At 40.1% G+C, this 61652-nt stretch overlaps 2 protein-coding genes across 3 annotated transcripts; one reads left to right on the top strand and one right to left on the bottom strand.

Annotated features, from left to right (window-relative positions):
• Positions 1-958: 958 nt before the first annotated feature.
• Positions 959-5447, bottom strand: LOC103461903 (ras-related protein Rab-29). The gene is made up of 5 exons (XM_008404289.3): positions 5221-5447; positions 4296-4367; positions 4019-4200; positions 2599-2720; positions 959-2195 (listed from the first exon to the last, which is right to left on the bottom strand). The coding sequence occupies exons 1-5, from the start codon at positions 5336-5338 to the stop codon at positions 2069-2071; spliced, it is 621 nt and encodes a 206-aa protein (XP_008402511.1). The 5' UTR covers positions 5339-5447; the 3' UTR covers positions 959-2068.
• Positions 5448-7169: 1722 nt separating this feature from the next.
• On the top strand, positions 7170-14331 carry tmem81 (transmembrane protein 81). 2 transcript variants are annotated; one of them, XM_008404287.3, is made up of 6 exons: positions 7170-7264; positions 8124-8347; positions 9099-9262; positions 9470-9585; positions 10630-10823; positions 14179-14331. In XM_008404287.3, exons 1-6 carry the CDS (start codon positions 7195-7197, stop codon positions 14308-14310), a joined length of 900 nt encoding a protein of 299 aa, XP_008402509.2. In that variant the 5' UTR covers positions 7170-7194; the 3' UTR covers positions 14311-14331. The 2 variants fall into 2 exon arrangements, with proteins under 2 accessions (XP_008402509.2, XP_008402510.2); XM_008404288.3 differs by having other exon boundaries at positions 7171-7264; positions 14204-14331.
• The last annotated feature ends 47321 nt before the right edge of the window (positions 14332-61652 follow it).

The following is a 61652-nucleotide window of genomic DNA, read 5'->3' as shown; positions in this document are numbered from 1 at the left end:
AGCTGTAATGTTTATTTTTGCATCTTGATGGGAAACGTTTCCTGGGTTCTGGTTCTGATGGCAGTATGAAAAGACGACGCGCTCCTTCACCAAAACCTCCAGGAACGCCGAGGCGCTTCCAGCTCGACCAGAAATAACCCTGGGTCAGAGCCCTGCATGCCATGTCAGGCTGCAGCACACGTGGGATCCTCCATCAGCGCGAGGTGGCGACTGCAGCACCTGCTGTGCTAACAGAAGTCACCAACCAGCGTCACAACCCATGGTTTTCAGGATTACATTCATTTATCCAATGTTAAACTGACGTCAGTAAGTCAAGGCAAACTCTCTACTGCCAAACAATTTGACTTAAAAATGAATATTTTTATTACAGTTTTTTGAATCGAATCATCCTCAGGTTCTCTCAAAAGAATCCATAGATTACCTGGATCATCAAAACTTTTCTTTACCAGTTGCCATCATTAACTGAACTCAACTAAATTGCATTTTAATTTCCTGAATCTGAATATTTCTGTAGGATCTGATTGATTAATTAGTATATTTCTGTATCTAAATTAAACCCATTTGTTTTGTAAAGTGCCTTGAGAAGATAAATAAATTTAATTGAATATTCTCTCTGAAAGAGCAAACACACACACTTTATCACTCATTAGCTGCATTTCCATTAAAAATGTGCGCAACACTAAAGTTGAATGAGTTTCCATTAAATAAGAAACAATTAAAATCCCATTAAAATAAAACTTGTTCATGCAATAAATCAATAAAAAGTATGCTGTGCCATTCTCCTACATATCCTGTCGTTTTTTGTCTTTTTTTGTCTTATAAAATGAACACTGGATGGATTAATCAGGTGTGGGATGGATGATATTAACAGGTTACAATCACATGACAACCTCAGCTTTTATAAGACTGTCTGCAGTTTCTGCCGTTAACATTCAGTCTGAACTGTTCACCAATCACACAATCAATAAATCAAGTTTATTTTTAATGCACATTTCAGCAGCAAAGTTGTTCAAAATGCTTTAGGTTATAAAAACACAAAAATAAAAACAGCTACAAAAATTATATTTTGTCATCAAAATCATTAATATACATTAAATATGTTGGTCAATATATAAATACATAACAGATTTAACTTCATGTCTGTCAGAGTCAGTGTTAAAACTGGTTTGGTCCATTTTAGTGTGACCGGAAATTCATCTTTGGCACTGATTATAATAAATATAATAATCAGTAAATATATGCACCATTCAGATTAAACTTTTTATACTTCCACGGGGTTCTAATCTTAATAAAATCAGTAAAATCCTCTTTTTTCCTCTGTGAAACATGAATGAACACTTTCTCTGCAAAATAAAAAAATAAAAATCCAATACTGCAAGTCACGCTTCTCTAAGGCACATGAATATCCATGTGCCTGTGTGATGCAGACTCTCAAACACCCAACAACACCTACTCATCGTTCGCCTTACTGGCGAGCAGAGCGGATCCGCACACGCCTGGTTTTAGCGCGCGGACGTCATGCGTCTGAATGAGTCAGCGTGTCGGAGGAGAAGCACTTTCATCCACACCTACAGGCCTTCCCAACCAAATATTATTCACAGCCACTTCCTCTGCTCCTTTCGCTTCTGCTGTTTGGTCTGTGATAACCTGAAAATATGATTATTTTAAGTTATAAAAGAAAACATTCATTGTTGAGCAGGACACATTAGAAACACTCTAAAACTTGACAGGATGACCTTACTTAAAAAAAGTTAAGTCAATTAAAGTCAACACTAGTTTGACTTTAATTGAGTGTTACCAAACTTTAAACAAAATCAAGTTTTATTCACTCAAGTGAAAATGTATTTTTTATGATGAGCGGTTTGGGTGTGAGTTTTTGTAAAGTGCAGTTTTCAAATACACTTAAAAAACATCTCAGCTGCAGAGTTGGTGAGTAAAGTGAATATTTGGCATGCAATTTGTGACATATGCATGCTTCCAAGAACAATCTACACTTAAAAAAATAACCTGTAGTGTCCACATAAAGTGCTCTGAATTACAAATGGGATTCACAACTATCTTTGTTGCCTCAGCAGCAACTCTTCCCTGCACTGTTGCTGAGCTGCGGCTCCTGCTCTGAGTGAGCAGCATCTTCGGTTTTGGGCTGCAGTGGATCCAAACTGGACTGACTGGACAGAATCTCCTCCACCAGCTTCCTGAAACACAGCAGAGACGCAAAACAAGGACGGGAAGAGAAACGAGCAGCTGGCGTCAACGAGAGGAACGACGTTTAAAACCTTCAGTGTCTCCGACACACAGAAAGACAGACAGAAGAGAAAGAACAAAAAAGGAAGGACAGAATGAAGGATACACATAAAAAAGATAAAGGAAGACAGAAAGGAACAAAGAAAACAAGGAAGGAGACAGAAAAAATAAAGGAAGACAGGAAGGAAGGAAAACAAATCCTATTTTTATGACTGAAGGTGAACATTTTACATGTAGTTCCATAGATTAGCATCTTAATCAAACATGGCGCCGCCCCATCAGACTGATGGGATTTACGTGTCGTCCTGGTAGTTGCCGTGTTGCACCATGTAAGCTCTGGACATGCTCTGTTACCTCATTGCCTCGTCGATGTTCTTGTTGTCTTTGACTGAAGTTGCCATCCATGTGAAGAAGCCATTGGCCTTGCAGAACGACTCGATGCCGTCTGCTGGGACGGCCCAGTCAGACAGGTCACTCTGTGGGGGAGCAGAGACAGCAGCAGAGACAAAAAAAGACATTTAGGAAAACACAGAACGCTCCTGCAGATCAGCACTGGTGAACATGTACAAAAAAACTAAACATAAATGTCCTAACACTCTCAGAATGGACTGAACATGCTTAATATTTACACTGACAGGTATATATTTAGTTAGCAAGCAAAAATATGGAACTCCAAACTAAATACTTAGTTGACAAACTGAATTTTTATATTGCAGGCTAAATATTTAGCTCCATATTAAATATTTAATCAACAAAGTATTTATCTGTGTTAATCCATCAACACTGCAAATGTTTGGGATCTTGGTAAAACATTGGCATTCCTGTCTGTCTTTCAGAGTCACCACAGGTGTAGAAAACAGGTGGGTGGATCTTGAATTACCCAAAATAGGAAACGTGTAACCTGATTTAATACCAAACACTGAGAAAAAACGTCATATTTCATAGAATGACTGTAAAAATCTGGCTCCAACTGTATGTTTCATTCCTGCACTTTTGCTTCTTGTAATAATTTTTTATTTTGCTTCCCTGTCCTTCATATCTAATCTTCTGCAACTAACTCACTGGAATGTATTTAATACAGGGATCTGGAAACAACATGACTGGGTGCATTCACATCAACCCTGTTTAGTCCGCTTTAATCGAACTCTTGCTTGTCTAGAAAGTCCGGTTCGTTTGGGGAAGTGTGAATGCGCAAACGAACTCACCAAAAAAAATAGCAAACTCTAGTCTGCCTAACACCTCGATCTTGGTTCGGTTGACGTGAATGAATGCATGGATGCAAGTGAACCGGACACTTCTCCAAAGCAGGAAGTCAAATACAGCGCAAGGCATTCTGGGTCGACACAGCCAAAATAAATGTGCAAGTCTTGCACTACAGGGAGAAAAAGCTTGTGTTTTTTCTTTACAGGAGACAAACATTTAAGGCTACTCCATTTCTGTTTTCATTTTGTGGAGAAGGAAGTTTGGCCTGGTCTTGGTGTCATTTCCTTCAGTGATTCTTGGTGCAGCGCCCCCACAGGCGAGGAGGTGAATAGGTTTTTCAGTTAGTTCGGATTGTTTGACACTGTGCAGCATTAAAGCGAGTCGCATGAGCTGAAAATGTAAGAAATGTGGGAATTTTGATCCCCAATCAAATCGAGGTGTGAAAACACGCTTACATGTGCACCATCTCAAATTTCTCATGTGGCTCTTTCTAAAAAGATGAGGACGATGGTAACTCAGCAGCGCTAAGCTCTCCTAGTGCATCATGTATTGGCTAAATTAACCGACTCGCCTTGTTTGCCAGCAGGATGCATGGGATGGAGCTTCCATTGGGCAGCATGGCCTTGCTGTCCAGGTCCTGTTTCCACTGGCGACACTTGAGGAAGCTTGATGAGTTTGTGACATCAAACATCAACACGCAGCCCATCGCCCCTTTATAATAAACTCTGGTCATGGAGATGAAACGCTCCTGGCCTGGAAGGAAGGGCAGACAACATTCATGCACATTTCAGTGATCAATTTATGCTTATGCATAGACCTGTAGTTCCCTTTGAACTAATGTTTCATACCTGCAACGTCCCAAAGTTGAACTCTGACCTTTTCTTTGTCAGACCAGTGCAGCGTCTTAACAGAGAAATCCACTACAGAAGTAAACAAAACTCACATTAGGAACACAGTTTGAGAAAAACTCAAGTTCATAAAGCACCATAAACATATTTATTATGTTTATATTTACCCAGATATTCACATTCAATTCAGAAATACTTAAATGATCCCAAAGGGAATGATTGGAATAATAAATGATTCTGCTCTTCTTTAATTCTGGAGAGCCCAACATGAGCGTGAGCGAATGGAAGAGGATTGGGGCCATCGGAAAAAAAAATATTTAAAAAAAGAATTATGACTTTTGAGCTCAGAAGATGAAAAACTAAAATAATATCTGACTTTTTTCTCAGAATTCTGACTTTTGATCTCAAAACATTGAAGTCATAATTCTGAGAAAGAAGTCAGATTTTTTTTCAGTAGCTGTAATGCTTGTCTGTACAGTCCAGAAAGGTTGAATGGTTTGTCTGATAAATTCTGGGTCTTTCCTGAGTTTTCTCCTATTGAGATGTGATTGGAAACTGATGCTCCAAACCTTTAAACCACCTTAACAGACTCATTTTAAATGGAGGAATGATGGCTCTGTTCCTAAAGCTTAATTGTTCTGCTTTTATTCAGAATCTTGTTCTTTTGATGAAGATCCATATTTCATGACCATGGAAAAGCAGGAGTTTTTAAATCAAGAGCTTTAATTTTTGACTCTGTCCTCTGTTTTCCTGGCTTAGACACTGAATACAAGCAACTGGCAACACACAATCTTTGAAAAAAGAAAATCAAAACTAAATCTGTCTTTGTGAAACATCAGTATTTGACATGTTAAACATTAAACACACAAGTCAGCCCAGATGAAGAGCCTGACAAACTATGATTGTTAAAAACCATTTTGCTTACCTCCTACGGTCATTTTGTACGTTCTGCTGAACTGTCCACTGACATAGCGACACACAAATGAAGACTTCCCAACGTTTCCATCTCCTATAATCAGTATTTTCAGCAGGTGCTCTTTCATTTTGTTTGCTCAGAAAGCGAACCAGAGGGACTCTGCAGCTGGAAGGTGCCATATCCCAAAGTTCAAACAGGAAATGGGATTTAATAAGCGCATAAAGGTTTTGTGCTGTGCGCGTGTATGAGTTAATAATCTCCAAAGTTCGAAGGACCACTGGAGCTGCAGGAAACACAATAAGGATGCAAAGAGAATTGAAGATCAGGTGATTTCTTTTCTCAACATCTTAACAGCGTACTTTGTGTATGAAAGATGCATGAAATTTCAAGTCTTTTTGGCCCTCTTGGTGTTCCATACAAATTATTGCTTGTTCACATAGATATATGTACTCACATCGGTTTCACTGCTCATTCAGGTTGGTGGCAGAAAGACATGCAGATTGTGAGAAAACTGCATGAAAATGAGGGCGTTAAAACACCCACATACCCCAGAGGCTCATGGATGCCGCCTTCCGTTTGATTCGATTGACAAAGTGCAAACAGTTTCAGTAAAAAGCACAGCTTTTGTTTTTCAAGCTGGACCACATATAAAGACACCATTTGGGTCTGGTTGTGTCCTAAAACAGTTATTTATAAGTTCTGCGGAGTACTCCATCTGCTGATGGGAAGAGAGCCAAGACACGACGATGCGCACAAACAGGAAAACCTCTCACAAAGTGATTCAGGAGGATGACTCAGCAGGGGGCTGGAATCTGTTTGGAAGCCAAGAACGGCGGCTTATTTGGCAAATCAGCAAACCCAGTATGTGGTGAACACCACACGCCTCTGTGTGAGTGTGTGTGTGTGTGTAGTTGCAATGCTGATACTAGTGATAGAGGACAGAGAGGGAAGCTGAGATATTCTTGTAGTTTTTCTAAGAAAGCCCTCTTCATTGACAGCAAGCACTGGTTGGTTTTATTTTTTGTTCTGATATGATACAGAGGTAACTGTACCTTTCTAAGAAATGTGGAGAAATTAAGAGTTTATCCTGGATTTTAATCTGGCTTTCATGCGCTGTGCGTTCCTCACGCAGTCTCACATCAGGTCACTGACTCTGTGCTGCACTGCGATTAACACATAATAGACACTAGGTGGTGCTGGAGCACCAGCTCTTATTCCGGTGCTCCATCACCTGGAAAAAGTTGAAAGTTGTACGTTAGTCAGTTAAATAATTTTGTCCCGTTTTGCCTAATTAACAGGAGCCACAGGCTTATTTTAGACACAAATAGTCATCACTTTAAGGTTAAACCAAGTCTTTATAAAGCTTGGAGTGGGTAAATGTTCATAAAGAGACGGGTGTGTTCAAAATAACTAATAATTACATGTAATTTAATCCAAATTCATCAATAAATAGCAAAAATAAAAATTAGATGAAAATACTGAGAATTTTAACAGTTAATTTATTTATTAAATCATCTCTTAATTTGTTTTTAAAGATGTAAAACACACTATCATTTTTTTTTTTTTTATTAACTTAAAATCTAGATTCACAGTCTTAAATAAGTTTAATTTTTAACATTTTTATCCAGTCAAGACGGAGATTTGAGTTTTTTTTGTGCTTATTTTATGTCATCATTTCTTTGGTTAAATTCAGTAAATAAATATAAAATGATTCCGGTTCTGTATTTCATAATTTATGATTTTATCTTAAAGCATTTAAGTGCAGCAGTTTCGTCGTGTTTTTCTGTGCTCGTGTGCCATCTAGTGGCCGAACTGCAACATGACTCCTCTTATGGGTGGATTAAAATGTAGTTTTTGTGACGTAAACAACAATGGCAAAGCAACGTACTCAACTTTTGAATGCATATTTTATCCTATTTTTCAAGAAAATATTAGAATGATGCGACACCAAGGCAGCATCCGCATTCTGGACTGGCTGTTTCCATGGCAAAGTTGAAAAAAATGCAGCTTTTAATTGAAAATGTCTTTATTTCTTTTTGGCTTCATGGTGAAGGTAAGTGCATTTTAACTTCTTTGGCAGCTTCAGTTAGACTTTGAGAAAGTTAAAAGAACTTTTCCTAATATTTCTATTTTCAGTTATTGAAATATGTTCATGGACTTTAAAAAAAAAAAAATGTTTTACCTTACAAAAAAATAAAATAAATAAATAAATAAAATGAAAATTTCTCTGTTTTGGACGAGTTAGTTACCGAAATCATTGCCAATCAGGCACATATCGGATATCAAGTAGCCTGGAACCCATTCAGAAAAATCTGATCTGTGTTGTTCAGACTGTCATGAAAAGATCAGATGCAGGTCTAATTTAAGATTTAAAAATCTAATTTAAGTCCCTTCAGGCTGCAGTGTGAACATAAACATAGATATATTTTTGTATGTCAGGGTGGGCAATAAATTAGACACAATATATATCGTTATAGACAGGTGACCAATAGTTGGTTTCACTGAACTCCCTTCTAGAGCTGCACAGCATTCTGGGGGATGTAGGCAGAGGAAAGGCTGCAGACATCAACTAACTAACTCTTTTGGTTACCTAGCAACAGCTAGTTGAGAAACTAACGCAGCAGTAGTTTCAGGTTTCACCGCCCCTCCTCATAGCTGCTGAAAAATAAAAAAGAACAGCGTGAAGTGAAGTCTGGATAAAACAGGAAAGGTCACGCCACCAATTTGGTACTATTTCACATTTAAAACTACAAGTTAATTGAGTATTATAAATATAGACTGATTTAAAATATTTTTCAGCCACGTCATCCATAGTGTCAAGAAGCGATTTGCAAATCGGCATAAAGTGAAAATCGATTTGTCATCATGTTGCGTTATTCAGAGTCATCTCCCATTGTTTTCATTTTTTAAAGAGTTTTTCAGAATGCATGTTAGCGCCGTTTCCCTCCACTTCCTGCTCCTCTTGCACCTTCTTCTTCCTGTTGACATGGAGGAGGAGGACAAAGTCCCTCTGGAGGTCATCACTGAGAGCTCCCCCTGCAGCGTGACCTGTGGCCTGGGGGTCAAAACACAAACTCTGTGTTTGCTAAAGGACGGCAAGACCGCGATGGAAGAGAGAGTAAAGACAGAAGAAAAGGTATCAGTGAAATGGATCAGAAATCCATCCATCCATTTTCTTTACACCCTTGTCCCTCCGTGGGGTCAGGAGGTGCTGGCTCCTCTCCAGCTAACGTTCTGGGCGAGAGGCGGGGTCACCCTGGACAGGTCGCCAGTCTGTCACAGGGCAACACAGAGACACACAACCATGCACACACACACTCACACACACCTAGGGGCAATTTGGAGAGGCCAATTAACCTGACAGTCATGTTTTTGGACTGTGGGAGGAAACCGGAGTACCCGGAGAAAACCCACCATGCACAGGGAGAACATGGAGACTACATGCAGAAAGACCGGGGTCGGGAATCGAACCCAGAACCTTCTTGCTGCAAGGCAACAGCTCTACCAACTCCGCCACTGTGCAGCCCGGATCAGAAATCAGTTTAGGAATAAAACATTGATAGGTTACAAATGGCTGGAATTGGACTAATACTGAGTGTCTGGAATCACTTTGATCAGCAATTTAAACACTCACATATTTTGGTATAATTACCATCAAAGCTCTGCCAAGAAAAATAAAGACCCGTCAAAGAATAATTTTATAGTTCTGCTTTCATTAACTTTGCTGGTTTTTGTGTAACTAAGAGCAAATTCTAAAATGACAGCTTGTTGCTCAAGCTGGACTTATTGTGTCCCAGATGAACGACTGATGCACATCACATCTATTAAAAAACCCAACAGATGAAACAAAGCTGTGCATTCATCAGAATCATTATTACTCCTGTCAGGACGCCAGTAAGTCCAGCATATCAAAGACGTGCAGGAGCCAACAAGTGCAGTGTGTGGAGTCGTGGCAGTGTGGACTGAAGACCATGACCGTGACCTCTGGACAGCGCGTGGAGATCGACTGTTTGGGAGAAGTCATGGCGGCCATGGGAGCGTTCTCCTGGAGGTGAACACTGCGTCTTCATCAGCAAGTCACTTTCAGCTCAAAGGGAAAAACTCAAAAGCAATGTGATTATATATCTGAAGTTTATATCAGTATTATTCATTTGTAATTTGCAAATTGCTTGGAGTTTTCTGTTATTCTGCTAAATGTTTCAAACAGGAAAGGTGAGGTGAGGTCGGGTTTCTGAATGGATGTTCTGGTGTCCCTCAGGGTTTCGTGGCGCTACGCTCGAGGAGTCATCAGCTCGGACGATTCTCTGTTTGATCGCTGGAAGGCCCCTGATCTGCATCGAGTGGTTCTGGACCCAGTCAGAGAGAAGGATGCAGGTAAACACACCTGGGATGGTTTTCTAGAGGTAACGACTTCATTTCCTGTTTTCCTGAGATGACAAATTCATTTTCCACTTGTTTTCTTTAGAAAACCATTTAAATTCCCATTTTCTTGCAATACATTAATTTTCCAATGGTTTTCTTGAGATAAAGACTTAAATTCCTCTTTTCCTGAGAAAACAAATTAATTTCCCAACACTTTTCTTGAGATAAAGACTTAAATTTCCATTTTGTTGAGAAAACAAATGAATTTCCCCGTGGTTTTCTTAAGATAATTACATCAATTCATTATTTCAAGAAATTAGATATTCACGTTTTCTCAGGATAACAACTTAAATTCCCTTTTTCAAATATACTTTTCCTCTATGGTTTTCTTGAGAAAAGTTAATTTCCCAATAATTTTGTCAAGTGAATCTCGAGACACCAAAATGGCACGCATTAGGATAGATTCAGGTTTGAAACACACCAATCGTCTTGGTGTGTTTTATCTTGGAAAAAAACAAAAAAAACATAATCTCAAGAAAACCATCGGGGGAGAGGAAACGCGGAAAACGCTCAACTCTCAGCTTTTGTGTCTGTGCACAGAAGAACCAACAGCGAATTTACATCCATCCATTTTCTTGCACCCTTTTTCCCTCAGTGGGGTCGGGAGGGGTGCTGGTGCCCATCTCCAGCCAACGTTTCGGGCGAGAGGCGGGGTCACCCTGGACAGGTCGCCAGTCTGTCGCAGGGCAACACAGAGACACACAGGACACACAACCATGCACACACACACTCACACCTAGGGGCAATTTGGAGAGGCCAATTAACCTGACAGTCATGTTTTTGGACTGTGGGAGGAAACCGGAGTACCCGGCGAAAACCCACGCATGCACAGGGAGAACATGCAAACTCCATGCAGAAAGACCAGGGACAGGAATCGAACCCAGAACCTTCTTGCTGCAAGGCAACAGCTCTACCAACTGCGCCACTGTGCAGCCCAGCGAATTTACAGTCATGTGATAAACAATAATAAAGCAAATCCTGTCCACTTGTTTCCAGGAACGTACCGCTGTGACATCCAGGACGCCAACTATCGCAGAAAGAAGACGGTTTACTGGGGCATCCGTGTTTTACCGGCGGGGGTCGTCAACCTGGACTACCAAAGCTCTCTGATGCAGTGGGACGTGGCAGGAAGAGGAGCTGAAGCCAGCGGCGGGCTGCAGATGGCCGCCGGGAGGATTCTCCTCTACGCTGTACGGTTTGCTTTGACTTTGGTTTCCTTGTCAAAACCTCACAAACCCTGTGACTGAATTAATACCAGAGACGAAAGTTTACTTATGTCACCATCTTGTTTCTTAAAATTGTTAGGCACCTATAAATGCTTCTGTCTCCTGTCTAGAATGGAGTATTAGGGTCAGACTGAAACATTTTTTTTTTTAAATTACAAGAATAAATTCATAATATGACAATAAGATTTGGAGTAAAGAAACAATATTTCCAGAAGACAATCGTAAAAGTACTTGAAAAATGTCAATTTATTGAGAGCAAAGATATTTAGTGCACAATTATGTGTGATTCTTTCTTCAAAATACACAATCAGATGGACAAAAATAAGTAGAAATATTGGTATTTTAAATACAAAAAGGACAATAATTCATATACATAACAAAATCCGGCAAAAGAAAATTTTTACAAATTAGTTTATTTTAGTAAAAAACTGTTGAAACTTCAACAAAAGCTGCAGGTGAATATTTGGTCAAAACATTTTTCATTCAGTGGGTCGAGAATCCAGAAATTTCACTCAAGTAAAAGTAAAAAGTACGGTGTAGTAAAAATACTTGTAGAAGTACATGTATTCAAAAAAGTTGCTCAGGTAAATGTAGCCAGGACACGAGGGTCAGTCGATCCTCTCACTCCTGCCGTGTCAGCGTTTCAGGGAATCGCTGCTCCTCCCACTGAAATGAGACCAAACGTCGTCTTACACCGAGACGTCGAGGCCAGCGGCTCGACGAAACCCTGCAGCATAATAGAGGCGTGATTTCCTTTGTTCAGCCCAAACCCTGAGGACTGAACATGATCAATGACCCATCATGTGTCCTGCCTGCATGGCTGCGGGGCAGAGAGAGCATTTTTCTAAATGGGGCCGAGTGTTTAGGCAGAGACTGCAGAGGGATTACAGCAGCTGTGAGGAAACTTTTTATTGATGCTCACATCTAATGAAATAAGAAGCAAAGCACAACCTGGACATGTCTGGTAGAAACACCGTCATTAATCCTGTACAAAATATCCCCCAAAATTTCTGTAAACGCATTAAACTGAATCATTTCTAAATGTATGAATAGTTTCTTCTTTTGTGTACAGGAATAATTATTAATCCATGACTTAAACTGGTCCGTTTTGCTTCATCACTAAAATGGGAAAAACAAGAAACATGTTGCATCATTCATGTATGTGATACACTGTAAAAACACAAAACCTTACCAAGTAATTTTAGTCTAGTTTATAGTGCAAATATCTCCCATCCATTTTCTTTACACCCTTGTCCCTCAGTGGTGTTGGGAGGGTTGCTGGTTCCTCTCCAGCTAATGCCTAGGGGCAATTTAGAGAGGCCAATTAACCTGACAGTCATGTTTTTGGACTGTGGGAGGAAACCGGAGTACCTGGAGAAAACCCACCATGCACAGGGAGAACATGGAGACTCCATGCAGAAAGACCGGGGCCGGGAATCGAACCCAGAACCTTCTTGCTGCAAGGCAGCAGCTCTACCAACTGCGCCACTGTGCAGCCCGCAAATATCTTATTACACTTAAAATAAAACAAACTAACTTAAAAGCAACTTTTAAGCAAGTTATAGAAGCTTGTTTTAAGTAAACAATTGTTTTCATATTGATGAAAACTTTCTTGCTCAATTGGCAGATAAATTAAATTATAACATGGGAAAAATGTCTTAAATAATCTGCCAATGGAACGTGAACGTTTTCATCAATATTAAGGAATTGTTTACTTAAAACAATCCTCTATTTCATGCTGAACAGAAACTTTTTAGTTAGGTTTGCATTATTTCAAGTTTGCACTAGAAACTAGACCAAAATTACCTGGTATGATTTTATGTTTTTGCAGTGTAATGTTCAAAATGAAACAAGCAAACTAACAACCTCAATTTCCCATAATTGGCAATCAGGGCAATAATTGAAGATGTCGAACATTTGGAACTGTGATATAAATGTATTTTGCTCTCAGACAAGGCAGTGAGATGGTTAAAGATCCCGAATAGAATCAAAACCTCTAAAGTATCAAGAAAATGTAAGATGAAATTTGAAAATGGGTCTTTCAGCAGGACTGGCTCACCAGAAACAAAATCAAGCTTCAGTGTGGATCTGATTCACCAGACTTTAATCTGAGAGGTGATATGTAGAGAAGAGAACAAGTACTTAGTACTTCTGCAGTAAAACATGAATTAGACTAAGAAGAAGACTAAGTATTGGGAGTTGTACAGGATAGTAGTAGCACCAATGATGTTTAAGGAAAATTACATTTCCTCAGTGAATTACATTCACTGAGGAAAGTTATAGAAGTTGCATAATCAGAGACAGAGAAATCTCTGTCTCTGATTATGCAACTGCCATAAAATCTGAATTTATTTAGGGTTTATTTGCTTTAACATCTTTAAAATGATGTTAAAGAGCACAATGGCCCCAGACTGCTGAGGGGGTGGGGGGACCCCACCTAAAGAGAAGCTATAGTGGCTGTGGGTGATTTGCTACTGGGGAAAGATTCTACTGTTCTTGTCTTTGTCTTGATGAACTTTTTTTATCTTAGCATATGTTTTTAGAACATATGCTAAAAACACTGCGCCAACACTGCGCAGTTGGCACAGTGGCGCCAACTGCGCCACTGTGCCAACTGCGCCACTGTGCAGTTGGCAACAGCTCTACCAACTGCACAGTGGTGCAGTTGGTAGAGCTGTTGCCTTGCGGCAAGAAGGTTCTGGGTTCAATTCCCGGCCCCGGTCTTTCTGCATGGAGTCTCCATGTTCTCCCTGTGCATGGTGGGTTTTCTCCAGGTACTCCGGTTTCCTCCCACAGTCCAAAAACATGACTGTCAGGTTAATTGGCCTTTCCAAATTGCCCCTAGGTGTGAGTGTGTGTGTGCATGGTTGTGTGTCTCTGTGTTGCCCTGCGACCTGTCCAGGGTGACCCCGCCTCTCGCCCGGAACGTTAGCTGGAGATGGGCACCAGCACCTCCTGACCCCTCTGAGGGACAAGGGTGTAAAGAAAATGGATGGATCTTTAAAATGATTTCCAGCAATTCTGGAAGACGCTCTATCTCTATTTTTCCAGCTGCATTGAAGACAATTTAGACTAAATTTTGACACAGAGAGGGAGACATGCAGACCCGAAGGAGCTGATCTGGACCGACAGCTGTAGAGTCCAAATATAGTTAAGATACCTGCAGTTTGGTTTAGAGAGTGAAGAAGAGATAAAAATGGATCTAAAGCTAGAGAGCTCAGCATCTTAAAGGAGTGAGGGAGAGTTTTGAAGGTGGTTTAGATTGTTGATTGTTAGGTTATTGACTCAACAGGCTTTGTTGTGTTTGTCTAAAACGCAGGTGGTGATTTGTTTCTTCGTGACAGGCTTCTGTACTGGACTGATATTCCTCTACAAGAGAGTATGCTGCAGACGACAGAAACACGAAAGAAAGACAGAGATGACGCAGTTAGAAAAATATATTGTAAAATAAAACTACATTTCCAAAACACAATCATTTCTGTGTATGGATGAGCAGCGCAGTTTTATTATATCAGGTAAAATATTAAAAAGGCTGCAGGTGTACAGGTGTGTAATCACTGCGGCCATATTCTTCTCCACCAGATGGCAGCGTTGGCTAACAGGAAAGTCCTGAGTGAAGCGTGACAACGCAGATCAATTATCACCTCCCACATCATGACGGTACGGCTCAGCGTGATCCAGCTGCCACAAAGGAACCAAGTTAATAAAGAGGAGAATACAGAAAAGCACAACATGGGGCTCCTTAATGGACTTATGCAACACAGCAGGCAGACCAGGAAGAGACGCTCCACACGTTCAAGACTGTTTAAAACTCTTGAAGAAGTCACATGCAGGAGAAACGTTTCATGACTGTATGTATTAAAAAGATGTCAGATTAATCCCAGAAAAAGAGCAAAAGGCCTTGTGAAGATGCTGATTGGAGTTTCATTATCCACAGTGAAAGAGCCAATCAGAGAGGAAGAGGCCATTCCTCCAAAAACAACATAAAGCCAGAGTACGGTTCGCAAATGCCCTCAGGAACAAAACTCTGAATTATTGTAATGAAACTAAAACTGACGTGGATGATCATCATCTGGAGGGAAAGTACATGCACACCCAAAAGTGCAAAAATATCAGGATTCATAAAACCAAGTGCGGTTTTTCCTTTATAAATCACAGCAGCACCTCAACCTTTAATAAAAGCTCCATGTTCTGCCCTCAATGCGACCACATTCAACCATAAACGGCTAATACAAGAAACCTAATGCTAAGCTAAATATTACGTAAACTAACTAAACATTTGGTTCCAAATTAAATATTTAGCCAGCAAGTTGAAAGTCTGACCTATAAATACTTTATTAGCAAGTTAAATATTTAGGTTTGACCTGGATACTTAGTTAGCAAGTTACCAACTAAACATTTAGCTTGTTAACAAATTTTTTGGCAAGCTAATATTTAAATGTTTAGCTAGCAAGTGAAATATTTAGCTTGAAACTGATTTGAAAAATGTAACATTTCTTCTAAATAACCCAAATTATTGCTGTTAATATTTTTTATATCTAACTGATATAAAAAAATCAGTTAGATTTTTTATACATCACAACCTTTGTGTGGAAAGGTTTTGTGCGTACACCACATTTATAATCGAGGTCTCAGATATTGCCACCAAGCCATCAGGGTGTTGTGCTTGCAGCTTAGCAACCATTGAACTGATGACATCAGATGCATTGTGGGAAACAGCTGAGGCTGGAATGTGAGCAGTTGCCAAAACTACAGCGGTGAACTCTCTTGGTAAATAATGGGGACGGAAACTGGCTGCCAGGAGTTTAATATCTGGGCTGCAGAGACGACACTTCCCCGTAACGTGTCCTGGATGACACCATCTGTTGTTGGTAAGCACTGCTAATCCACCTCCTTTTCTTTTCTCACTCTTTAAATCTCTGTCAGGAAGCCTGGCAGAGAGAGGAGCGGATATGATCCGCCAGCATGTCTCAGTAAAACACATAATGCTTCATTTAAAAGCCCTGGCTGAGTCGTGCTTAGGGCTTGGAGTTCATCCAGCCTGTTAGCCAGCGAACTCCCGTTGCTCATCATGATTGTTGGAGGACAGAGTCTGAACTTCCTCCTTCTTTCTCTCCTCTGCAATCACTGCACCTCCTTTTCAACTCATCTGGGTTTTGCGTCTTCAGTTCAGGTATTATTTCAGTTTTTGTGATGGTAATCAGCTGCTCCTGGTTGTAAACCACCTTGTTGCTATGGTTATGCGTCATCATAACAAATTCCCAAAAGCAAAGAAAGTATCAGCTATAATCCTTCCAGCTGCTCAGCATCCTAAAGTAGAGAGGACAATGGTGCAAAAAACACACATTTTCTGCCTGAAATGGAGGAAGTAAAGTTAAAAGAAAGACTCCAACATGCTGCCACCTTGAGCCGAGCAAATCTGGAACTTTTTCATTCATTAAGATGACAAAGAGGCAACAGGTCGCCATGCCCAGACAAGGTGAAAGTCAACATCATCCCAGCGGTTCCAGACCTAAACAGGGAGGGAGATTAAGAGGCGATTACGGCGACAGACTCATCGGTTTGAGTTATTTTGGGAGGAGCGACTCCAGGGAAATAACAGCAATGCAATTATGAATATATGCTCATCATAATTCATTTATTTTCTCGTGGAAGTCGCCGAGCTCATCCCTGAACAACGCCGTTTCCCTTTGTGTGTTTAGTTAAAAACACCACTTTGGCAGATGTAATCGCTTTCCAGGGCAGTTTAATCAGCGTTTCACTGCAGCATTAAAACACACATGATGCCACACACACGGAAATGTTGCTGTTTGAAAGCATTTTGGATAATACAGAGGAGATCATATGTTAGACTTTCAGTAAGCACTAAATAAGCTCTTGGGAAATGAGAGCTTCAATTATTATTGTTCATGTGGAAATTAAAATTAATACGAGGCAGAGAGGTCACAGCATTCACTGGCTGTTTATTCACATGTTAATCCTGTCATATTCTCCATGTATTTTACTTTTTATTACATTAATATTTATCCAGATGTGATTTAAAGTTTTTAGTGTAAGTACCTGCCACGTCAGGTTTCTGACTAAATGAAACACTTTGAGTTAGAATCTCTGGAAATACTTTATTTGAAGACTGAATAAGGACAGCCTAAAAGAAAAGCTAACATGTTGTCAAGTATTTTCATTTTTCCCAATTTGGTAACACTTTATTTGAAGGGGGTGAATCAGACTGTCATAAACATGACATAACTCCTGTCATGAACATGAATAAGCCTTCATGAATATTTATGACTGTTGTCTTAAAGCGTCATTTGGTAAATTATGACACTTTTAATACAAAGGTGACATTATTGATAATGTCTTTGTTATGACAACTTGACATTAACCAAGAAATCATTACTGTTTAAACTTTACCTTTAATAACATAAAGTTACCTAATTTTTAAAGTGCAATCAGTAATACTTTTATAACAAATTTATAACAATAATGATTTATTGGTTAAAGTCAAGTTGTCATAAGAAAGACATTTTGAATAATGTCAACTTTGTATTAAGAGTGTCATAATTTATCATGAAGGCTTATTCATGTTAATAACAGGTGTTATGTCACGTTTGTTACAGTCTTATTCACCCCCTTCGAATAAAGTGTTACCTAATCTCTTCTTGAATGTGTTTAGAAAGATGACTCTCGTTTTGGTGAATAACTCATTAGTCACTGCAAAGACATTTAAAATGTTGACAGTGATGACTAACGTTTCCACTGCCAGACTATTTAAAAACCATTTTCAACGCCCAGATGACCAGATGGCAGAAAAATGGAGAACTCTGCGATCTCCACTTTGTAAACCTGTGAGTCGTCTCTGCCTTGATGTCTGAGGAGGAGCCACCAGGATGATGCAAGTTGTGTCGTTAAAGTGTAACACGCCACCTGTGGCTGATTCTGCTGACATGGTTTCCTCACAGCAGCCATATTTTAGGACAGCTGGAGGAATATGTTGTGAAAACTAACAGATGAGATAGTAAAACAGGTTTTATCTGCTCCACTTCTTACTCAGTTTTAGTTCAGAACCAGAGAAGCAGAAGTTTGGATGGATGACATCTAACCTGGTCAAGGTTTTATAAGTGACTGAGCCGTGAATTCAGCTCGCTAAGAGATATTCCTGAAACACAACCTCCAGGCAGAAGTTTGTGAGATTAAAGTGGAGACCATGTTTGGAAAATGTCCAAAATGGGCGGAGCCAAGAGACACTAAGGGGCGTGGTCAAGTGTAGAGATGGGCGGGGCTGTTGTAAACTTAACGACTTTTTAATGAGTTATTGTAGGCTTTCGTGGCGACATGTAATTCCTGACCTGCCACCAGGGGGCGTGTGTCTGAGTGAGATAGTTTTATCTCCAAACATGGCGCTGTGTGACGTAAACAATATCCAAGCTGTAGCATCAGCTGCGTTTCCATTACAAATGTTCAACTGTTCAACCCAAAGAGGGCAGCACTGAGGTGGTTTTAGGCCCAAAACTGCAGAATTAAACAAATGTACTCAAAAATGTCGCACAGATAGAAAGACAGAACCCGTAAGCACTAAGTTTTTATCGGTTTTTTACTCTTTAGGTTAAAGTACATTTGGTTTAAGTTGCAGAATAATCTGAAATACCCAAAGCCTGAAGAATGTTTTGGAGTTACCTTGTCAAAGCCTGGATGTAATCTGATTGGGATTCTGAGAGATGGCTTTAAATAGGCCATTAATGTTTAACATCATTAGCATTTCTGTAAAGAGGAGTAAGCCAACATTCCTCCGCAGTAAGAGCTGATCTTCCTCTAGGTGTGGGGCAGCCCTCAACTGATTTCTAAATAAAGAAGGACAAACAACTGTTTCTACCCAGAATGATAGCAACGCACCCAGAGACGGTTCCTCGCAATCCCAGAAGTATGTTGCAACATTTCATGCACTAATCATTAGCAGAGGCAGTAAAGTAGGTCTGCCTAGTTGTCCAGCAGCCATTTATTTCACTGCTCTCCTTCAAGTCACACTCAAACCTCTGGAAGAGGCCAACCGATGCGCCTTAATGATGCTTCATGATGCATTTTCTTTGCAGGCAGAATTGTAATCATGCCCTGGATATATAGCAGCGTTTCCCAGCTGTCCTCTTTCAACATAATAACACAGAAAGGGAATGCACCGGCACTCATGGTGTCCTGATTGGTATTTATCTCACTGGCTTCCTTAGAGCATCTTGGTAAAAGGACAGAGACTTTGCATTGAAGTACTTTGACCCCACATTTTATTGTTTAGTCGTCTTTAAATGCAACTTCTCTTCAAGGTGATCCATTCGGGAAGATTCATTTTTATGCAGAATTTAGATTTGAAATAGTAGAAAAGTTACACCCACCTAATGTTTGAACCCGATATTTATCCACACGCCATAACAAGACACTCTGTAATAAACTTAGACTAAACTTTTCCTGTTTCTGTTCAGATAGGATTACTAACACTATTTCTAACTAAGCAGTAACTTATTTAATTTCCCTTTGGGATCAATAAAGTATTTCCGAATTTGAATTGAATTGAATTATGGGATTAAGGGATGGTTATGATTGGTTAATTCACCACATCTGAGTTAAAGTGAAACACACTTTTTCAATTTAATTCCCAAAACATCCTGATGTTTTTGGAACATCATAAGAGATATCAGTAAAATAACTGTGAGCCTCCACTAATCTTACAGTTTTCCATCTTTCTAAGATGCAATATTGTCGTGATATACCTACTAATTGTTTATTTACTTTCTTATAACATTTTCTGCATTCATTACTGCTCAATTGGTTTGACATACTCATCAGTATTGTCTTTTAAATGTGCTTTATAAATTAATTTGTCATTGTTGGAATATTAATGTCAGCCAGGAGATTGAATTAAAGACAAGGTTAAGGAACGGTGAGGTGTTCATTATGAAGGTCATCCGTCACAGCTTGCCTGTTTAGTGTGTTGGCGCTCAGATTAATGTCCTTCCTGCCACGTCTCTGACATCCCAACAGGTTTGTTTTGCATGTATCATTTTCCAATGACAGATTAATAACAGAGGATTATTGTTATTTTATGACCTATACCTTATCTCTATTCAGTTTGAATGTTGTTGTGTGACAACATGTGTTGCTTTTGATGTGAGAATGTCTGCACCCACTAACTGATGACTACATGCATTTTTATAGAAAATTCTGGTTGAACTTTGAACTTAGTTTGTTTCCAGTGGAGCGCTGAGCATCATGGGGAAGAATAAAACCAGTTTTTGCTGAGCTCCAGCTCCAGTGAAGCGTGTTTGTTTGTTGGCTACTGGCTACATGTTGCTAAATTTGATGTGACCGAGCGTTAAAGCAGCAGAACACTCTGTGTAGCCATCTCTGGTATTGGCTTGACTTTGAGGTAGATTAAAAGAAAACACTGAAGATTGGGGCTGAAATTGAGGGCAGACTGGGAACACACACACACACAGACACACGCGCGCACACACACACGTCACATGGTGATTGACCTTTTCTTAAAGACCTGTTAGGTGCACCTGCTCAGTAATTGGACACGGGCACAGAGGGGAGTCTCCCTGCACCCATTTGTGTGTGTCCCACAGCCATGGCTGAGCACTTTAAATTAATTTCACTTGAGCTCTGACATTTATATATTGGAGCTACTGCTGAGAGCTGACCGCTTCAGTGAGACTGTGTTTGCTTGGACAGTACAAAAAAAAAAAAAAAAAAAAAATCACATGAAGATGCAGGGGAATATCTCCACTAACCTTTGGGGTCACACATGTACATCTATCCTCCCTCTGAAAACAAATGTATTATTCACTGGAAGTGTTTGTTTTGTTGCTAAATTGTTTAACATTTTCACTGAAACACTAACCTCTGCCATCCATGAAAATGGAGCAAGATCTTTCCACTGTATGCTGTATGTTTAGTTTTTTTCTTTTTTTTTTTTTGCAAATTGCCTCTTTCTACTGTTTCAACAAGTTTGGTTTCATCAGAGTCAAGAAAAAGTGTTTACACCAGTATAACCGTCTCCTGTTTTTTTTCTGTCTCACTTAAATGCTTCAGATGAAACTAATGCAGTCAAGATAATCAGAGTGAATATAAAATGGCAGCTGTTGCTGCTGAGGAAGGCGCCACCAGTTGTTATGTTTAGGGGGCGATTACCTCTGGTTTGGATAGGTCCTTTTTATTTTTTTTATTAATGTGAAACAAGGTTTTATTTTAATAATATTTTAAATGTGAAGTTGGTCACATTTATTTATTCTCTGAATATATTTTGTTTGGTCAATAAGCCGTTTCTTCAGTCGTTTATTGGTGTATCAAGTTCTGCTATGCTGCTCCTGACGGTTGGTGGTTACCATAGTAACCGGTAACTGAAGGCTCCGCCCCCTTTTTTTGTTGCCGTTATGCGTTTTCTTTACAAATATTATATTTTAACATTAGGGTAATTTAATAATATGCAGTGAGCCACGAGTAAATTTGCGGTGCCTTTGTGTATGTTTTTAACTGTTATCTTTATTAATGTTGTCCATTTTAGCTGTTTAATTTGACAAATGTCAACTGCTGTTGGTTTGTTTAGGATTATTTATTATATTTTATTTAATGTAGAGAGGCAGAAAATGCTGGACTGATGTTAACCACCAACTTGATTTTCTCTTTTCTTAGAATAAATACAACGAATCTGAATGTGTCTGTTGTGAAGTCAAACTATTGGACCAGAGAAGAACATGGAAGGGTTACACACGTTATCTTTATTCAATACTAAAATTATATAAAGTTTCGATGGAATTGACTCTGGTGGGCTGCACAGTGGCGCAGTTGGTAGAGCTGTTGCCTTGCAGCAAGAAGGTTCTGGGTTCGATTCCCGGCCCCGGTCTTTCTGCATGGAGTCTCCATGTTCTCCCTGTGCATGGTGGGTTTTCTCCAGGTACTCCGGTTTCCTCCCACAGTCCAAAAACATGACTGTCAGGTTAATTGGCCTGTCTAAATTGCCCCTAGGTGTGAGTGTGTGTGTGCATGGTTGTGTGTCTCTGTGTTGCCCTGTGACAGACTGGCGACCTGTCCAGGGTGACCCCACCCCTCGCCCGGCACGCTAGCTGGAGAGGAACCAGCACCTCCTGACCCCACTGAGGGACAAGGGTGAAAGAAAATGGATGGAATTGACTCTGTATTTAAACATTAATTTTTCTTTTTTTTTTTTTAAAGTGCCTTGAGATGACATTTGAAGTGAAATTGTGTTAAAAGTTGGAGTGAAAAGAGTTGAGCATTTGTTCATCATTTCGTTTTTCTAGACTCAACTTCTTACCTCAGTGCTCTCGTTCCCAGGGCAGCAGTCAGTCAGTCACTTTATTCCTTTTCTCCGCTCGTCTTTGTGATGCTGTCACTCATTCACGCCTCCCTGCCTGCCATGGCTCCTGATTGCTCTCACATATATTTCCTCTTCATGGTTATTTCTGTTCTTAGTTACTGCCAAACAGAGTCTGTACTTTAAGACAAGGATAAGACATGAAGCTGACATACATTTTCCCTAAAATAAAACTCTGATTGCTGGTTTCAATATCAAATTACAGCTTCTCTCATAATTCACTGGTTTTGTTAGACTAACTTCTTCTGAGTTTTTATTAATGTGATCTACAGTTTAGTTTTGTTATGCATCCCTGTCAGTTGGGGATAAAGGAAAATAAAGGATTAAAATATTTCAGTTTTATTGAGACAATCAATGTGAAACGTATGATTGCCTTCTGTTTTCATGGCATATATGCATATATCACATTAATTTTTCCTAAACTATAGATTAGGAAAAAAAATAAACTATAGATTATTTTTTCTAATCTATAGATTCTATTTGGGACACACCCAAATAGAAAAGCCTAATCTATTAGCCTTTTATAAAAAAAAATACAGGAAAATTATTTGTTTCTTGTCTTGAAATGTTAAATGTACATTAAATTATGGAATTATGTAAATATATTCTTTAATAAAACACTGTAAAAGTGTGTCTGTTCATCAATTTCAATATAAAAACTATCAGAATAATTTCTATCAAATAAAACATTGTGCTCTTTATTCAGAAATGCCCCAAAACAATTAAATAATCACATCAAAAGTTAGAACCTCTGTCTTTAGTAATTTCTTTGATTGCCAAATATATTAATGTGTGTGAGAAAATGTGTCAATGGCAGGTATTAACTTAAAGTTCGGTCCATTCACTTGTATTAGCTTACTGGCAGAGATGCCACATTCAATATGGCGGACGCTGTTACGTATCGCAGCAACGGGCCGGCCCTCGTCTGGAGGGGGCGGCGCGCAGATGATGTCTTCAGGTTCACTTCAGCGCGCCTTACGCTCCCTCACCTCTCGCACATAACGGGGCAAATGTAGCGAGTTTTACCTTTCACGTGTCTTCGTCTCGGGGTTCGGGGGGGATTTATGTTTTCGCATTTACCTGAATAATATGTAGTTGCGACCCTGGTTGTAACTTCAGTTAATAATCCTTTCACCATCAGGGATGAAACGTTTGTCAATGCAGCGCCACCTAATGGTCAATTATGTGTTGAACGATTGAGGAAATGGGATGAGTCGTCACTTTTATGTGACGACTCATAAAAGTCGTCACAGTCGTCATATAATAAAATTATAATAATTTTATTATAAAATTATTATTTTATAATAATTATTATAAAATAATAATAATTATTATTTTATAATAATAATTATAAAAGGCCTTGATTTCTGTTGCACAAGTACAACAGAAATGACATTTCTGTTGTACTTGTGCTAGTTTAAGAGCAGTGTTTGTACGGTTATGAACCTGAAATCTACATTTTTGACATAAACAATTCTTTGCCAGACTTGCTTAGATGTTGTTTAAATTATATATGATACAATTTGAATATGCCAAAGATATTTAAACTATGATAGGGAGATTGTTTAAATAAAGTCTGAACTTTATGTAACTGTATGTGACAGAAAACATCCAGTTCATTTTCTTGTCTTTCTGGTAAAAGTGACATTTAAAATGGATTCAATGATCAACTTTTGGTTTGGTTTGATTTCCCTTAACAAAAACATCTGGTGCACTTTTCCTGCTAAATCATGGATAAAATGGAGCAGCTGACGGTAAACTGTGCCAAACATCTGTTGAGTCATGACTTTAGAGGAAAGGCAAGTTGACATTTTCTAAAAAAAAAAAAAGAAGCAAAGCAGCAGAATTATTAGTTTAAATAGATTACTACAGTATTTTAGACTTATAAAATGTGAAAAATGTCTAGTTTATTTTCTAAATGTTGATATTGCATTTGAGAAAGATTTGGTCCTACGTCAGCAGTAAGACTGCATGTCTTTCCAAACTGACATTTGTGCATTTATTTATCGGAACAGACTGATTAGCCGGAGCAGCTGCGGTTTCGGCTGCACCCTGAACTCACCTCTCTGACCTCCTTCCCAACAGCTGAGTCATGGAAGGGTTACACACGTTATCTTTATTCAATACTAAAATTATATAAAGTTTCGATGGAATTGACTCTGGTGGGCTGCACAGTGGTGCAGTTGGTAGAGCTGTTGCCTTGCAGCAAGAAGGTTCTGGGTTCGATTCCCGGCCCCGGTCTTTCTGCATAGAGTTTGCATGGTCGCATGGTGGGCTTTCTCCGGGTACTCCGGCTTCCTCCCACAGTCCAAAAACATGACTGTCAGGTTAATTGGTCTGTCTAAATTGCCCCTAGGTGTGAGTGTGTGTGTGCATGGTTGTGTGTCTCTGTGTTGCCCTGTGACAGACTGGAGACCTGCTCAGGTGACCCCGCCTCTCGCCCGGCACGCCAGCTGGAGATAGGCACCAGCAACCCTCCCGACCCCACTGAGGGACAAGGGTGAAAGAAAACGGATGGAATTGACTCTGTATTTAAACATTAGATTTTTCTTTTTTTTTTTTTAAAGTGCCTTGAGATGACATTTGAAGTGAAATTGTGTTAAAAGTTGGAGTGAAAAGAGTTGAGCATTTGTTCATCATTTCGTTTTTCATTTATTTATCGGAACAGACTGATTAGCCGGAGCAGCTGCGGTTTCGGCTGCACCCTGAACTCACCTCTCTGACCTCCTTCCCAACAGCTGAGTCCAAACCAACCGAACTGTCAGTCTGTGTGTACAGAGAAGTCTGACAAAACAATATGTTTCTCTTTCCCCGACACGGTTTGCAAACCTCACACCAGCATTTCTAATTCCACTACAAAAACAACAAACTGCATTCAAAACTTAGATCACATGTTTTCTTGGGAGGTGTGAATAAGCTGGAACTGGAAATTAAATGTTCATTTTGCTTCCTAAATGACCTCCCAGGGACTTTTCTCAAATATGTCAGTCTTATTACTAATCAGGTAATAACCGACTCAAACATCCCCCTCCAGAAAATGCATCAGTTGAAATTAAAAGCCCAACAGCAGTTTGTAAATGTAGAAAAATGAATGCGTGTATGCGTTTCTGGTTTTTATGTGCTGTGTGTTAGCGATGTAGCAAAGTTAAAGTTCCAGTTTCAGTTTAGTATTTTCTCCCTGAGATTTGTTTTCTCAGAAAATGTTCATGTTGGGTAAACTTGGAGCTGGACGAAACGGCTGAAAAACATATCTAAAATACTACCAAACTTTCTCTGTGTGTGTGTGTGTGTGTTTTCTAGTGGCCCAGCAATAACATTTTATTGGCAATTTCACTGTTGTGTCTTTGTGAAAAAACAATAAAATAATAAAATAAGTAACTAATGGGGTAGCTTTTCTGATCTCATCCACAGTTTTCCCTCCAAAACATTTTTTGTTTTTGTTTTTAAGCAGTTATGAGGAACGGTGGTGAAACCTGAAACTGCTGCTGTGCAAGTTACTTAACAGGTTGTTGCTAGGTAACCACAAGTTACTCAACAGGTTGTTGCTAGGTAACCAAAGAGTGAGTTAGATAGTTGAAGTCACCAACCTAGCTGAGCTGTTTGGTTGTGAGGGGATGAGCTGCTGAAACCTTTCCTCTGACTACATCTCCCAGAATGCCGTGTTTCCAACATGTTACACCCCCACAGGGAAAAGCAGGTACAGACGAGGTGGATATTTTAGGTCATCTGGTATAAATAATTATTATAATAATGGTATAATAATAATTATAAAAGGCCTTGATCTGCTGCTAAAAAGCAACTATAAAAGACTGAAACAAGCCCACAACTGTGTCACACCGCACAGCAAAGAGTTGTGATTTATTCTCAGTTCGCACCGCCCACTGCAGAGCCGGCGCTTTTTATAAATCAGTGTTTCCTTCTGACATCAAATGATGCACTGGTCAATGCATCACAGCTGACACAGACAGGCAAAAGGAAAGCTCAAAAATAGAGGCAGTGATCAACAATCATCCAGTTCAAACTCTGAGCTGGCGGAGGAAGTAATTCATCCATTATTTCAGCTGCGTTGGTGCAGAGAAACAACTAAATAATTCAGGACATCAACATGGACTGTAACTGGCCCCCAATGATAAATCACCAGTAGAGCCAGCCTGTAAAGTATTCCACGTCTGGTTGAGCATGTTGGCCTCAATATGTTCTAATTTTACTATTGAACTAAAACATTTTGTTTGTGGTACGTAAAAACTCATGATTACTTCAGAAATAGCATTTTTATTGTCTTTTGACCTCCATTTTTTCCATCTGATGCATAAAACATCTGGATTGACACAAGCTGCCTCAAACGTGCCGTTAAACCAAGAAACCTGTTGAAACTAACAAACAAATGTGATCGGCTTGTGATCTACTGTTTACTATATTAGCTAGAGCTAACACACTCAGTAAGAGCTAACACTAGTAAGCTAACAACATTAACAGGAGCTAACACACTTAGCAAGAGCGAACACCATTAAGCTAACACCATTAACAGGAGCTAACACACTTAGCAAGAGCTAAAACCATTAAGCTAACACCATTAACAGGAGCTAACACACTTAGCAGGAGCTGATGATAAATTAAAACTAATTAGTAAATTATAAATTATTTATTAACTTATTTTATTTATTATAAATTATTTAAAGTGAGGGGCTTTAAGTTATATTGTAATATATTTGAGAAAATGTTTTGACCCTGATGCTAACCTTCAACAGCTCAAGTTACAAACTGGAGCTCTTTGCAGTTTTTTGGTTTTACATTTCCAGCACAAACAACTTTTTTTTTTTTTTTTGGCTGGACAGAGCTAGCGCTGCAGCACCTAGCCCATGTCAGTGCAAACATGGCAATGTCCTTGAGACAATATTTTATTTAAATATATAAAAACTAAGCCTATAGTTCTGCGTTTCTCATAAAATCTATCGTCACAAGCAGCTGTGGATCACTTTAACAAAAGAAGCATGAGGTCAAAGTAACCTGGGTGAAAATTAAGCGATCCTCCTTTTATCTTACACACTTCCCTGTGCTCGGACGGAGCACCAGGAAGCTGAGGCTCGTCCGCATTCCTGACCTCTTCAGGAAGAGGTCAGTGAATGTTTCATCTTCAAGTATCTCTGCTGAATAAAGAACCCAAACCTAAATCCAGTGACCTCGTCTTTCTCTGTGCATTTCAACCCCAAAGACTCGTCCAGTTTGTCTTAATGGGTTGAACTGTCATGTCAGATCCATGTGCTCTCCGTTTGCTTACCGGAGATCATTGCATTAAGATCACAGATTACATTAAGATCACAGATTACATTAAGATCACAGATTACATTACATCATCGTGACTACGTTGCCTGCTGGCTCCTCAACATCCTGCATCACTTTTTTTTAAAACACAAACAGATGGGAGGTTACAGATTCCAAATAATCAGCCTGTGGGGTGAATTTGCTTCCTCATAAAGTAATTGTTGTAATGAATTATGGCTTCTGCAGTGTCTTTCATATTCCCAGATGGTGTATATTAAACCCAGATCCTGCTGTTTTTCTAAAAGTAAAGTCTTTTCTCTGTCATCATCGTCCTGCAGTAGGTGCTGCTGGTTGCTGGACTTTTATTTGCCAGTTTTTATTGAGGCTTCAGACTGCAGAGTTTTGCATCATAATTGATTCTCAAGTGCCCAGGTCACTATTCCATCCATCCATTTTCTTGCACCCTTGTCCCTCAGTGGGGTCAGGAGGTGCTGGTGCCTATCCCCAGCTATGACGCTCCGGGCGAGAGGCAGGGTCACCCTGGACAGGTCGCCAGTCTGTCGCAGGGCAACACAGAGACACAACCATGCACACACACACATTCACACCTAGGGACAATTTGGAGAGGCCAATTAACCTGACAGTCATGTTTTTGGACTGTGGGAGGAAACCGGAGTACCTGGAGAAAACCCACCATGCACAGGGAGAACATGGAGACTCCATGCAGAAAGACCGGGGCCGGGAATCGAACCCAGAACCTTCTTGCTGCAAGGCAACAGCTCTACCCACTGCGCCACTGTGCAGCCCTGTCCAGGTCACTATTGGCACAAAAATGGATTCGACAGTTAATATGGCTTTGACCAAACCACATCTACCCGTGTCTCTGAACTTACCTGGTTTCACATCTTGATCTCTTGGGAGATTTTAGGTTCTTCCAGAACCACATAGCGGGACACGGACACTAAAAACCTCCATGTTGGATTTCAGCTGGGAGAGCAAACCACTGTATGAACGTTTGCTTAACCTGTTGGTGAACCCAAAAGCAGAGAATCTCTGCATGTTACTGTTTACATCTGGACATTTTACGCATGTATCAACGCTGGAGGGGAAAAAGACGATTCTTTTACATGCCATCGATAGCTGCACAGCCGAGGTGGAACAACAAATGAGACCTGGAGATGCATTTATCATTAATTCAGTGTAGTGCGCCACAGGAACGTGGAGACCTTCCTCTCTGACTAAGAGCCTAAATTCCGCTTTCGTTTTGACAGACTTGTCCCAACATGGCTGCGTCCTGGGCTGAACCTTAAAAAACACATTTTCTTTCAGTGCTTTGCAGGTTCTTGAAAGCTGGCTTAATAGATTTAGGTAAGAGTGAGACGTCACTCAGGAATAAAGCTGTATTAATATGTGAGCTTGTTTCGGCATGAAGAGCCACGTCCGTCCTGCTGTCTGTCTCTTTGCAGCACGTCCATTAGGAACCTCTCCCATTGCTTCTGACAACCTTTTCTTGCCTCTCTGAAAAATAAATTAGACACACTGCTGCTTTCACACAGCCTGCCAGACTGCTTCCTCTTTGTTTTTAAAGATAGAGAAGAAAAAGAAAAACAAGAAAACACCTAAAATGTCATTCGGGTTTTTTTTTTTCACCATTGTTTTAAAGAAGTGGAGGTTTGGTTTCCAGCCTGTCATGTTACCGTCGCTTTTTGTTTGTGGCAGCATTTACAGGAGCAGCTTGATGGATGGCAACATGTGGGAGGATGAAATGCTTAAATATCAATCCAAACGCCTGACAAATATTACAGGAAAATAACAGCAACTCTGAACAATATCAGAGCTGAATATTAGAGCTTTCACAGTTTCTTTGCTCACAACTTTTTTTTCCCAATCTTGGCATTTATGTCGGCTGCACAGTGGCACAGTTGGTAGAGCTGTTGCCTTGCAGCAAGAAGGTTCTGGGTTCGATTCCCGGCCCCGGTCTTTCTGCATGGAGTCTCCATGTTCTCCCTGTGCATGGTGGGTTTTCTCCGGGTACTCCGGTTTCCTCCCACAGTCCAAAAACATGACTGTCAGGTTAATTGGCCTCTCCAAATTGTCCCTAGGTGTGATTGTGTGTGTGCATGGTTGTGTGTCTCTGTGTTGCCCTGCGACAGACTGGCGACCTGTCCAGGGTGACCCCGCCTCTCGCCCGAAACGTTGGCTGGAGATGGGCACCAGCAACCCTCCCGACCCAACTGAGGGAAAAAGGGTGCAAGAAAATGGATGGATGGATGGATGGCATTTATGTCTCAGTTATACATGATACAGGGTTTATCTTTCCTCATAAATACAACATTAATAAAACATAAATGCTCAGTCTGGCCTCAGTAGCGCCGTGTTGACCTCTTGCTTTCTTGTTTATTGAAATCTAATCTTTATCACCGTTTCTTATTCCCTCCTTGTATTAGATGCCACATTGTATATTAATTAAATATTACAGTTAGTATGTGATCAGTTTCTCTCTCTTCATCATCTTTGATCATTAATGGCTGCAAAACAGCAACACAACCGTCGCTTTCTTTTGTTATGAAGAAAATCTGCTCTCCAGGTTTGCTGAAGTCTGGCACAATTAAACATTTATGGAACAAATAAAATGGGTGATTATGTAGATTTGAAAGGAACATTTACAGTTTATTTAACTGCTTCCATGTTCCCCATCATTCTGAACTTTTGTCTGACTCAAAGTTCAAGGATTTTTCTCTGAAAGACTCCGGGTGTCAGGGACCGCTTCATCTTTCTGTGCATGTTTTATTTACTCAGATTTAACTGAAGTGCGTATTCAATGCTTAAATATCAAGGTTTATATCTAATAAAATAAAATAAAAAAAACATTTTAAAAAATGCTTACAATGGTTATTGTATAATTGAAAACTTTGGCATTTGCCTGTCTTGCTTTGATTTTACAAAACATTGTAGTTTTAGTGGTGCAATATTTTGAAACAAGTGACCATGTGAAGATTTGAGATGAAAAACTGTTGCATAAACTGAAAGGCTGGTACAACATGTCATGATTTAAATGAGTCAAACATGATTAAATCAGTTTGATTCAATATTTATTGTCCTTTCTGAATATAATCTCTCATAAATCATATATACAGCAAAGACTGAAAGAAACTTAATATTCAGTTTTCAATGTCATAAAATCAGCAAACATTTAAAAAATATATGACAATTTGATGAAAGCTCACCAGCTTCTGAATGTAACATCTTTTTATTTTTTAAATGATTATTTGAGTGACTGTTGTCGTTCCACAGTCCAGCCTTCTGCAGACGATGAAAAATGTCTAAAAATCAGCGACTTCCTCAAGCTGCTGATGGATCTGCTGCTGGGGTTTGTTTCTGGGGACGGTTGTTCAACATTTTATTAAAATATTCTGTCAGTATTTAAGCATCTCAACTTGAAATACAACATTTCCACATACTTTATTTTAAACTACAATATTAATTTTGGATTTAGCAGCAGTTGTTTCTCAACGGTTAGCATCAACGTGTTTGTTTATTTACGATCTGAAAAAATACGCCTTATATGAAAATACCTGACTGCATCCATAATCCTTCTACTTTAGTTTTTTCTGCACCTCTGTAGGTTTGGGCTGAATGTGAGGAATGAATGTCAGGTTCCTCTGTGCATCACGATGGGATGAAATGTGGTTAAAGCTTCTCGTTTCAGACTCAGCAGATTGAAACTCGTGTTTCAGCTCCGCCGTGTTGCTGGTGTTTCTCCACATCTCCTAACACGTCAACAAAACTCCTGCCAATACTTCCTCCCTCTTTCCAAGAACGCTGTCCAGTCTGGTTTCCCTGGGATCCAGGATGTTCTGGATGAGCAACTGGCATGCAATCAGGCCTTGCACAGCAGTTTTCTGCATCCATCTACCAGGATGTACAAATCACTTTGCAGCTGCACAATGGCTGGAGCCAAATACCAAGAAAAAATGCTTCCCCTTCTCTCCGGTCGGTTTTGCTGTAGCATACCTAGAGGCGACAGGAAAACAATCTGAAAAACTAATTTTGTCACATGCACTGTGCAGGAAATGTCTGATATACACAGAAGTGATTCCATCAAGTCTTGCACTGGCATATCATGCAGGGCGTGAAATGTTGAATATTGCTATGTTTAATTTTTCAAAGGTGTTACCTGAAGGTGTGATCCAGATCTTTATTCTGTTGCATAAACATTAAGTGGCCTCTAATTTCACTCAGGTGCCTTTTCTTTCTTTCAACTGGTAATAAATTACATAGAACTGGTTTGAGTTTTCTCACTTTTTATTAAATACATTAAGAAACGGCATAAAAAGTTTGGCGTCACGAACAGGATTTTCAGTTTCTGGCGTCGGTCTGCGTTGGCCCACATGGATCCCATGCAACTCTGTGATCTTCACCGCAGTGTGTGTAACAACACACATCAAGCAGAAACCTGGAATCTCTCCTTCAGCACCTCTGCAAGCAGGAGACAAAGATCTTCTTCCAGAGACACTGATTTCATTTCTCACCCTCCTCTGAGCAGAATTATCTGCCGAAGCATTTGTCAAGACAACGTGTGTGAGGAGCGAAGACAAGTGCTGCAGAGCTTCTCGGAGATGCATCATTTCTGCTGGGATAAGGAATAACGATGTAAGCCTGACTGGTAGCAGATCAACACTCTGCAGGCATGAATGCAGTTCAGGAAGTACATCTGTAATGTTTTCCTCAGTTTAGTTTTTACCTTTCTTTGAGAAAGCAGTTGGAGAGCTGCGATGTATTGGTTGAAGGCTTTGGTTATTGATTAAATATGTAAAATGCTTCATGCTACACTGACATCACTAACAGTTGACCAAACTGACATTCAGGCCGGTTTCTTCCAACTCAGTGAAAGTTTGATGCCAATAAATAGTTTAAATTTCTGTTTTCAAAATTGCATTGAAGGGATTTAAAAAGTTTTAAAACACCACAACTTCATCACAGCATATAGTTAATCCATGAATTTGTTATTTAAATTAAGAAAATATGTCTCTGTGTCTAATATTCTCTACCAGCAGGAAATCACTCATGGTTGTTTTGGTTCGGTCCGGCGTTATGATCTCATTTTTCAGCTGGTCCAAACGGAAACAGAACCAAAGTTAATGGAAAAACGTGATATGGAAAGTCTTTTGAAAACATACAAATAAACTGAAATATATATAATGTCATTATTTAACTCCACAATTCATCAAAATATAAAATGAAAATGATAAGCAATGCCTTTAATAAGTGGGACTGAATGGAAGTAGCCTGGACAAAATGGATGGGGATGAATGGGTGAAGAGGAAATAAACTGGGATCTCCTGCTAGCATGTTGAATATTGATGGAAAATAAATATTCAGCAGTGGTGCTTTGGTTAGGACCTTTATCTCCCTTTGCAGTGGCCATTTTGGGTGGAGTTTACATTTTCTCTTCCTCTCTCTGTGTGGGTTTCTCTGCGTTTTGCCAATCTAAAATGCTTTTAAGCATGGTGGTGTGTGTGGCTGTCATATCTCCCAGTGACTGCTGGGATAATGTAAACAGACCCCTGAACTGGATTAAGCAGGTAAATAAAATGGGCTAATCAGCTAGCTGCAGGTTTGTGCAACATGCTGCTAGTTTCACAGTCCCAAACAAAACAAAGAATAATTTTAAAACTATCCTACTCCCTAAACTGCACTCATTAACTTAAACATTTTTGTATTTTTTCTCCCAAACACACCTTGAAGCATTTAGAAGTTTATGAACATCTAATTATTTAAAACGTTGGTGTCTTTGCGTAGATTGGACTCGTGCATGAATGAGAGGAGTTTGGCGTTTTGAAGCCATGTTGGGCAGAGTTAAAATCAACCTGCTATTTCTTTCTCTAAACCAGAACAACGACGGTGTGAACATCTGCTGCTGCTGGCCGTTTATACAAACACATACCGTGTTTCCCCGATAGTAAGACACCCCCGATTGTAAGACGTATCGGGGGGGTCGGCTAATATAAGCCGTACCCCGAAAGTAAAACATATGTACCCCGAAAGTAAGACATATGTCTTTCGGAAAAACACGGGGGTATTGCCGCCTCCTGCCTACGTCCGCGCCGTCCCCCTCTCCATATGTCACCGCGCCGTCCCCCTCTCCATACGTCACCGCGCCGTCCCCCTCTCCATACGTCACCTCTCCATACGTCACCGCGCCGTCCCCCTCTCCATAAGTCACCGCGCCGTCCCCCTCTCCATAAGTCACCGCGCCGTCCCCCTCTCCATACGTCACCGCGCCGTCCCCCTCTCCATACGTCACCGCGCCGTCCCCCTCTCCATACGTCACCGCGCCGTCCCCCTCTCCATACGTCACCGCGCCGTCCCCCTCTCCATACGTCACCGCGCCGTCCCCCTCTCCATACGTCACCTCTCCATATGTCACCGCGCCGTCCCTCTCTCCATACGTCACCGCGCCGTCCCTCTCTCCATACGTCACCGCGCCGTCCCCCTCTCCATACGTCACCGCGCCGTCCCCCTCTCCATACGTCACCTCTCCATATGTCACCGCGCCGTCCCTCTCTCCATACGTCACCGCGCCGTCCCTCTCTCCATACGTCACTGCGCCGTCCCTCTCTCCATACGTCACCGCGTCGTCCCCTGCACTTGTCACTGCCGCCTCCTGCTTAAAATACGGTAATTCACACAGGAGACTGTGATACGGAACCACAAGCAGTGCTTATACCGTATGCTATATTTGAACACAATACTGTTCAGGTTGTTAATAAATGTTAATTTTATGGTTAAAACAAAAAAATTGACAATTTCTTTCCAATATAAGACATACCCCAAAAGTAAGACATAGTGGGGCTTTTGGGGATAAAAAGAAAGTAAGACACTGTCTTACTTTCGGGGAAACACGGTAGCAGACCAAGACTCTGGGAAAGCTTGTTAGACTCTTGTTAGAGTGCAATCACGATTCAAGTTAAATGCTAAATGTGCTTGAGAACATCTGGCATGAGAAGCTCTCCGGATGCCCAGAAGAAGCATTTTGTGGAATCGGCGTCAGAGCTGAGAGCGATGAGCCTCCAATGTGATAAATTATAAAGCTCAGGAAAGAAAGAACAGTGAATATCTGACACGGCGTGACGCACAACGCTAAGGAGAAATGCTGCAATGCAGACAGTGACTCAGTTGATATTTAGAGGTTTTCAGTGTCTGAAATATTCTGTTAATAAATGTATTCCAACTTTCCAATATTTTTTAGGTAAATGTTAAAGGATTTGTTGGAGTTTATTTGCTATTAAACGGTTATTTTGTTCTGATAGCCTTGCTCAGGTCTTAGTTTTCATCCGTTTCCTCCTTGGTTTACTACATTTTATATTATAAACATGATCAAGTTTCCTTCAAAATACAGCGTTTCTGGTAATTTACTCTTAAACTGCAGTAACACAAAATCTTGCCAAGTAGAAATAAGACAAAGAGTCTTTTCAATAAGATATAGGAGCTTGTTTTAAGTCAATAATTTCTAAATAATGATAAAATGTTCTGCTTCCACTGGCAGATTATTTCACTTGCACTGAAACATTTTCAGTGTCCTTCCAGTTTTTCACTGAAATCCACACAAAATCAACAGATCACATTTTATTTGCGCTATTGTGTAATTGTGTGCGGAGACACAATATGAATTTATGGAGTATGATCTTCTTTTATCTTCTATGCTCTGATTTATATCAGATAAATGGGGAGAAAATACTTTAGAGTGCACATGTTCATCAATAAATAATAATAAAGTCACTGCTTTCTAATTTTCGGCTCCAGTCTGGAACAAACTTCAGAGTAATTGATCCTTGCTATAGAAACCCATTAGTTCTACTGAGATTTTTAATGATTTGTCATGTAAATGTCAAACTTAATGGCAGGAGCTGCGGAGGAGAAAGAGAATCTGTTCACACTTTGCTGCCTTACTTTTTCTGATGAGGCGTTTAATCATCGGGTTTTTACCGAGCCACCTCGGTTACCTTGAAGATCCTGAACTCGACCTGATCTCACCTCCTTGAAGAACAAATCCTACGCCACAGTCCATCACAGCCTCCAGGTGACAAACTCTCTCATGCACAGAAATAGTGGGAGGTCATACAAACACAGGCTGTTGTTACACCAATGTGTCCTGCCTTGATGCTGCATGAAGCCTTGATTTAGTGAAGTCAGTTATGCCGTTAGGATGCTGATCTCCTGATCTCTGTTTGGTACAAGAAATCTATGGAAGTAAATATGTGCCATCAGAATTTGAATAAAAAATGCATCTGAAACTTGACTGTTGTATATTTGCGCTTGATTTTTCAATAAAAAAAAAAAAATTCAGTGTCATTTGTACATGTTTGCAATTTTCATATGTTAAAAAAATTCACATTCGTATTTCAAAGTGATTAAATTTTCAATATATATATATTTGTGTTAAAAATATTCAGCATATAAAAAAATTCAACAAGTTGAATTTTTAGGACACTGAAAATATTGCATTTGAATTTTTAAAAGTTGAATTTTTTTATATGCTGAATTTTTTTAACTGAAAAAAAAAATATATATATATATATATTGAAAATTTCATCACTTTGAAATAGGAATGTAAATTTTTTTAACATATGAAAATTGCAAGCATGTACAAATAATGACACTTAATTTTTTTATTGAAAAAGTAAGCGCAAATAGACAACATTCAGGTTTCAGATGTATTTTTTATTCAAATTCTGATGGCACATATGTACTTCCATAAACTACAGACAGAAAGCTCCCAGCTGCCATCTGAACTTACATGGGGGGGTCGAAACTGAAACTGTTGACTTTAACATTAAATACACCTTTCTCAACAGGTGAGGGCGCACTTTTTCCGTCTATAATCAGACATTTAAGCGACTTGAAGCCATTCCTCCCTCCCTGGCACCTCCAGACCCGGGCCCCCATCTGGCCAGGTTCGGGGGGGGGGCAGCCGCCTCCCCAGCCCCCCCTATAGCTCCGCCCCTGCAGTAGCAGCAGTTCACGTCTCACCTATCGATCAATAGTCTTTACCCACTTAGATACAGAGAAATGCCTGACTAGTCAGGATTAAAAAGACCTCATATTGAATTTAAAGTCGATGTGACATCACCTGGTCAGGTAACCTACTAAACAAAATCATGTTTATACATCTGGCAGATGACTTTAACAATAGCACTTGACAAAATGCAATGTCCGTCACGGTTTCAGTTGTTGTTTTTAATGATTTCTTACTTTTGTGTTTTTATGATGTAAAACATTTTGAACTGACTTGTTGCTGAAATGTGCTATACAAATAAACTTGATTTATTGACATTAGAGATGTGCCGATCAGGTTTTTTCCTGCCGATACCAATCACCCATGAGGGCCGATCACCGAAACCGATCACATAATAACAATTTTTATTTTTTTTTATCATAAACACTACCGGTTACATTGTGTGGAAAAAGGAACCATGAATTCACCTTAATTTAGACAAAAACTTGTTTTTAATAACTTTTTCCAAGAACTAAACAAAACAGGCATTGTGAAAATTGTACTGCGATCAATAATACTATTTTTAACAGACTGATAACATATGGAGGCTCTGAAGAGGCTAAATAATGCAGAGAGCCAAAATAAAACCTCAACAGTGCCAAAAAAATTCAAGTATAAAACTTAACATTCAAAGGCAAAAACAGGATCCATTACAATAAACAATCCTGAGTTACTGAATGAAAACTTCCTGTTAGCATGGCGGCTAGCTGATTACTGCTAGTTCTGAGTGGCTGTTTCTGACTGAGCGGAGTAATTATGCAGAACAGGGAGGAGATCGATTATTTTTTTAGAGATTATGTGTCTCATGTTAGGACAGCGAAAGTTTTAATACGTATGTAAAATGTATTTTTTTAGGTTAGATGCTGCAGCTTTAAGCAGAGGTTTGGTGTGAGAGTCACTACCAGGTGGAGCAGAAGCGGCGCTCCGTCTGTGAAATATTACTACCTGTAGCGCGTAGCAGTGGTTCAACAGCGAGAGCAGAACCAGCGTCTTACATCGCAGCTCGAAAACTTAAATAATTTTGCGGGTTATTTGTTTAGCTTTCTGACCGTCATGCTAATCCGGGTGAGTGTTTGTAGCTGTGCGCTGCTTTACCTGCTATCTGAACCTCGATATGTCTTTTTTACTGCAGTGAGCCTCGATGTAGCCAAACTCCGTCAAGTATAACATTGTTTTTATGTCGTATTAGCTTCATTGTGTTGATGCATTTTGACCTGCTTCAATTTTCCGCCGCAACACGCAAACTTCCCCAGTCACTCAGTGCGTTATAATTACACATCGCTTAGGATTTGTTGCTGCGCGTTTGCACAGTGAAGGAAAGAGGAGACCAGCTGCACAGGCAGGCTGAGAAATGAGATGCAGGTGATCGGTATCGGCAACAAGAGACCGTGATCGCCGATCACCGATCACGCACTTTTTCACAAAAATCGGCCGATTATGATCGGTGACCGATTGATCGGCACACCTCTAATTGACATATTGATTAAGCTACTAAGGAAGACCACCAGTCATAAGACAGATACTTTTTTCAGGACTAACAGAAGGAACACGGTGCAGCCTCTGTGTTCATGCACATTTTTCCTCATTAAGCCAGAAGAGAGCCATGCAGACTGAAAGCACCATTACTTGTATTTTCTTCTAAATCAGCACCTCAGCATCATGACAAATGGCTGCGCTGCGTTCACAGTTTCACCACACAGTTCCAGAGAACGGAGCCCGTTCTCCGTCACCCCTGGTGAAGCACACAATGATTCCTAACGGGTTTTTCTGTTCGCCTGGTCAAACAGATATGAGCTGCAGCATGGAGCAGTAAAACCGGATTTACAAAGAAGGCGACTGCCAGAAGACATTCTGCCGTTATCTTTTCAAGGCCGGCTGATAAAAGCTTCACATGCTTTGGGTCGTCTTTGTGCTGATGTGTTGCCAATGTTCTGAGTCACTTCCTAAAGTAAACTGAATTAATTAAGATAGCTAATTATTAGCATTGGTCATTGCACTGATATGAGTTATCGATCACGTTTTAATTTAGAGTCAAAGTTGCTTCAGCAGATGACTTTCAGACTCGCAGCCTAAAGATCAAGGTCTTAGTCTTCTGGTTTTATCGTACTGGAGTCTCTGCTTTCATCCCCAAGGGAAAATAAATAATTCAAGACGTTGTGCCTGTGCGCTGAATCATTTGAAGTCACCCCATGACCTAAATTCAATTGAAGCAACCCATTTATCTTCAAAGATTCAGTCTTCAGGTATGTCATGTGGCATCTTGCCATGTTTGCCTGGCTTCTCTCATCTTTCACAGATGTTTACACATGCTGCGTTTCTGAATTACTGAATATAAACCTGAGCTCTGCATGTTATCAGCATCATAAAGCACATTCATTTCTCCACCAGGCAAAAGTTTTCTCTAGTTTGAATTAAGGACATTTTTCTGATGGATTTCTGCTGGTAGCACCGGTTTGCAAAGAGAGCTGCAAAGCTATTTGCTAGATGATTTATATTGCTTTTTCTGTTACTCGCTTTGAAGCGTTTCAAATCAAACTAATCTCAATGTGAAACAAAACAACTCTCGTCAAGGTTTTTTAGTTTTCATTTAATTATTATATAATAAAACATTATTTTGGAGGGTTCTCTTCAAATTAAGGAAAGAGAAAGTAGCTTTACTTCTCGCTCTTACTTGGTGATGCCACTATAGTCCAAATGAACCTCCATTATTTAGAAAATGGAGAATATCACTGAGGCAGAAACTGTTTGACTTTTTGTGTGTGTTGGTGAAACATCAAGATGTTTCCTTCATTCAGATTTCGCTGTGGCCGCCTCATAGAAACACATAACTCTAGTACTGTTCCCTCAGGAAACACACAAGGAATTTGATCCTGAAAATCCCAATTTCCAATTCAATGAAGGACCCTTACCTACACGGCTCACAGATAGCATCCATCTTGGGCTCCTGGCACAAAGAATTCATTATTCTGAGCAGGAAACGGCTTGGATATAAGGACAAAGGTGCACTTATGTAAATCGCTGGGAGACAAACAGAGGTAACCAGAATGCTGCATTTATCTGTTAGGGTGTTTGTATGGATTCACAATACAATAGAAATGTTTACATTGACCATATATTGGTGCAAACTGGAATCATGAAAATAAATTATCTTAATGGACACAAGCCAGTTATATAAAAAAAAACCTTAAGTTTTTCAATAAAACATTTTGGCGCTACAATGAGATGGTTTATCCACTGTTTTGAAATTAGTGTATTTCACAAAACTGCCTATTTTCCCATCACCAGAGTCATGTGATCAACAACCCGGATGTTACTACTGGTGGAAAAGACGAAGACGACGACAGGAAGTAGGTGGACGATGGAACGGCATGTTTTTTTTTAATGAGACTTTAGTAGCAGTTCTGATTTAATGGAAACGCTGCAATTATGAAATTGTTTTTTTCCTCAAGATTATCGGAAAAATCAACAACATTTTTGTCCACATTTCTAATGGAAACAGTTGCAGATTTTGCTCTGCTGTGTAGTGAGCAACGTGTCTGTTGGTGTGATTTGCGTTGTTTTTGTACGGCACATATAAAATACGAAATGAAAATGTATATTGAGAAACTAAAATACTTGGGAAACATGCTAGTTGACACATTACTGGCTGGCATTTGCAAAACAGCCAATCCAATCAGCACCAATCATTTTTCTTGGTGCTGATTGGCTGAACCCAAAGAGCGGAGATGGGGAAGCATGTAGACGTCTGGGGCCAAACTGAATTAATAAATGTTAAAGTAAAGCTGATGTTTGAACTATTAAAATAGGCAAAAATCAATGCATGCTTTCATAAAAGTGCAGCAATTTTTTTTTTATTTGCTGAACTCACTGCACATTTTAACTTTGTATCTTTTCTGCCACTGCAGTTTCCTGGAGTACAGAACAAAATAGGGCCAGTTTTGAAAACAAAAAATATTTTTACTACTAAAGTATTAGTTTACAATATTATGTATCTGTCTCTTGCTACAGCCAACGTTACCTCCAGCAGTGAGAAAGAGAAGAGATGAAACACGGAGAAACAGAAAGTTGAGATGACAGTTTGTGCTCCAGAGAGCAGCGTGAGCTGCAACAGCAAACAAGCAAACCAGAGAGCAGAGGTAAGAAATGACTTTTGGTGCTTTGAATGCTTAATGCTGCTAGCATTAGCATTAAACACACATGGAAACACACTGGCTCAGTGCTGAAGCTGAGCCAGTGCTAAAGGTGTAAAAACAAGCTTAAAACGTTAAAGATTTATCACCAGCTGTCAACAGACCTGCAGAGATTACCAACAGGGGCTAATATAAGGTTTAAGACTGAATATGGAGAAATATGAACAGTAACAGACCACATCTGGACGCTAAATAAGAATAATAATGCAGAATCCAAAATGCTTGTTTGTTCACCAATCACCATGAGTTGATAATATAAAGACTCTGATCATTCCTGCTCACTCTCTCCTCTTCAAATAGAAAGCCGTAAAAATAAAAAACAAAAACAAAAAAAACCCCCAGAGATGGTGCAATAAAGCTGTAGCCATAAAGACTTGCTCCTTTCTTCTGTCTCCAAGCAACCAGTGTCGTCTGGCCGGGGTTTGACTGAAGGTATGTGCCCTTCTCCCCGACTCCAAGAACGCCTCTAAAGGTGAGCACAGCATCACGTTTTCTTTGTCCAGGGGAACTGACAGCACAATATCGCAGCTGCTTCTAAAAAAAGCCATTAATCCTCCTGTTGTACAGTACAAGTCACCATTCAGGTGGGAATATTTTCACCCTCTACACATTTCATCTGCTCTTCTGGTTATTTATGGTCTATTGTTGCACATTTTCGAACTGTAAATAAACCACTCTGCTCCGTATCCAGAGTTTCTGGATTATTTCTGCAAGAAGGTCAGCAGGTTAAACACAGACAGGACAAGAAAATAAGTTTATATTAATGTCATTATTGCTTAATATGAATATGAAATTTGGCTACATTAAAATATGTACTTAAAACAATAGTAGAAACTGCCTGCATTTTTAAATTTGATTCCACATTTCTGGGCCACACTTTCTGCCTCCAGTCTGATATTTCATTATTTTCAGATATTCACATGTGTCAACATTTAGCCCAACATCAGGAATGTGGCTAAGAACAAAAAATGAAAATGTGAAGATATTTTTCCATCTACTGGTTTAGAGTAAACCAACTGGCTAGATTTCCTAGATCTGCATAGATTTGCCTAAAATCTATGCAGATCTAATTTCATCAGCTGTTGATGTTACATACAGCTGTGACAAACAGGAAGTGGAGGTTGCTGCCTAGCATGGGCCGCACGTCTCAGAGAGGTTCTGAAGAATGCATTGCTGTCGGGCAAGTTGTAATTGTTCTGTCACGTCAACCGGTGTTGGCAATGCAACACGCCGTCTGGAGACGTGGAGAAAGAAATGACATTCAAAAAAAGCTGATCTATCATGTGAGCGTTTGACGTGTTTCCATTAAAACGTCTTTTTAATCAAGGAAAACAATCTGTGTCTGTCTTATTACACATCATCATTCATCATCCTGGTTTTTAAGAAAAAAAAAGTATAAAACTGCTTCTAAAATTACCTTCAAAATAAAGGTTATTAATAATATCTAACACTTCAACAGTTAAAGGTTTAATTGATGTAAAATGTACTGCCTGTACAAAAAAAAAAAAAAAAAAAAATCAGCATTTTGATTTAACCAGCTGATAAAACATTTAACCCTATTTGATGCAATGAGTTGCTTCCCATTTCTTAAACAGCTGTATTGAAAAACATCCTGAGGCCGTGGAAAAGATGTTAGTCTGCTTAAAAACGGGTCAGATCGCTGGCATGAACATGATGCAAAAACAGATGAAACCTGAGAAATGTCCAACACATTATGACAAACTGGAAGTGGGAAACCATCGTCTTCCAGGACGAAAAGCGGTTAGAAGCCCTGAATGATCAGTTAGTGACATCAAATCGAAGAAAGCAGCAGAACTCAGGTCTGTTTAATAGTGAAAGTAAGAGCATTTAATCACTCACAGTGCAAAGGGAACGTAAAGGTTTGGGACTGAACAGCTGAGACCAACTGCAGAAAAATGATTCAATTTGTAAGCGATCATGAAGTTTGGACTCCGGGAAGAAGGTCATGTGATCTGATGAGTCCAGGTTTACTCTCTTTGATGGAATGATGTATATTTTCACAGACTGGCTCATAATCAAATGGATCATGTAGCAGCCTCAATGTTGTCCGAAAAACTGCAAATCCAGAGAATACAGAGTTTATCTCAAGCATCTTTAATTCACTCAGCAAGAAGCTGGTAAGATTTGCACAGCATACATTGCATTGGTGTTATATTCACACAGAGCATAATGTTTTTATCCATCCATCCATTTTCTTGCACCCTTGTCCCTCAGTGGGGTCAGGAGGTGCTGGTTCCTCTCCAGCTAACGTTTCTGGCGAGTGGCGGGGTCACCCTGGACAGGTCGCCAGTCTGTCGCAGGGCAACACAGACACTCACACCTAGGGGCAATTTGGAGAGGCCAATTAACCTGACAGTCATGTTTTTGGACTGTGGGAGGAAACCGGAGTACCTGGAGAAAACCCACCATGCACAGGGAGAACATGGAGACTCCATGCAGAAAGACCGGGAATCGAACCCAGAACCTTCTGCTGCATGGCACCAGCTCTACCAACTGCGCCACTGTGCAGCCCTTAATGTTTTTAATGCAGCTTTAATTGGTTATAAAGCTTTTATGAATTGCAAACGGTTCATAAAACTTAAAGGACGAAGACAGAACCTAAGGGATGTAGTTTCTTCCACAGACTCAGCAGAACAACCAGCAGCTTGGTATTTATAGACCAGGCTTTTACTCCCGTTCCACATCATCCTGAAGCTAATTAGTCCAACGTCTGCAGAGAGGCGGCTTTGATAAACATAAAACAAAGAACAGTTGTATGATTAATGACCTGTCATGCAAGAAAATGTCTTTTCGAGGCTTTTGGGGACGAACAAAAGCTTAAGTAGACAAGAACTATGACAAATCTATTGAGGTGGAAGTAAATCGTAAAGAAAAACACGACTCAAGGTCGCTGAACGGCGTCACACCCTGCTTACAAACAAGGTGTAGATGAATTAGTACGTACGTTTTCTGATGATACAACATCTCAAATGTACTTATGCTCCACTTTCATAGAAAAAAAGCTGAAAGCACATGAAGCCGAGTTCAGTTAGAGGTGACTTCAGTCAGAAGCTTTAAATGGCTTCACCTTCTTTGTCATAGAAATCATTAGCACGGCCCCATCTGAGGGTTGCAATGGCTGGAAGGGCAAAGGTCAATGAGTCTCACGGGTATTAGAGGTCAAACTAATGCACAGGTTTAAAGAATCAGCGAGATGCTGAAATCAATGCAAGGCATCATCGAGGAAATGAATAATGGAGTTTTCTTTAAAACTGCTGCACTAATAAATTATGGCGCCCCCTAGAGGACATGGGGAAACCTTTTCTTTTGCGTTACCTTAGAAAAGTACAGCGTTCCCTCGCTATGAATGAGCAAATACACCATGGTCTATACATGTGTCACAAATGTCAAATTAAAATTTAGAATGTATACACATTTAAAGAGCCTCAGTGAAAACGTGTTTATACATTCTTAACTCTTTGGTGCAAAAAAAAAAAAATGCTGCATGTTTCTGTAACATTGAACTGCACATAAAAACATCCCTTTATAAAACAAACAATCAAAACTGTCAGATGACTTTAATACCCGTGAAAACAACTCAGAAATAGTTAGGATGTGTTTTTTCTTTCTTTCTTTCTACAGAAAGTTTCTGTTTGAAAAGCTCATGTTTGACCTGCTCTGTGCATTTTGTGGTGCATTTCTATCCAAAAGAAGAAGATATAAAACTTCAGATATCTCACAAACGAGATATAAACATAGATGGAAAAACTTTACGAAAATCATACAGCAGAAAGTACAGCGGCCATCATAGGAACAACTTTCAGTGTTCAACTAAGCTGCATGAACTGATTAGAACATTATTTCAATGGAAACGCAAAAGGAAAATCAAGCAGAAAAAGCAGAAGAGCGTTTATCTTGTTTCCATGTATATTTTTTTATGTAAGCAACATTTGAATTGTTTTCCAGGTAATACATATTTCTGCCTTGTTTTACTTTCCGGGGCCTGGAGCCTGTCCTAAAGCTATGGAGGCACACACTCTTACTCACATCGAGCTTAGAGCCGTCACTTCGATGGACCCTGAGACTTTCCTGTCATGAGAAACATTGTGAGCAGTTTCTCCACGATGCCAAATATAATGTAGCTGACACATTTTAGAATCATAAGGAGGGATAAGCTGGGGATCCTGTGAAACTCCTAAAGCTGCTTATAGAGAGAATAAAGTTACTTTATTCAGCTAAATGTGCAGCGTTTAACGGAATAAAGTTACTTTATTCGGCTAAATGTGCACCGTTTAACGGAATAAAGTTACTTTATTCGGCTAAATGTGCACCGTTTAACGGAATAAAGTTACTTTATTCAGCTAAATGTGCACCGTTTAACGGAATAAAGTTACTTTATTCGGCTAAATGTGTACCGTTTAAATAAAGTAACTATTCGGTTAAATGTGCACCGTTTAACAAAATAAATTTACTTTATTCAGCTAAATGTGGACCGTTTAAATAAAGTAACTATTCAGCTAAATGTGCACCGTTTAACGGAATAAAGTTACTTTATTCAGCTAAATGTGCACCGTTTAACGGAATAAAGTTACTTTATTCGGCTAAATGTGCACCGTTTAACGGAATAAAGTTACTTTATTCGGCTAAATGTGCACCGTTTAACGGAATAAAGTTACTTTATTCGGCTAAATGTGCACCGTTTAACGGAATAAAGTTACTTTATTCGGCTAAATGTGCACCGTTTAACGGAATAAAGTTACTTTATTCAGCTAAATGTGCACCGTTTAACGGAATAAAGTTACTTTATTCGGCTAAATGTGTACCGTTTAAATAAAGTAACTATTCGGTTAAATGTGCACCGTTTAACTAAATAAATTTACTTTATTCAGCTAAAGGTGGACCGTTTAAATAAAGTAACTATTCAGCTAAATGTGCACCGTTTAAATAAAGTAACTATTCGGTTAAATGTGCACCGTTTAACTAAATAAATTTACTTTATTCAGCTAAAGGTGGACCGTTTAAATAAAGTAACTATTCAGCTAAATGTGCACCGTTTAAATAAAGTAACTATTCGGTTAAATGTGCACCGTTTAACTGAATAAAGTTACTTTATTTGGCTAAATGTGGACCGTTTAACGGAATAAAGTTACTTTATTCAGCTAAATGTGCACCGTTTAACGGAATAAAGTTACTTTATTCAGCTAAATGTGGACCGTTTAAATAAAGTAACTATTCGGTTAAATGTGCACCGTTTAACTGAATAAAGTTACTTTATTCGGTTAAATGTGCACCGTTTAACTAAATAAAGTTACTTTATTCGGTTAAATGTGCACTGCTGGCATCCATATGGCTTCAGCAGAGTTCTGCTACATCTGACTGTTTGGCTCAGTCATTTGTGCTGTTTTCTATTTCAGCTTTATATCATGTTAAAATGTTGTTGCTTTAATTCCTTCATGCATGTTTGAAAATCCTCAAGTCTCCCATGGCAACCGGTCAGGGGCGCCTAAACGCTTGCACCACCTATATTTGCACAACTCCTCCAGACTAGCGGCAGCAGCAATTGGCAAAGTAATCAGATCCTCTCACCTCTCCTGTCCACATGTTTGTCTCTGAATTGTCTCATATTTCTGTTTGACTACCATAAAAATTAAATTCTGGTTTTATACAAATCCAAACAAAGGGATTCAAGGTCAAAATGCCTTTGTTTGGATTTTACAGCAAAGTCTAAGATAAAATCTAGCAGGTTTTGTCACAAAATGTGAATTGAAAATGAAAAAGATTTGACAAGCAGCCTTTGTAAATCAAATCTGTTATTTTCCCACTTGATCTCTCCTTTCTGCATTCTAAAGACAAGAGAATAAACACATTGAAAATACCAAGGTTGGAAACACTTCACTTTTATTTTGGCTTCCAAATATTTGTCCAAGTTGGATGGTATTTCTATAGTGATTGAATAAAACCACTTCTACATAAAAAGCAAGATCTCAATTATTTTAGTAGTTTTTGCCTTTAATATTAGAATAAACCAAGTAAAAAAATCTCTGAGTTCTCCAAACTTTCCTGACATTTGAACTGCTGAACTTCAGAGAACGTTTGTGTCAGACTTACTTCTTTGTCTCAATGACTTTCTCACAGAATAGTTTTCCCAAAAGCTTCCTCAGGTCTCCTTCACCACCTGTGACATCAAACAGTCTTTCTTGTCGAGCTGCAGGTCCGTGGGCCTCACAGGGGGGCATTTCTCACTGGACACCAGGGTCCGTTTGTTGTTGCCACATGGCTCCACCTGAACAGAAACAAGTCAGGGCAGAAAATAAGTGGGTTTCATGGGTTGATGTGGGCAGAATCCCACATGAAGTTGGTGCTTTCAACCAAACCACTGCTACCGTGTTTCCCCGATAGTAAGACACCCCCGATTGTAAGACGTATCGGGGGTTTTAGGGGGGTCGGCTAATATAAGCCGTACCCCAAAAGTAAGACATATGTCTTACTTGGGGGTATTGCCGCCTCCCTCTCATCTAGCTGCGCGCCGCCTCCTGCCCACATCCGCACCGTCCCCCCCTCCATACGTCACCGCGCCGTCCCCCCCTCCATACGTCACCGCGCCGTCCCCCCCTCCATACGTCACCGCGCCGTCCCCCCTCCATACGTCACCGCGCCGTCCCCCCCTCCATACGTCACCGCGCCGTCCCCCTCTCCATACGTCACCGCGCCGTACCCCTCTCCATACGTCACCGCGCCGTCCCCCCCTCCATACGTCACCGCGCCGTCCCCCCTCCATACGTCACCGCGCCGTCCCCCCCTCCATACGTCACCGCGCCGTCCCCCTCTCCATACGTCACCGCGCCGTCCCCTCTCCATACGTCACCGCGCCGTCCCCCCTCCATACGTCACCGCGCCGTCCCCCCTCCATACGTCACCGCGCCGTCCCCCCTCCATACGTCACCGCGCCGTCCCCCCTCCATACGTCACCGCGCCGTCCCCTCTCCATACGTCACCGCGCCGTCCCCCTCCATACGTCACCGCGCCGTCCCCCTCCATACGTCACCGCGCCGTCCCCCCTCCATACGTCACCCCGCCGTCCCCCCTCCATACGTCACCGCGCCGTCCCCCCCTCCATACGTCACCGCGCCGTCCCCCCTCCATACGTCACCGCGCCGTCCCCCTCCATACGTCACCGCGCCGTCCCCCCTCCATACGTCACCGCGCCGTCCCCCTCCATACGTCACCGCGCAGTCCCCCCCCTCCATACGTCACCTCTCCATACGTCACCGCGCCGTCCCCCCTCCATACGTCACCGCGCAGTCCCCCTCTCCATACGTCACCGCGCCGTCCCCCCTCCATACGTCACCGCGCCGTCCCCCCCCTCCATACGTCACCGCGCAGTCCCCCACCTCCATACGTCACCGCGCAGTCCCCCTCTCCATACGTCACCGCGCAGTCCCCCTCTCCATACGTCACCGCTCCGTTCCCTGCACTTGTCACTGCCGCCTCCTGCTCAAAATACGGTAATACAATACTGTTCAGGTTGTTAATAAATGTTAATTTTATGGTTAAAACAAAAAGACATACCCCGAAAGTAAGACATAGTGGGGCTTTTGGGGATAAAAAGAAAGTAAGACTCTGTCTTACTTTCGGGGAAACATGGTAACAATTCCTGAAAAATATGCATGAAGTATTTTTGCTGTTTACAATTTAAATAATCAGCCTGTCTTGGATCTCAAGCGAATATGGTTTTTAGTGACCCTGGAGTATAAATGTGACGTGACATAAACGCCCATTTCTCTCAGCCGCTTTTCAAAATAACAAATACGAGAGAACATTCAGGTATGTGTGTTCATCTGCATAAATCAGGAAAATTGCTACAGGAAAATAGCTTTTGTATGAACTTGCTCTTATCTAAAATCTGTAAAGCATTTTTCTGTTCTATTAATCACAAATAATAAACATGGAACCATCAAAAAAGGGTTTGTATAAATGTATGGGATTAGATTGAACCGTTTTGTGTTATTCCACTGAGTGTGTCCAAGAAATTATCCAGGATCGTCAAATAAAATAAAATAAAATGTTGAAAACTTTTTCACTAAAGCATAAAAGCATATGAATCAAAAATTAATTTTCTGTAGGTTGTTTCTTTTTAACTCTTAACATGGTTACATTTCCAACTGAATATTTCAGGTCACTTTCAACCTGTGGTTGCAGTAAGGTCTCATCATGCATCTCAGGAACTTTCTTTCCCCAATATATTTAAAATTAAATATTTTATTCCTAATTCTGTCAAATGCACATGTGTTAAAAACACTGGTGTTATCATATTAGGAACTTTGTTTTTGTCTGTAACCTTGTTTGAAGCTACATTTCCTTTACTAAGATGCCCAAAACTTTGTCTACGCTAAAAAACAAACAAAAAAACCCCACCATTTTGCAATTTTATTGTTTCTATTAAATGTGAAACAGTTAAAATCCCACATGAATAAGTTCGTTCACACGATAAGCTGCTTTATTTGATGTGAAAAAGGTGTTAAATTTCATTGTATTAATGCTCAGCTCATCTTTTTTAGGACCAATTTTCTCATCGCAATAAAATAAAATAACTTAGAGTCATATTTAAAAGAGAATTTAGTACTTAAGCGTCCCATTTCACATAGTTCCAGTATGTGGAGCCATTAACAGTAAATCTCTCTCTGTGATTAACGTTACGTTATTATTATTTTTATTAGGTTTTATCTGCAGGTCTGAGCAGCTGGAAGGACATTTGTCAGGTTAAAAACTCTTGGTTGAATGAAGGGTGAAAGCCGTCCATGGCTCTGTAGCAAAGGAACAAGGTTTTGAAATCAATACCACATAAAACCATGACAGTGTGTTTCAAAGGAAGCACAGGACTGATATGGTAATGTCTTTTTTGTCTGCCTGCTGCAGAATCTCTGATGAACTGCATTCAAGGGTACGGTCGCCGTCAAACAGCCGAGCGCAGAGCAATTTTACTGACTGTCTGCCAACATTCCCACCATCACAACGGATCCAGTTTCTATGAGAAACATCACAGAACGAGCGACAGCATGTGCATGTACGGCCTCCCAAACATGCCGCATTGCATCTGAACTCAATGACTCTGAATGAGCAGGAAAACGGTACAATGAAATCAATAGCGTTTCTCCTCTAAAGCGCAATCAGCAAAAGGAAAAACTATATCGCAGCCAAATACAAGAATAAATCTGATAAAAAACAAGAAAAAAGTCGCTTGAGGCTAAAATAGTGTAAACATATTATCTTCAAAACCTAAAAGCTGTAACTCAAAAAATATCATCCAGGAAGTTCAAACCACTTAGAAAAAGAAATTATCTTTATTAAGCTGTGTGTCATCAATCACTTCAACCACGAATATGTTTAAATTATTCTCACAGGAAGCTCCTGATGGCCAGGCTTCCCAACGGTGGAGATGTTACCATCAGCTCCCACTTCAATCAACTGATTAGTGATTACGCCACAATCTGCACTTCCTGTCAAAAACTGTTTTTCATTCGCTGCTTGCTGCACAGCTTTATATGTGCAGAGCACTGAAATAATCATTTCTAAATGTCAGTAGTGCATGAACTTAAATTATAGGTGATTTGGTTTTCTTCTGGCTTTTTCTCTGTACTAACTTTTTGTAGTGCATCGCAGAGTGTCCAAGAACGGTGAGCTAAAAGAGAGCGCTAGATACCATGAAGGAGAAAGAGCCTTTATGTCAGCTTTATGTCAATAACAGTAAAAGTGGCAGCATACAGTCATATCTACAGATACAAGGCAGAGTAAAGAGCTGTGCAGCGATGAACCTATAGCTCTGTGAAAAAACAGGTTATGGAAAACGTTTTTCACACACATGCTCCATAAACTCAAAATGCTATTTTTCACTTCACAGCATTATTCTACCCGCACTGACAACCTGCATCCTTAATTTAAAAGCAAAAAAAGTCATTTGCCACGTAAGTACCACAAAACTAAAGACAAATGTCTCTGAATAAGACTTAAAAATCTAATAATTTGGCACAAAACTCCAGTTTTTCTACATCAGTCACTGCTTGTTTTCTTTTTCAGAACACCAGCAGCATGAGACATTCCTTCATACTCATTTACCCCATTAAATTATTCTCTCTACTGTGACGATATTGTCATTCATTTTTACCCAAAATGATCACAATCTGTCAGAATCTCAAACAAATGGAGCTGGATTTTCATTTAACAGAAGGAATCCAGCGGTTGAACCATCTGAGGTTTTCATTGTTGTCTCTTTAGTGAGAGGAAATCATCAATCCACTTTCTCCTGGAGGACCAGAGTATTACACGCCTACTCACAGAAATTCAATCATTTTTCACAGGATCTTAATCTGCTGGGTCGCAGGGGGTCGGAGGCTCTCCCAGCCGTCGCGGGAGAAACCAGAATGATGCTAAAATTAGCTGTGAATTACCAGTTAACCCAGCACCACGCTGCTCCTCCCAGTGCCTCAGTGGGGAGCTGGACTTTATGTCAACGTAGAAGTATAGTGAATTTTACGTTATTGAATAAAAATAATAGGATACAACTAAAACAGACGTAAATAAAACCATAATAATACATAGAAGGTTATGGAGTTACATTGTTTTATTAATTTTCATTAAACAATTTCAGAATTTTTCCACTGTCAACAGAAAAAAAAACTGTAAATAAATAAAACGCTACAAGAAAATACAGATTTCAAAATAAAACAGGAACTAAAGTTGACAGTGAAAACATTAAGTTTGACTGAAATAAGATTAAAATAGATAAAATACAGACAGCAAACACATGGAATTTGACAAAATCTAAAGCCATGTTACAAACAGAAACAATTTAATCTACTTTAACAGAAAAACATTTAAGACTGAATAAAAATGTGTTCATTTTTTATGCATTTATTTTTGCAAATAAAGTTTGTGTGTATTGTTTTTCATACTTCCTGAGTCGGTTCTTGTAGAACCATCTTTAACTGCACTGTCAGCCACAGGCTGCATGTATTTTTTGTTTTTTGCTTGCTTGTTTTTATTGGAGGTTGAAGTTTTCTAAGTATTTTTTTTGTTACTTATTACTTCAAATTGCGCTGTTTTTACTTATATTGTGTTTCTACCTAAAGACAATCTTGGATTTGGTCTTGGGTGTATTACATTCAAGGTCCAGATGTCAAAGTCAAATTCATCAGAACTGCAGGATGCAGATTTTTCCAGGATTTAATTAAGATTTTCATTTTTTGTTCTCCTGATTATTATGACTGTTGACAATATATTAGGGCTGTGTAATCATATCGATTTTGCGATATATATCAATATTTTCTTTCCTAGAAAAAAAATCAATATTCATCCGCAAGTATCGTAACGTCCAACTGTCTCCTTGCTCTCTCACTGCTTGCTTCGCCGGGAGAGTGATTCGTTCATCAGGCTTAGAGTGATTCCTTCAGATGTTAAGTATTAAAAAGGTATCAAACTATTCAGAGCAGGAACTTGGTGAACTTTATTTACTTTACAAATGCATATAAGCTACAGTTTGTACTGTTTCAATTTAAAGAAACATGTTTTCTCACCACTTCTTTGATTCATTTTGTCCAGCTTTAAGTCTGTGTCCAACCAGAGCCAGGTATTGTGTAGTTGGTGCTTTTAATCAGTTTAATCAGTTTTCAGTTAAATTAATTCAATACAACTCTATAACAGTCACAAAATGTCACCAAAATCACTCTGTCCCTCCAAATCTTTGAGAAAATCGCAAGTGTATTGAATTGTATTGTTTGCTGAATAGGCTGCACAGTGGCGCAGTCGGTAGAGCTGTTGCCTTGCAGTAAGAAGGTTCTGGGTTCGATTCCCGGCCTTGGGTCTTTCTGCATGGAGTTTGCATGTTCTCCCTGTGCGTGCGTGGGTTTTCTCCAGGTACTCCGGTTTCCTCCCACAGTCCAAAAACATGACTGTCAGGTTAATTGGCCTCTCCAAATTGTCCCTAGGTGTGAGTGTGTGTGTGCATGGTTGTGTGTCTCTGTGTTGCCCTGCGACAGACTGGCGACCTGTCCAGGGTGACCCCGCCTCTCGCCCGAAACGTTGGCTGGAGATGGGCACCAGCAACCCTCCCGACCCCACTGAGGGAAAAAGGGTGCAAGAAAATGGATGGATAGATGTTTGCTGAATATCGCAATATATATCGTATCGTGAGCAGAATATCGTGTATCATATCGTGAGATTATTGTAACACTACAGCCCTCCAACACATCCCAATAAACCTTTGAAAATGCTAATTATTTTCCTGTTTAGCAATAACTATGAACTACAGAATGTAAAAAGTGTTTTTGGTTTCATTCATCCCAAGCTACCAACAGTGACTTCATTATCAGAACAAAAGGAAATGTGTTGTTCAGAGGCTGTTTATCGCAATAGACGTCATGCAGATTAGTCACTTTTTTCATGTTAACAACAAGTGTTCTGTGAAACACTTTGTTAAAAACCCTGCAAGACCTTTACAAGAGAAATTAGAAATGTTTTACAATCTAACTGGAACAAATGCAGAAAGGACAAAAGGAAATCAGAGACGGAAAACAATATGGAGGCTGCAGCCTGTGATGTATCATTCAACGGGATGAGAAAGCAGCGAGGCGTCTCGTGATAACATCTGACAGCAGCCTGGTGACATGCCCCAGGGATGGAAAGAGATGGAGAAGGGGTGTGAATCAAATACTAGCACAAGGAAGGAAACGGAAAATTGATTAGGAAAAAAATATAGAGAAAGCGCTGAGGGAAAAGAAATGGAGAAGATCTGTGAAGAGAGGAAAGAATGATCATCCAGCCGCCTGGCAGAAGGCTGATATCATCCTTTATGGTTATAGGTGTTAATAGCAAACTGATATCTGTTGTTCACTAAACCCTGCATGGCCATATTCTTAAACCTCCATATCAGCCAACTGTGGTAATCGGGGTACTGGAGTTCGCCCGGGTGCGAGTCCAGTTCCCATTTGTTTGTGTCGTTTCCTTCAGTGGTTCTTGGTGCAGCGCCCCCACAGGCAAGGGGTGGAACACATCGCTTCCTACACTGAAAATGTAACAAATGTTTCAAGTTTTTGATCGAAATATGCAGCATCTGAAGAACTTTGAGAAGATTTTGCATCATGTGGACCTGGTCTACGTAGACGGGGTCCTTCCAAGGCCGTGAATAAACCAAGACCGGAAGAGAAAAGCTGTGGATTTGGACAGGTCCAGCCTTCACCAACTGTCCCCGCCTCAACCTCAGCTTATCTCATGTTGCCTAGCAACCGTGACAGCAAAGCAGAGAAGAAGAAGAAAAAAAACAAAACAACGGAGCTGAAGTTTTTTTAGTCATGTATTATTCCTGGTTTCTGTGTTATTCTTCACCTTTTATAGTAAAAAAGAAATCAATGTTAATGAATTATTGACTTAAAATAAGCTCATATATCTTGCTGACAAGTTACTTGTAAGTTCGACATTTACACTAGAAACTAGAACAAAAACACTTGGTAAGATTTTGTGCTTTTGCAGTGAATTATAAATCTACTGTTCAGTAACATTTAGGCCTATAAAAATCCATCTCAAACTTTTAACATGCAGTCTCACCGTTTCCATTTTGTGCACAGATTACGTTGCAGGGTTTTCAAAATCCATTAAAACCCGATGGGTTGCAACTGCTGACCTCGGCACGGTCCTCAAGTTTTCCTTTTATTCGTGTGCCGGATGAAATCCGAAGAAATATAGTTTTCACATCAGTAATGACTACAAGCCTGAATGCTCAGGACGAAAACAGAATATATCATAAAAGCCACTTGTAATTTTTCTTTTATAGCCCTCAGGCAACGCTCCAAGGCAAGACTCCCAGCAGTAACACCGTATACTGTTTTACTCTCAAGTATCGCATCATCTTCCTGTCCACTTGAACATCCATTCCAGAGAAGGTCGTCTTTTATTCCTCTCTACTGTTCTTTTTATAGCGCTACATATAAAATTGACTTACTGTACGCAGTAATGACTGCCCTAAAGCAATGCTGAGCAATGCAGCAACACAGTAAGATTTAAATTTGTCGACGTCTCTCCATCCTCCATACCATAAATATCAGTTTAAGCTGATGGGGTTACTGGTGCAGAACTAAAGTCCTAAAGTCATTTGTTCATAATAAACCTGAAAGCTATTTACTAAACAACAACAAGCTCTATTTCCATTACAAATGTGTGTAAAACTTTGTTGATATTCCACTAATGATGATGCAACATAATTTAGCAATTGCGCTTTCATAAGAAACACAAATCACACATTAACACATTTGTCTGTGTCATTATTCATTAAGAAACATGCCACACCATTATCATCCAACCACTTCCTGTCTTCTTCTTCATGGTTTCCACCAGTAGTTATATCCGGTTGTTGATCATTTGACCTTTGTGATGCGAAAGAAGCTTTAAAAATGCAGTTTTGTGAAATAAACCACCTCAAATAAGTGCCAAAGCGGTTTAAATAATTAGCTGAACTGCTTGACGTAACCTTGCAAAGCAGCTTGTACATTAAAATGTATTTTCCGCACTGCAAGGCGCACATTCAACGAATGGCGTATTTTAAAACTTTTTTCATATATAAGGCGCATAGAATAGACGCTACAGTAGAGGCTGGAGTTACGTTATGCATCCACTAGATGGAGCTGCACTAAAGGATGAATGTCAACAAAACAGTCCGACTCGGGTCTGTGAGGAGAGCCTTCTGGGCCGGGGCGTCGTGGCCGGACGATGGTCACCCTTCTCCGTTCGCGCACAGCATGTTGGTGGAGAACGTGGTGCTAAATGACCTGGAGACGACCTGATTCTAGACGGTCGGTAGGTAGATGGGTCAGTCAAACTTTATTAACAAACCAGCGTTCTGACAACTATCCCAGCATGCACCGCGTGCTTCTTCTTCTACGGGGAAAATGAAGTCGGCGGCTACTTACCGTAGTTGCTAGACCTGTTGTGGCTCAATATTGGTCCATATATACTGCTCAAAAAAATAAAGGGAACACTTAAACAACACAATATAACTCCAAGTAAATCAAACTTCTGTGAAATCAAACTGTCCACTTAGGAAGCAACACTGATTGACCCGACGAGGGTCCCCGTTGTCAATCAGTGTTGCTTCCTAAGTGGACAGTTTGATTTCACAGAAGTTTGATTTACTTGGAGTTATATTGTGTTGTTTAAGTGTTCCCTTTATTTTTTTGAGCAGTGTATAAGGCGCACTGTCGGATTTTGAGGAAATTGAAGGTTTTCAGGTGCGCCTTATAGTGCAGAAAATACGGTAGTTGGATGTCAGTTTGTTAGAAACAGGAAGAATTTCTGTGGAAATTCTACAACCATTGTGGTGTAATTCTGATTGTGAATGTCAAGAACAGTGGTTCTTAACCTGGGTTCGATCGAACCCCAGGGGTTCAGTGAGTCGGTCTCAGGGGTTCAGCGGAGCCTCTGCAGGAGGTAAAGACACACCTGTGTAAAGTCGTGATGACGCCCCGCTTTGCCATCACTTGCTGCAGAGGATCACGTTACATTGCTTAGCCAATCAGAGGATCACGTTACATTGCTGAGCCAATCAGAGGATCACGTTACATTGCTTAGCCAATCAGAGGATCACGTTACATTGCTTAGCCAATCAGAGGATCACGTTACATTGCTTAGCCAATCAGAGGATCACGTTACATTGCTTAGCCAATCAGAGGATCACGTTACATTGCTTAGCCAATCAGAGGATCACGTTACATTGCTTAGCCAATCAGAGGATCACGTTACATTGCTTAGCCAATCAGAGGATCACGTTACATTGCTTAGCCAATCAGAGGATCACGTTACATTGCTTAGCCAATCAGAGCTGCGGAGGAGCCCTGATTGAAGGAGCTCCACTCTCAGCATGGATTTGAACTTGTGTCTTTATTTACTTCAGCAAATCACAGTTTTTACCAAATTCTGTAGCTTTCGGTGAACTTCTAAATCTGCTCCTTAGTCGCATCTTTTCGGGGTTGTTACTGCCTCTAGTGGCGTGGGGGTGGTAACACAACTAATATAATTACATTACTAAATCAGAATACCGCAAATTATTTTGTGTCGGGGGGGATAAGAAGGGTTCAGTGAACGCATTATGAAACTGGGGGGGTTTGGTACCTCAAAAAAGGTTAAGAACCACTGGTCTAATATCACCTTATCAAATAACATTTATTATTAGCTGGTTAGGATAAGAGGAGTAATTCAGCCATTTAAAAAAGTTGAATTGAGATTACGCACTTAAAGTGTAATTCAAGATAATTTTAAAAATATAAATTAAGCAAATTATTCAACTTTTATAAAAAGTTTTCATAGAAATAACTTTTATGCATTTGCTGAATCTACTGGCAACAGTTAAAATCCGGCATTGAAGATTATGTAGATTAGTGAAATATCACATCAAAGCTCTGACTTTTCCTACAGTTTGTTCTCTTTTGTTGTCTGTTCGTCTTCTTATAGAGGTGAAAAAAAAAATCTCATTTCCGTCCCGGGAAAAGTAAAGTAACAAGAGATCAAACTTCTTTTGTGAAGAGCCACAATGGCAGAATCCAGGGAATCCTGTGTGCCGTCTCTAACAGCAGCGGATGGCTGAAGAGCAGTGACATTTCCACAGGATAGGAAGACTGCTGAAAGGAAAATTAGGTATTTAAAGCACTGCGTATATCACGAGGTTCCTACTGGCTGCACCTGCTCATATGTCTGTAACAAACAGTAACTCTGCAGGTAGGGAATATTTTACAAATGTCATCAAAAGACATTTGTTTTGACAAATGATGTGACACCAGGATGTGGGACATTTTTAGTCACTACTGTAAAAGCCAACAGTAGCAGATTCACTTTACTTACAGAATAAAATTTGCTTGATTTAATTACTTGTTTGCAGATTGACTGACTATAGGTGAAGATTTTCGCTTCGTCTTGAAACCGAGGTGCAGAATAACATCGTCAACATAACACTGAGTTAGGAAATGTGTACCTGATAGCGAAGCTGCCCATACAGCTGACCCCTTCTGCCCCGTTTCAGACGCAGGTCAAGTACGGGACGTACTAGTACAATCTCTGATTAGGTACTTGGGTTTAGCCCCAGCTGAACTGTGGCAGTCGCTAAGCTAGACTATAAGAATAGAGTCAGTGGCGCAACTACACATTATTCAGGTGGATGCAAAAACATAGATCGGCGACCCCCCCTGCCCCCGACCGAGGGAAGGAACGTCAGGGTGAAGGAGCGACGCTCACTCAGCCCCCCCCCCGAGGTGACGATACGTGAAGGGTAAAACTCGCTACATTTACCTCGTTATGTGCGCGAGGTGAAGGAGCGTAAGGCGCGCAGAAGTGTACGGGAGAACATCATCGGCGCGCCGCCCCCTCCAGACGGGATTTTGGCGCCCCCTCTGGTGCTGCGCCCCTATGCGTTGCATACCCTGCATACCCACTTTTTGCGCCACTGAATAGAGTACCACATCGATCAGTGGAAACAAGGCATGAGGCTACGAGTTGTAATCAGAAGCAATCGCACTGATAGACACCACTAATGAGGAGATTGTTGTCACTAATGAGGCCATCAGCTTCACATGAAACATTGGCTGCAGCCTCCATTCAGGGTCTATGAGGGTCATTGACAGTGATGACGGTAACAAACCCCCAACAACATGTGCATTGATTCGGTGAGTTCTTGTGAGGCTGCACTGTAGATGTGAGGTCGATACGTCAAACCTATGTTTGGATGCAAGCTAAATAAAATGTAAAACAAAAACTCTGACGTTGACTTTAGGACACTATCAAAACACAGGACATCTGTACAATCCAACCAAACAGGAGGACATCTGGTGGCTCTGTGTCAAACTGATCTGACATGGACTGTACCTCTGCCCTTTAAGAGATGGCCTTTTCAGAGAATATTCCTGTCTTCTACAGCGATGTGAGTCCACACAAAAACAGTCACTGCTGACATTTGCCTCGCCACCTGAATACGACACATGCACACACAGAGAGAGAGAGAGAGACGGCGGGATGAGCCGGGATGCTGCAGGTGGAATATTCCGTCCACTTCAAACCAACGTCTCTGCCACGTCAACAGACCCAAGATTTTAATTAAAGTTTTTTTTTTTTTAAACGAGATTACAAATGGTCATACTGATAACAAGCATTCGGAAAAGAATGCCAACATGCTCTAATTAAATTTGACAATCTGTTGCTATATTCGTGATTATTTACCTGGAAATTATTAATGAACCTTTTTAACATACATAAAAACTGTCACAATAGGTCTGATATGTAGACTCCACTAGATCAGGAGCTGTCCGTCCTGTTGGCATGTTGTATAAATATAAATGCACCCAAAAAACAGTTGAAACCATTTAACTCATGGTGTCATGTTCAATTTGACTGGGATCTAAAGTAAACTCTTGGTCCAAGCCGAGGCAGAAAGCAGGTCATTTTTTAACAAACACTTAAATTAGCTGTTTTTTGCATCGACCTTGTAACTTTGACATAAAAGCATTTTATTAAGGCTCAATAACAAAATAAATCAAGTAAATCAAAATATAAGAGTTGCTAACATTCTATCATTGATACATTTAGACAGAAACTTTACATATTTTCTTATTCTCGTCTGCAGCAGTGAGACTCAACAAGAGGTTTTATTTCTTTCAGTGAGAAAATGTTGCACATACTTGAATGTGTTTGTGCTGGAACATTAAAATGTTCCAGCTCAATTTGTGGCTCCTTCCACATCAGAATCAGAAGCATTGCTGAGAATTATGAGCTTTTTCTTTTTTACATTCAGGGTTGGGAAAAAAGCTGGGAACTTGAAGTTTGACCAGTTTTTTAAATCAAACTGCAAAACTAACATGTCTCTGAAATTCCAACCAAACATTTTGTATTTATTTGCAGTAAATGAGAAATTGCCAAAATGACAGAAAAGATGCAGTGTTTTCACACCTAAAATATTGCAAAGAAAACAATTTCACATTCATTTAGAATCAACTATGCCAATGTTTTAACTCTGGAAGAGTTAGGAAATAAATATTTGATGGAATAACCGTGAGGTTTTCAATGGGGTTCAATGCAGTGGGCTCTTTTCCCAGAGCTGTATTTCCAGTGTATGGACAGTAGGCTGACCTTGAGGTAGGCTAACCTCAGGTAGGCTAACCTCAGGTAGGCTAACCCTGAGGTAGGCTAACAATGTAGGCTAACTTGATGTAGGCTGACCCTGAGGTTATTTTTAACAGAATCCTGAGGTTAGCCTACCTCATGTTAGCCTAATGCTAATCCTAAGGTTAATATTTGGCTAACCAAATGTTTCTAGATGACGTAACCAGTTTGGTTGTTCCATTTCGTTCAGGTTTGCAAAATGTTTTGCTTTTTTTTTGTAGAAAAATGGATGTAGCAGATCAGATTGGTCTGTTTAATTTGATCAGATTGACCATCTTCATTCACCCTTGTAGCTGGGAGTTGCTATAACTTTAAACAAGCTCCTTAACAACTGCGAAAAGACACAAAGATACAAAACTGAAGAGAGTGGGTGATGGAAGAAGCTGCGTTTTCTCAGTGTGTTCTAGTTTAATGTGATTAGAGCATGAAATTTCCCCAAACGTCTTTTATTCTGCATCTCATGTAGTTATTCCACATCTGCCAAAACAACCCACAAAGGAGACCTAAAATGATGTTAACCGCAAGCTGCCGAAGATCTGACTCACAATAAACATCCTTATGGGAATCAGTGATTTTAATGCATCTCGTGTTTTCCCAGTAAATTTCATTACAGTTTCAGAAAAAGAAAAGAAGCAGTTTGCACCAGACGGTGATCCAGGGAGACTTTTAATCACAATCCTGAATAAAGTTTTACTACATTCACCAGAAATGACTCACTGGTTGGGTTTAGACAACAAATTACAAAAATCATGATGGTCTTAGTTGAAGTGCTGTAAAAATAAGCTGTGATGTGAGTGTAATAAATGGCTGTAAAACTTTTTACTGCTAATTTATATAGATAGATCCGATAGAAATGAGGTTTCCGAGTTCAAATATCTGCTTTGCATTTGAGTGGCTTAGGACGATTTAAGGAAATCTTTCACCCGTATCAATTTCTTTTACATTTAACAGGACAGCTTAAATAATCTGACATCCAGCTAAACCAGGCTGCCATTGATCGTTTTGGGATATTTTGAAAAGTTTCCCAGAATGAGTAAGACTCAGAAACTCCATATTTACCAAACTGCAATGCAGATGTGACAAAATTGACATCAGTGATGATTGGTAATGACCCAATATCAACATCTTTTACTCTCATTACACACCATGCAAACACTCATCTTTACATGCTGAAACGTTCATTTCTTGGATTATTGTGTTTAATATGTTTTTCTAGCACACCAACATTTATGGATGGATAAGAAATAGCAGACTGCTACCGTGTTTCCCCGATAGTAAGACGTATCGGGGGTTTCAGGGGGGTCGGCTAATATAAGCCGTACCCCGGGGAAACACGAAAGTAAGACATATGTCTTACTTTTGGGACATATGTCTTACTTTCGGGGAAACACGGGGGTATTGCCGCCTCCCTCTCATCTAGCTGCGCGCCGCCTCCTGCCCACGTCCGCACCGTCCCCCTCTCCATACGTCACCGCGCCGTCCCCTGCACTTCCTTTTATAAAACTGTTTTGTGGTGAATACAACACTGTTCAGGTTGTTAATAAATGTTAATTTTATGGTTAAAACAAAAAATTTGATAATTTTTTTCCAATATAAGACATACCCTGAAAGTAAGACATAGTGGGGCTTTTGGGGATAAAAAGTCGGGGAAACACGGTAGTAATAATTTTGATTAGAGTGTAAAAAAGATTCTGCAACAGAGACAACAATTTCTATCA

This window comes from Poecilia reticulata, chromosome 7 (assembly GCF_904066995.2).
Source record: "Poecilia reticulata chromosome 7, P_reticulata-male-v2, whole genome shotgun sequence".
Taxonomy (NCBI): domain Eukaryota; kingdom Metazoa; phylum Chordata; class Actinopteri; order Cyprinodontiformes; family Poeciliidae; genus Poecilia; species Poecilia reticulata.
The sequence above is the reverse complement of the archived record's forward strand: the minus strand, read 5'-3'. Positions and strand labels throughout refer to the sequence as shown.

What these genes read in the sequence shown, in the direction of transcription:
- tmem81 (XM_008404287.3), top strand. Translation starts at nt 7,195, where the DNA reads ATGGCAAAGTTGAAAAAAATGCAGCTTTTAATTGAAAATGTCTTTATT. An exon ending in TTTTTGGCTTCATGGTGAAG is followed by an intron (nt 7,265 to 8,123) that starts GTAAGTGCATTT and finishes CATTTTTTAAAG; the next exon opens with AGTTTTTCAGAATGCATGTT. An exon ending in ATGGGAGCGTTCTCCTGGAG is followed by an intron (nt 9,263 to 9,469) that starts GTGAACACTGCG and finishes GGTGTCCCTCAG; the next exon opens with GGTTTCGTGGCGCTACGCTC.
- LOC103461903 (XM_008404289.3), bottom strand. Translation starts at nt 5,338, where the DNA reads ATGAAAGAGCACCTGCTGAAAATACTGATTATAGGAGATGGAAACGTT. An exon ending in TCAACTTTGGGACGTTGCAG is followed by an intron (nt 4,201 to 4,295) that starts GTATGAAACATT and finishes CCTTCCTTCCAG; the next exon opens with GCCAGGAGCGTTTCATCTCC. An exon ending in AACATCGACGAGGCAATGAG is followed by an intron (nt 2,196 to 2,598) that starts GTAACAGAGCAT and finishes GCTGTGTTTCAG; the next exon opens with GAAGCTGGTGGAGGAGATTC.